The 72,089-nt window shown below is 45.9% G+C and overlaps 1 non-coding gene across 1 annotated transcript; it reads right to left on the bottom strand.

Moving 5' to 3' along the window:
• Nucleotides 1-4,035: 4,035 nt before the first annotated feature.
• Nucleotides 4,036-4,160, bottom strand: LOC146808847 (U6atac minor spliceosomal RNA). Its single transcript, XR_014967117.1, has one exon. It is a non-coding gene; the product is annotated as a U6atac minor spliceosomal RNA (small nuclear RNA).
• Nucleotides 4,161-72,089: the final 67,929 nt, after the last annotated feature.

The raw sequence follows: 72,089 nt of genomic DNA on the forward strand, positions 1-72,089 counted from the left end.
GACACTCTTCAACGTATAGATTTTTGTACAGCAAAAAGTCACATTTTGGTGATGGGGAATTGATAAGGTGAAAAGTCTTCTTTTTTAGCTCACAACTAGAAGATGTCTAACAAGATGTTATAGACCAGTGATTTTAATTGTTCAGCCATAGAACTTGCTACAATAGAAGACCCATTATGGTCTCTGAATTGTTTTTTAACATTATTACACAGCACACTCTTGATGATTGTTCATGTTCTCACCTAGGTATCGGTGACAAATTCTGTATGGCCCCCTGACGAAGGCACATGCCGAAACGCGCGTAGGATTGTGGAAACATCCTAAGGCCATATCAACGCTTAATCCTTTGTTTAATAATCTTTAAATATTTGTTTATTACGTTTGTAATTTTTGTACTTTATTTCACATTGAGGATAATTTCCCTGCCAACTGTGTCAAATAATTTTACACATGTTTAACCATCTGGAATAGTGTGATTTATTTACAGATGAATAGCAGATTCAAAATATGTAATTGTAAATATGGATATATATATATTTTTTCTACAAAACTATAAAAAAATAAAATGATGTATAAAAAGCACTTTAGTTTTACTTATCTTTGAATTCAAGAGTTACGCTGTCTTTCATCATTTAACCTACATTCCTAAATCTATGTTTCTTCCCACTCAGTTTTGTCTTACCCTGATTTAGGAATAATAATTAGGGGTAACCCTCTGTTCTTTACACATATATCCGCCTTATAGGAAGCCTGCAATTACATGATGAATAGTTATATCGCGCGAACTTGACCGGAAGGCATTGGAGCACTTCAACATGAGCACCGTATTTATATTACCTCTTCAGGCAGGGGGTGTTTACGACATTCGTACCATATTACCCGCTCCCCGACCGAACCGCGCGAGTACCGCACCAGATTCTCCATTGAGGTGCGGGGGGGTTTATTAATGCCCGTAATCGCGTATGTGAAAATTGCATGCACTTGTATCATTTATCTGCCTTATAGGAAGCCAGCAATACATGTTGCATAATTATATAGCGCAAGCTGAAGGTGTTGGAGCGCCTTACCTGAGCACCTTATTTACATTACACATTCAAGCACGGGGAGCTTACAAGATTCGTATCATACTAAACGATCCCCGTGCCAGGTCCATCGCGCCTGCCGCACGCAGCCCACTGCATGCCCCCCCACCCTCAACGGCAGCGTAGCCGACGGGAGGGGGGGAGATAACCTTAACCAGGGAGCGCCACATGTGTTGCACCTCCCGCGATCAGCGGGGACCCAGGCAGCTCCCAGCCATGCAGTGCTGGTGTTTTGGGGCCGTGAACCCACGCTAGTCTCCTACCGGCTCCCACGGCACAGGGTATGCGGCTTCTTAGCCGGCCGCACCCCCCTTAATATACTTTGCTCGCGAGGCCGACCGCCATTACGAAGTATGCCCCACGGACGAAAGGCCGACGGACACGTGATCACTAAAATGTGTGCTCTGCCGGACGGTAATTGATCTTTACACCGCACTATAGCTCCCGCGTGCGACGCGTGAGCAGGGGGTGACTTAAACCGAGCCCATGAGACCCCCAAAACCTAAGATGCGCGGGGGGTGAGGGGTACGCCACGAAAGGTACGCCAACGGAAACAGAATCAATGTAACTTGAACCTGCGACCTTGCGAGCAAGCGTCCCAGGGCCCAGGACCCACGCACGCTCATGCCCGCTCCCACCGTGCGCCGGGTACGTGGCTTAATGGCCAGCCGCTCCCATATCAACTAACGTGAGCGAGGTCCACCGCCATCATGAGCACCGTAATTACATTACACCTTCAAGCAGGGGGTGCTTAAGAGAATCGTACCAAATTACACGCTTCCCGTACCGCATCACGCGAGCACCGCACCAGATTATCCATGGAGGTGCGGGGGGTTTAGTAATGGCCGTAATCGCGTAATGTGAGCAATGCATGAACTTTGCTCGAACTCAAACTGCGGCGCTGTGATATGAACTAGAGCCTGCCATCTGCCAAGTGATTAGCCCAAGATCACAGGAGGTGGGCACATCCTCGTCGCGGCGATTACGTGATTTGATCACGGAATACACAACTAAACCAGGCTATCTTTTATAGCCACAACTTTGTGTACCTGTCCCACTCGCTTGAGTCAACCATGCTAACCACACTCCCAAGCCAGTGAACTTTCCCTTGGACGAGAACTGCACCTCTTTGAAAGGTTGTGAAAATTGTTGCCTATTTATATAGCGCGAACTCGACCCGAAGGTATTGGAGCGCTTTAGTGGGGCGCTTCCCCCAGCACAGCGTATGGAGCTGAAAGGCCACCACGTCAAACCTGCCGGCCCCAAAAGTCGCGCGGCCAAACAAACATGGAAGCGCGAATGCCTGCATCCGGGTATGTATATGTTTTGCCCCTTGAATGGTAGGCCAGCTAGAGGTGCAGGGGGGTGTCGTAATGTCCAGAATCGTCTGATGCGCGCGAATCTGGGCACGTGCAAAAGGCACTGTCGCGCAGCGCACGAGCACCGTATCCCCGAGACGCCGCACGAACCCCCGAAGGCACCGGAGCGCCGCGGGAGAGCATCGCAACCACATACATGGCCGGGCCCAGGGAGACTAGGCGAATCGTCCGGGGCCACCGCGCAGACTCGAGACCCAGCGCCCCGCCTCGCGCCACGGACTTACTCCGGCCTGTTTTGCGTAGTCATCAACCCATATAAGAATTTTACCCATTTATTCTGAGGAGATTGTGGACATGTGCAAGGGCAAAAGCGCCACGAGATGGCGCTGCACATCTCCGCCATCGCGGACACTGTCTGCAGAAGCATGATGCAAGGTGAGCGCCCGCCCCGTCCCTTGTGATACCGTTAGCGATTATTTGTAAATCCGATGCCTCATAGATGCGGTTGCACTGAGCCAGTTTGAAAATCATGATTTCACTATTCAGTGCGTCCACCAGCCCAGCCTAGCCTTCATTTCTGATGCGCAACACGCGCGGAGAATGATGAAACGAGCACCAACGAGATGCGAAACAGTTAGAACTCGTGAGCCGTGGTGTAAACTACTATGTTTATCATTGTAAAATAATGTCGGCAGGGGGGAGATCAAGCGTTTTGTTCAGAATCACAGTCAACCACCCGAGAATAATTGACATACAGCGAGGCCTCGTAATTGCCGAGGGAACAAAATAAAATGTAGAGGCAATACTAAATATAAATCGTTTCACTGGAAATCCAGTTAGAGGCCATCTCTTCAAAGTGCACTTCAGCTCGAAGAGTTGTTAGCATGCCTCTGCCGAAGGAGTTACTGTAAACAAAATAGAGGTTTCTCACTTAGAGCACCTTTTCTATGTTAATTTGCACAGTGGGATTCTTGGTAATTATTTTCTTTCCCGGTCGCGTGCCCTCGTTCTCTCTCACACATTCCTGTTTGTCAAGCTCCTCGCCGTGCTCGGTGTGCTTGACGAAGACTCCGGAGGCCGCGTGACGCATGGCCCCCATGGCACGTCTTCCCCGCAGCTGCAGAATGGCGCAGGCTTCCAGGCCAAAATTATATCTTTATCGAACGCATTCCAGAGATAGAGGCAGCAAGTGCAGAGAGAGTGTGCGCTTGGTAGGGCAGCCCAGCGACTGTCACCGGGCCTTGCATAACCCCTCACAGAGGGAGGGAGGTGGTGTGGAACGTCAGGCTGTGTGCCCTCCACTCACCAGAGAACCCGGTTACTTAAGCCTTTGGTTTAAACCTACATCGCGCAGGCATGCCGGGGCGACCACGAGGGTGGCACGCCCGAGACGGCCGCGCTCGCGGAGCAGCATCCCCCGCCCTCAGCCAGCCTGAGGGGCCCCCCCCCCTTACTCACCGCTCATAGGGACCTTCCCCCAGATCTACCCGCACCCCGGCAATGGGAATTGACACCTCTACTTGTGCGGGGGGGAGTTAATGAACAGAGACTCGATACACTGGGCTGCTGGGTGTACTCATTAACCGGGATCGCCAGCGAGAGAAAGATAAGCGCGACCCCCAAAGCATGGACGCCAAAAGCGGGGGGGGGAGCGAAGTCAGTGGCAGAGCCTAACCGTATATGCGTATAGTCAAGGCCACTGGGACCTCTTCCATCCTTGTCAAGGGGAGTGCTAACCTCCTCTCCTTTAGTACAACACAATAGGCCCAAGACTTAACCATAACCACCGTAACGCTCGGCACCAAACGTGCCCTACACGCAGAAACTTCCGACGGCGCACCCGACAATAATGCTCTCACTCCCCCACGGGCGCCCGCAGGCGCTTAAACATACTGCTCATCGCCGCACAAATCCACGCCGCACTACATACAAATTCGGCTCCCGCTTTGATCTTGTGCCCCCTCCGCCCGTGGTCATCCAAGCCACAGGGCCCCGTCGACCTGGTACTGCCCAGGGACGGGGCCGGGGCGGAGCGGAAGCAACAAGACTCACCGGTAAAGGGGGGCAGCGACGATGACCGATGCGGCGTGGAACCCGGGAATCAGCGACGAGCAGCCAGGGACCGTCCGAAAGGCGAGGTGGGCGACAAAAGAGGTCGCCAGTGAGGGTGGGGGAAGGCTAAATAGCCTCCCCCTCACACCTGGGCCCGGAAGTGACACGCATTGCGCGTCACTTCCGGCCCTGACACGGAGGGGGGCACCAGTCTGTGTCCCTGCCCCCCCCCGAAGGAGGGAGTGGGGAGGGGTGACCGGGGCCCCGGGGCCACTAAGGCGCCGACCGCCGAGTGGCCCCCTGCGGGGGCCGCGGTCAGCGGCAATTCTGTCACATGTTCCTTGGACATCCTCTCACACGAGGTCTGTAGAATCCTTACAAAAATGAGAAGCTGGCTGGCCTTCAAGGAAATCAGGCGTGCTCCCCCCTCCCCCCCCCCCCCCCCCACCCGTCTCCCCACCCCCACCCCCACCCCACCACCAGGCGGTGACTCTAGGCCCGCAGCCTCTGGGCTAAAGCTTGAGTAGAGCCAAGGTATAGTCATTCTAGGCACTGGCTCTGCACGTAGATCTACTTCCGGTTTAGAGGTCAGGCCTGACACTTACGGGTCACTGCGTCATCGCAGCGGTACTTTCTGAACGGGACTTGTGGCCGCCTCTGCCCAGCCTCATCTCTTTCTCAGAGGCACTGAAACACCTGCTTTAAAATGGGGTAGCAACAGAAAACACCTTGCGCTTTGTGAAGGAAGGGACTTCATTTATTGCTATTTATTTCATTAGGCATATGGCGTTCAAGGTTATCAGAATGCTCCACGTGTACGAACAACATATATGTAAAGAAACAAAAGCAGAACCTCGGCGATGCAGGTAGTTATCAGGGTGAAGCTTGATGGAGCGTAATTTTCTCAGTATGATTTGTCTCTGTCAATTCCTGCTCATTGGATAATTAATGTGATACTAATATATACTTAAAAAGACGGCGTGATTCGTAAAACACATGAGAGCTCAAATCTGCATCGTAAAAACATGCATTGTGAATGAGAGAGAGAAAAAGACATAATATTAATGAATTCACAATACTTATGTGCTATGAAACCTGTACTAAAATGTGTGACCTCATAATGGAAGTTTTAACTAAGTAATATAAAAAGTTAGAGAAAAAGTACTAATTTAGTAGCAAAAGTGGATTAACAGTAATTGTTGAAAATGAAAACGAGAAATTACTTTTGTTCACCTAGCAGTTCTATCATGGAAACCTGCAATTTCAAAATGTCAAGGGGAAATGAGTTTGCCTTATAAATGATTTTGTAAATGAGTAAATGTTTTAGAGAATACAAAATGGTGTTTGATTATACATTTTATAAAGAAATATTAATCACAAATGAAACTGCTTCATCTATATTCAAGTGAATGTCTGAAAGATTAATATTTTTTAGTAAATAATGTTTTAGTAGGGTTTCCGTAGGCCTTAACAAGCATTTTCATTTTTTCCTTCAAAAAAGACTATAATGAGCTGAAATGACTTCACTAACAGTTGTGGGAATTTTTGGTAAAGTTTCTTTCTCTAGGTTTGAATAAAGGACACTCCCTCTACTAGTACTAAACTGTGTTGTCTTTGTTGCAAGCTCAGAAGAGAGTGCTTGGGAACAGACATGATAAGTTACAAAGAAAATCCTAGTTCCAAGGAGGAGTGACATGTAACTTTTTATAAAAGGATGAACATCGGACAATGGTATTACGTATCATTTCCGAATCAAATTGGTAATGTAATGATCACCCCATGAACAGACCATAGACTTTAACCAATGGACATCGTACAAAACTGCGTAAAGGATACTTTTGTGGGAAGGAACTATGCATAACCAGGCGTATAACTGCCCTGTGGGAAAAGAACAGTGGTCTGGCTATTCTTTGATATTTCCTATATGCCTGGCATGCTGATGAACTGAACTTTGATTTTCTCTGAACTGAATTTTCCTCATTTCCTGCACTTTGCCAGCTGGTGAAGTTGTGCCGGCAAACCTTTCGGCTTTAGGGTTAAATGACTCGAGCTATTGCACGCTGTGCTCTAGTGTCTTTTTGGGTTCACCTCGAGTTTCTGTATTTCATGAGCGGGAAAAAACCCTTTGTTCACGCTGCATCAAGCTGGTAAGGGCAGTCTTACAGGTAGCATCTAAACAGAAGGAGACCAACAGGGCTTAAGTCTGAGATCTTCAGACCAGGGTTGGATTTGAATGAAAAAGAGCCCTGGGCACACTAAAAAAAGTGGCCCACTTTTGTGCATTGTGGATTGTGCTTTGTCGCAAAACACTGCTTTCATGTTTAAGTCGTATGAAAGGGTGAGTTCTCTAAAAAGGCATGTTTTCTTAACTTAGCTGAGAAAAAAAATACAAATGTTGCACAGACTCTTTATCCACGGATTAGTTCACAGTTGTGAACCACACTTCAATATAGGTGGGGACTCTTTGGCTCAGGTACCCTGACCCTGTTCAATCTGCATACATTAATGGACTGGCCCAGCCAGAGACTGTGAATGTCACTTCCGACCCATTGGTAAAAAAAGCAGGTAATCGATACTCATTTGCCTAGAAAAGGCTGCTCAGGCCCCCACTCGCGACATATGAACAGCACAGATACAGGCCAAATCGACATCCACGCTAGCCAAAAAAGCCCACAACTCCAACATCGGTACCAGCCCATTATATGAGTGCCCGCCTTACCAATCTGACCCTGCTTCAGACAGACGAATACTGAGTTTGCACATTTTTACTTTCTGAATTTGGAAGAACAATGTAGATTTGCTTTGAGTACTTTGTTTTCATCCTGTGATGAAAATTTAGTTTTTAGGTCTCGCCTAGGTAGCACTTGCGCTGTCTCTTCGAGACATGCTGTATTCAGGAATGGACTTTTAGTTCAGCCCATTTTCCACCATCTTTTCAATTAGCTCCTGTTACTGTCCTTTGTAAATGGTGATTTTTGGTTTATAAATAGGCTTTGTAGCCCCTCCTTAGTACCTCCCTTTCTCCCATAAAAACTACCCCTTTTACATGTGTTGTTATCGGTATGCTTTATTTAAGGTATGTGAGCACTATTTTCTTAAAGGACTTTCTCCTACCGGCAGTTGCAGGCAGGACACGCCCGCTTGTTTTGTAGTTGTAACACAAACCAGATTGGAAGATATTGGAGTGCTTTACGTGAGCACCAGTTCTCCAGTTCCACAGTAGCAGCTCGCTATAATAACATTTTCCAGCGAGGACATCGGATGGCATTAGGTTTGCTCCTCGGCTCACTTGCTAAAAACCAAGACTTCAACAAACAGCTCTTTCCCTCTCGTTCCTTGATTGTTCCACTGTGAAATGGATCAAAAAGGAAAGAAGCACTTTGGCTGCAAATTTCATCTGACATTTTTCTATTCCAAAGTGCAGTCTCGAAACGGAGATAAAAAAAAGGTTTCAAAACAAAAAAAAGTGGCCAGATTGGCTTTATTCACAACCCAACACATTTTTAGCGTCACTTTACCACGTTTTCCAGTCAAGCGCTAATTTCGTTTTGTCACCTTTCTTCAAACAACAGAGTTTACTTCTCTCGCTCTGTTGCTGCCCCTCCTCCCTCTCTCTTATTCCCTCTTTGTCTCTGTCTCATTCCTCCTCACTTGCTAAAAACCATTACTTCAACCAACAACTCTAACCCCTCTTTCCTCACAATTATTTGTTCCCCTGTGAAATGGATCCAAAAAACAACACTTTGGTCTCGTCTGCTGCTCCATGTGTCGGGCAGATGCATTTATTTATTAAAACAGTTTTATGTAGCGCTGGCTAGACCCAAAGGTATCAGAGCGCTTTACAAGGGTTGAGGGAGAAACAAATTGCAGTATAACATTATTACAAGGAGGCAATATGCAAGACAATGATAATAATAACAATATGTCAAGAACCATAATTACATGAACACGAAAATAAGGAATACATTTTGGCAATAGCTGATCTTGAGTAATTAAGCTCGATTGGGTGAATCAGGTCTGAGGTGGGGAAAGTGTGGGGATATGGAGGAAGTGAGGCGGGTGATGGGAGAGGTGAAAGCATGAATGCGTAGGCAGTGATTATAAGAGAACTAGTAGGGGGAGGGTGGGAGTATAAGACAGGAACAGAAGAGCGGGGGGGGTAGTAAGTCAGGTTTAAAGTGGCGGGAACATAGAACCTTCATGAGCGGGTTGTGAAACCCAGATTGGTGGCAGGATTAAGGCCCCCAGAATTTGTTTAAAAGGTGCCGCTTGAGATCTTTTTTGAAGCTAAGGTAGGAGGGGTTGCAACGTAGTTCTTTGGGGAGTGAGTTCCAGATAGTGGGAGCATTTCCGGAGAAAGAGCGTAACTGGGTGGATTTCTTGTTTACCAAGGGCGGTACTAGCACGAGAGTATTTGTGCTCCTCATTTCTCTAGCACAACCCGCTTTGTGGAGTTTGTCTTGGAGATACAATGGGGTGTGCTGGTGCAAGGCTTTGTGCGTAATGCAAGCATTCTTGGAGGTGGATCTGCCTTCGAGGGGAAGCCATTTGAGTTCTTTGAGGATGGGTGAGATGTGGTCGAACCGCTTACAGTCAGAAATAAGTTTTGCCGCGAGGTTAAGGGCAGTTTTGATTGGGGCTAAGTGGGCTTTCGGTGTTCCAGAGAGGATGGCATTACCGTAATCCAATCTAGAAAGTACTAGTGATTGAACAACTAATTTAAAGTCATCAGCAGGAATGAAGGGTTTGATTTTCTTGAGGTGGAGAAGGGTGAAGAGAGAGCCTTTGGCCGTATTTTTTATGTGGGGAGAAAGGCTGAGGTTGTGGTCAATGCTTATTCCAAGGGATTAAACTGAGTTAGAAGTGGACAAAGAGTAGATGAGAGCTTTAAGGTCAGAGATCCAGAGTTGGAACGGGAGCTGGTTGTTTTTAGGAGCGAAGAGAATGACTTCCGTTTTTTTAGGGTTGAGTTTAAGGTGGTTGTGCTGGAACCAGTGTTGAATCTTAGTCAGGCCATCATTGAGGTGCAGAATGTCAGCTTGGGAATCGATCTTGTAGTAAAGCTGGGTGTCGCCAGCATAGAGGTGGTAGTTGATACCTGCTTGCTTGAGAATGAGGGTGAGGGGTTCCATGAAGAGGTTAAATAGAGAGGGAGTGAGAATAGAACCCTGGGCAACACCCAGGGGGACATGAATAGGTTTAGAGAGACAACTGCTGATTTTAATTTGTTGAATTCTGTGCTGAAAGAAGGAGGTGAACCATTTTAGGACTAGACCATTGAAGCCGAAACGATCTTTGAGGGTGTTGAGTAAGGCGGAGTGGTTAACAGTATCGAAAGCCGCAGAGAGGTCAAGAAGAATGAGAATGGAGGCCTCTCCCTTGTCGAGGGAGTGATGGATGTCATCAACAATGTTGAGCATAGCAGTTTCAGTACTGCAGCCCTTTCTAAAGCCTGACTGTAATGTGTCCAAAAGGCAGAAAGAGTCAATGTGCTTGTCCAGTTGGAGCAAGGCACATTTTTCGAGAGCCTTTGATAGAAAGAGGAAGATTAGAGATGGGACGCAGATTGTTAAGGTCGGTGGGGTTGGTAGTAACATTTTTGAGGATAGCAGTGATTTGGCCATGTTGGAGGGAAACAGGGACACACCCAGTGGCCAAGGAGGAGTTGATGATGGTGGTCCAATAAGGTGCAATGATATGCTTTAAATCTTGAACAAGGTTAGCAGGTGTAGTGAAGATCGTTATCTACATATGTACAATGCTAAGTTAGCACAACCGCGTTAGATGTTAGTAAGCCATCTTGCCTCTTTTTGCTGCTTTTGCACATGACACTGTAGTCACATGTTATTAAATTGAGAAATGCTTACTCGACTTTGCTTCACATGAGAACTGTCTGTTGTTAACATCCCAAACAGTGAGCAGCGACCTTGGTCTGTACACAGTGTAAAAGAACCAGTCTGGGTTGCTAGACGGTGCATGTTGTTGAGTTCAGGTTGATCGGCCCACTAGTTTAGCCATAACACGCACGCAGCTGCAAATACCTGAAAGTCGGGTGCTTTTAATATTGCAGTGGTACATGTTTTCATTACATCTGGAAGAAGAGCGTTCCTAGGAGCAGAGCATAGCTGATCCTGTGATGTGAACTCACTGAGCTGATCTTTACGGTATGGGGTTCCCCATTCAAGCCTAGAGACCTTCTACTAGTCTAATAATAATACTATTAGTGTGCTAGAGAAAGGAAGGTGGCTTAGATCCACTGTCATTTTAGTATGATTACTCCTTTCATTTTCTATGGTACTGTAACTATGCTGATGGTTTTGATTTTAATCGTTTGTCTGCTTATGTTAGCCAAACTGCTTCATCTTAGGACACGAGGTTTATAAAATGACCTCTTTAAACTTTTACCGTGAATCTGTTTATTCTGTTGTGGACTGGTACGAGAATAATTACGAAAAGGTATTTCTGATTCCCACCATTCCTGAGAAATATACTAAGTCGCTTGTTCTGAGTTGTCTATACATTGGGACCGCCGAGCTAAACCTCGGATAACGAATGGGACACTGATGCTGGCCGGATAAGGGGTTCTGGGTTCTGAGGTGAGTTTTTGGTACACCACAATTCACTGAGGGCCTGGGTTCCTGCGCTTAGTTCTGCGCATAAGCAGAATCCCTACAACATGGCGCACCTAACGTTTGGTCTATTGATTTGAGACGCCTTAGTAGTGCTTATATTAGTCCACAACACCCTCACTCTGGTTTGCGGATAACGGGAGTGACGGTTTAACCTACCTGTGTTTCGACTAAATAGGTTCCTTCAAGCTTGATCATTAAAAAAGTTATTTAATCTTAACCCTTCTGCTACTAATAGACTGTAGATTTACTGTTTATGTCCTAATGGCGGTCGATATTCCGGCTCATAGCCGAGCACCCCTGAAACGTCATTTGGCACAGTAGGGGGTTCTGGACGATGGTATGGCTGTGATTTTTGTGCCGATGCGTTGTTTCCGTTTGAGTTGTTCTACTCTTGGGTTACTTTGCCGGCGGTGAGTGAAGACGATGATACTTTCCACTCCTATACTGCCACGCAGCTACCAGCCAACTATACGCCATATAGGACTCAGGAAATTCCTATTTCTGCCTGGCAGCATAGCATTTGGTTTAATGGCGCCCTTCCCCATGCGGTTATACCAGCGAGAATGGGCCCTTTGTCGATTGCAGGGGCCACATGGCCGGTACTAGCCGGATATACGCATCATCCCCGCTATCTACAGGTTACGGTGGCTGAGTTGCGTGTACTTCACACAGCCCTTATTACAGTACATAGGGCTTTAGTGCAGTCCGTGTCCCGCAACGTGCAGGTGGGGGCACCTGCTGTTGCGGGACAACCGACGGACCACCACGCGGTGGTTATTAGTCCTGTTATGGTTAATTCGGTTGTGGGCAAGCGCCCCCAGAATAGGAATGATTTCCCTTATTGGCTTGCTGAGAAATGTGACCACTTTTTCGCTATAAAAGACCTGTATAGTTTAGAGCCCGTTTTAGATGATGTTGGCCCCCCATTAACAAGGAAACTATACATGCAGTGGCGTTATGGTACCCTTCCTCTGAGGGCACATACTGAACACTGGGCTAAAACTCACACCACGGCTCACTGCCCAGCATGTGCAAATTCGCGGGAGAGTGACCTGCACATTATATTCTTCTGCCCAGCATATAACAGATCTCGGAAGTACTGGCTCATCCCACTCCTGAGAAAATCTAGGTATCAGGAGTTATCTTCCTGCATACAGAATTTTAAAGACAGACCTATCGGCTCCCACCGTATTTGCAGTTGCCAAATTTCTAACTGCAATGTGGTTTGTCAGAAATCGTTATATCAAGTCCAACATGAGCACGTGATCAACTGAATGATTTTTAATCCATGATCGCTTTTATGTATTTTATCCCTTCCAAACGTTCTTAATGTGTAAAAATGTTTTTATGCAACTTTATTGTATTATTTTATGGTCCATTGTGATCGAAATAAAGATTATGATGATGATGATGAATTTGACCAATTGGAAGCGGTTTATCCACATACGACTTCTGTGGAAAAACACAGGATCCTTACCATTACTTTGCCGAAAGACTTAGTCCCAGATATAGCCGATTGTGAGAAATGGGGTAAGGTCTTTGCTGCGACATACTCAAAGTGCTTTGGCACTCCGTCTCTGTCAGTACTGCCCTCCGTTATTAAACGTGTTCAGGAGAATCACGGAGCGGAGGCTACCGTAGAATTGGGAATGCGGCTTGTCGGAGTGTTCGATGTGGTTGCTACCATTATACTGGGCAACCTCAAAGGAGATGCTATGCAATTCCAAGTGCTTAATAAATTAGACGCAGTGAACGAAGACGACAAGCCGAGGGAATTCACGAAAATTATCGCGAATGCCTATAAACAAGTTGTTCGTAGCGCTTTAGGTGTTAAACCAACTGTGAAGAATCCTGATTCAATACAGCAAACAAAGGCAAACTCGTCTGGTAAGGATGAACGCACTAATTTTCCAAAACAAAGTTGGCGGGCGAAAAAACAGGAGAAGCAGCAACAGAAACAGGGGTCTCGTCCTGCCTCTCCAGTACAGTCAGGTAGTGAACGCACGTATGATCTGCGCGATCGTGCTACTATTAAGTCACCTGATCGATTTCAGGTTTCTGAACAAACGTTCTCCTTGTTCTTCACAGGAAACATCGGCTTCACAGTCCGGTGGCGGAGGCGGTGGCAAAAGTCGGGGTGCCCCACAAGCATGTGAGCAATCCCGACAGACTGACGGTAAAGGCAAGCAGGAGGAATCTGCAAGTCAAAGACCCCCGTTTCAGAAGAAGAAAGTTGCTGCACTGACAGCGAGGTATGCCTCAGATGGTACGGACGCAGCTTCAGAACCTGACATGGGCGCTAACGCTGCTAGACAGCGCGGCGGAAGTTACAGTAGTGCGACAAGCACTGCGTCCATATCTGGTGGCGACAGCAACTGATATATTTGTGAATATTGAAACTGCTGACACTCGGGTGTCTCCCCCTGATAGACTGTATAATATAGTTATTCAAATTGAAGGTGACATACAACGTACAATTCAAGGGGCTTTTTGGGATAATCTGACCACTACCTATGATATTCTGTTGGCGGAGGCAGATTGGCCCCCGGCTTTCGTTTTAGATGCTCCTAGAGGGGAGGAGGTGATCCTCCCCTCCTTTGCGCACACGGTGCCTAAGGTCCTAGCTAAAAAGTATGGGATAAAATGTCTCCCGTAGTGCAATGTAACAAGGGTACCCCTAATGTAGTTTCCTATAGCAGGGTTTAAATCAATTATTAGCACAATATATAGGAAATTTGTTCAGACAAAATAGACTAATGTACAAAAGAATAACGAAAAATATATATATAAAAAAGTGTGCACTATATTGTCATAGCGACCAAATATGACCCCAACAACAGCTCTATTTTTTTCTTTCTATGTTTTTATTTGTTGTGTATCAATCTATACATTTCTTTGTATACATACGCTTAATGTCTCAATTCAACTTTCCCAAAGCTCATATACATCATGGCTCTATTCAATCACACTCTGTGTGATTGAATAGAGCCATGCACAAAGATTTTTTGACATTAATTGGAAAGTAATTGATGTGACTGAATAGAGCCTTGTTTAAATTTTGATATTAATTGTAAAGTAATTTGTCGACCTATATGTAATGAGATATTATCCTTAACACATGTTCACTTTAAAAAAGTTTTCTTTTGTTATACACGTTTTGTCTTTCTCTCCTATGCGAGCTATAAATATACCTGTACTTGATATGGGTATAATTATTAATGTGTAAATCAATGCACAAATTGAATGAACGATTTATAGAACAATTGTACATATAACTTAAAAAATCATTGATCACAAAATTTGATTTGATTTGATTGTATCTAGAGCTTTGGGAAAGTTGAATTGAGACATTAAGCGTATGTATACAAAGAAATGTATAGATTGATACACAACAAATAAAAACATAGAAAGAAAAAAATAGAGCTGTTGTTGGGGTCATATTCGGTCGCTATGACAATATAGTGCACACTTTTTTATATATATATTTTTCGTTATTCTTTTGTACATTAGTCTATTTTGTCTGAACAAGTTTCCTATATATTGTGCTAATAAAATGTCTCCCGGCCATGAGATTCCGTTGCGGACTACGCCCCAACCTCAACCCCAATACCCCATGCGTCGCGAAGCTAGACCTCACGTCGCGCCGATCCTTGAACAATTGGAATATCAAGGAGTAATCGAAACATGTGTGTCACCTATGAATAATCTCTTGTTCACTGTGACGAAGCCTGACGGGTCGTACCGCCTAGTTTTGGATTACCGGCATCTAAACTCTCATTGCCGGACCTGTGCAGTACAGAACACCCACAGTTTGGCTCTCGTCGATAGTCTCGTGAGGAAAAGGTTTAAAACCACACTTGACATTTCCAATGGCTTTTACAGCCATAACCTGTCCTCTCTTAGTAGTGAGTGGACGGCGTTCACCTCGGGTGGCAAACAAAAACAATTCAAAAGATTACCAATGGGTTATAAGAATAGCCCGGGAGTCTTTGCCGCTCGCGTGGTCTCCCTCTTGGAGGGTGTAGACCCGGATGCGTACTCGTATGTGGATGACATTTATCTCACAGATGACGAGTTGGACCCGCATCTCGGTCTCCTTGATCGCATTATTGTTTTGTTTGCAGACTTCGGTTACAAATTCAACTTTGCGAAGTCGCACATTGCAGAATATACAGTGTTGTTCTTGGGGTACGAACTCAACAATGAAGGTCAAGGATTGGCTCCGCACTTTCTAGAGAAGTGCGCATGCCTCCGTGCTCCTACTTCACTGAAGAAATTACAATCCCTGCTGGGTTTTTTTAATTTCGGTCGCACTTACATCCCGGATTATGCCCAGCGTATCAAGCCGCTTTATGCCTTGGTACAACTTACTTTTCCCAAATCTTGTTGGCTGCCAGAGCATTCAGCTATATTGCAGTTGTTGCAAGCTGATCTTCTTGCTTCTAAATACTTACTGACGCGTGATAACCACACTAACCTGGTCATAAGAATAGTGCCCGGCGCAGTTGGTTTCACATACTTAACGTTCAATGAGGGCGACATCGTCCCCATTGCTTACAAATCTCACTTGTACACTTCGGCTGAACTGCGTTTTTCCGCTGTCGAGAAAGTTCTGACGGCAGTACAGATGGCGATTCTGAAAGAACGAGCTCTGTCGCAAGGTAAATGCATGTTGGTGGTAACACCCTATCCTGCCCTTTAGGCGGTGACAAAAGCAAGTGTACCGAATTCTAAAGCTTTGCTTCCAAGGTGGATATAATGGGCCACTTCCTTGACCTCGCCGGACGTCACTTTTATCTTTGACGCGGCACTTCAGACTCAGGAGTTTTTGCAGTATGAATTCGTTCATACGGCTCCTCTGTCCTGAGGATTACCATTGTGTCATATACACTGACGGTTCTGCGCAACCCGCAACTGGATCAAAGCACGCCTATTCAGCGGCTTGCGCAATTGTAGTCGGTACTTTCGTAAATGGTGACTTCCAGTCCGATGTCATGCATACGCAGTCATTGGGTGATTGTACCGCACAGTTGGCGGAGCTTCATGCTCTGGTGCTTGCACTGGAGTTTGCTGATCCACGAGTCACTACCCTTATAGTGAGTGACTCCTTTTATTGTGTTCAATCTTACAACGACAATCTACATTTTTGGTCTCAGAATGACTACCATGATTCCAAAGGTAGCACGATTAAGCATAAACTGCTTTGGGTTCGAGTGGCAGATCTTAAAGAATGTCTGCCTCTCGTGAATGTAATTCACACTCTTGGTCACCAACGAGTTGGTGTCCATGCTGTCGGCAACAGCCTACCTGACGAGGCAGCAAAAACAGCAGTGGTGACATATTTAGTAGCAGCAGTTACAAGATCCAAAAGTAAGATCGATGATGACATCTTGGCAGCTATTGCTGCTACAGAGCAGAGAACGAAGCCACCGAGAGGTTTCCCTGCTCGTTACCATTATCGCTTAAGTCCTGATAAAGTCCCATTAGTGAGGATTAATGACGTTGGTGACAGATTGATTCCCAACGCGGACTGCAGACCATCTTTGATATTAGCAGCTCACGAGGGCATGGCGTCCGCGCATGCCGGTGTTGCAGCTACTGTATCTCTGTTACAACAACGTTACTGGTGGTGCGGTTTGTATAAACAAGCCAGAGCTTATGTTCTTAATTGTGACATTTGCCAGCAGATTAAACCTTCAACTGCGGCGCGCCCACCACAAACTCAGTTGTACATTTCTAATAAACCAATGAGTTGTGTTTATTTAGATCATTGCGGTCCTTTTACCTCTGATACTGCGTACAAATACATCTTGGTTGCAGTTGATTCGTGCACACGTTTTCTGTGGGTGTGGCCACAAAGGAGTGCTGATTCTCGCACTGTCATAAAAGATTTGCGTGTATTTGTTGGGAGTTTTGCATGTGGTACCTTTCATTCTGATCAGGGCCCGGCGTTCGCTTCTAAGGCGTACAAAGAGGCCATGAGAAATTTGTGGGTCCAAGTCAAATTTTCGTCTCCATACCGGCCTGAGGGTAATAGTGTAGTGGAGCGAATGAACCGTGACTTAAAGCAATCTTTGACAACCAGAATTTTGGGTACTGGCCGGAACTGGCTAGCCCACTTGTATGACGTGCAACGTGCACTTAATAATCTCCCTAGAAGGTCTCTGGGTGAGCGGACCCCATACATGATGCTCTTTGGTGTACGAATGTTTGTTCCAGACCATGATGGTCTAGACATGGCGGCATCAGCCGCACCCTTTGACGTAGATGAACACTGTGCTGTATTGCAGAATCTTCAAGAAGCCAGAAACAGTCTAGCGAAGGAGCACGTACCCTCCTCATCTGATGCTGAACTTCAGATTCCGGTAGTCGGCTGGCTACCTCGAGTTGGTGATCTGGTCCGTGAGAAGATGGAGAACAAGAAGGAGTTCGACCCCTCTTATCGTGCACCGGTTCCAGTGCTTGGAGTACAGGGTACTAGAACAGTCATTTTACCTCCACTTCCTGGTCGAAAGGATAACAGGTACATATCGATTGACAATGTCAAACTACAGCGAGTGGCCGATTCTTCTTAGTATGACTCCGGCGGTTTCCTGTCCTTCGATGCTGAGAAATTCTGTTGTGGACCGAGCTTCTAACACAGTGCCTGATGTTGCCATCGAGATGCATGCCGTTACTGGTCCCTTGTTGCCACAAACACCTAGTGGTGTGCTTGAAGAAGTTGAGTATGCTTATCCTGCGGATGTTACCTTGCCTGTTTTACAATCCACCACAGTTGCCCTCTCACAAGACTCTTTTGATTCTCGTTCAATGACTTCCATTGCCCCGTCCAAAGTTTCAATTTTTGTGGCTTGGTTCAAAAGACATTTTTTAATACCCCCTTGGACTTACATTTGGCTGGTGCTCATATGTGTTTTTTTGTTTATGTCCATTGGCTTTGTGGCAGTGTTTTTTTGACTTATCAATGGACACTACCTGAATGAAAGGTCTACGATTCGACTAATTAATGGAACTTTGGCCCCCCACTCCTCATCGCACATTATGAAGAGGGACCAGACTTTTGTGAACATTACTGCCTGGCCTGTACGTGATGGGATCGCTTGGGATGCCGTAAAATTTCAAATTCATGGCCCCACTGAAGTAATTAATGTGCCAAATGTATTTCGTGTTTCTATGGGTGATGTGGTTAAACAGAACATTCACTCAGATGATTGGGATGTTCAGGCCATAGAAGCACTGTTTTCTGATTTGAAATATTATGCTGCATTTGATGCTGAGGATTTGTATTTAGATACTGCTAATTATGATGAGCAATTTTGTTATCAACATTATGGCACACATTTCCTACACAAGGCAAATACGTTTAGAAATTTTGTAAATTATACACAATGGGAACACTGCCCCGCCCCTAAGTTGGGCAGCTCTGCCACGTTAGTGGAAAAGTTCACCTATTTTTCTGATTTTAGTGTGTCAAATCCGGCCTCTTTTTATTTTAAAGTTGCGCCTGAGTCTGCTTCTAAGGTTAGACTGACACACACCAATTGTTGTATTCCAAGTCCTTTATGGACGAGTTGGCAATTGGCGGGTATGATCTGTGGAAGGCTACAGTCCATCTTAAATCGGTTTGGGGCTCCAAACGATGGCAAGTACAGGGAACAGAAGCTTTGCATCGTGCCTGTCTGATCCTGAATCACATATTGTTTTTAAATTCGTCCATTTTTCAGACAACCTGTTTTGGATTGGCTACTTCTAAAAGATTAAATTGTCCCTCCGTTCCGGGTCTGGGTGCTTACCCCAATTGGGGTAATCATACATATCTATCCCTTGCTATGTTGCAGACACAGGTTTCCAACACGTCCTTCAATATTTCTGAATTGAATCCGGAAGGGTGGTTGTGTGGCAAACGAGTTCAGACTCCTATCAACATCGGTTTCTGGATTTAAAGCAGGGGTATACACAAGTTCGTGTGGACCCTCGTTTTGAATCTTCTCACACTGTAACTACCTACTCAGTAGGGAAGTTATGCCAGTCTTGGCTGCAACATTCCACTTTAGCGTCTGTTAAACTTCATTTAGCACGTTTAAATGACAAAATAGATTTGAATGATTTTGTTAAGGGTCCTGCTGTTGGCAGGCCTAAAAGATGGGTGTCTGCTGTTTATAACGAAGTTTGGAAGTTATCACAAATTGAGGCTGCATCCAGATTACATGCTATTGATCAGGCCAATATGGAAAAAGTGTTGGCTGTAATAGATAATAGTATTAACACCCTCTCTTGTAGAATTTATACATTAGATAATATTGTATCGTCTGTGGTAGACATTGTACAGGATGATTTGTCTGTATTGTATCATGGTCAAAATCAGTTGCGCTCGATTATGCAGTTTGCTTGGACGTTGCAAACTTTAAAGGCAGGGAAGGTCCCTTGGGATTACATGAATACTTCATCTTTGTTCCTTCCTTTTAATTTAACTGCAAAACAGCAATTCATGTCCATGAAAGATGCTACATATTCATTACTGCACATTGAAAAGTTAGAACCTTTGCCTTTCTCTCTTGCTGAATTGAATTCTGCTGTGTGGCTTGTACATGGGTTGATCACGTTACCGTTCCCCCTGTTTAAGTTTAGTTCGTGCATGAAACATTATGCCTTGGGCAGGTACGAACAGTTGGGTACTGCCTTCTTACATGAAGTCTGTTCGCTCCCTTTCACATACAGATGTGTGAGAGACGGCAAGGAGGTCTCCGCACCGGATCACTCTGTTGTGTGTAGACACATTCAATTGCATGGTGCATGTAATGTGCACGCCCCTAATTTAGCGTCCTGAAAGGGATCCCTGTCCCGGTTATAACCCCGTCTTTTACGCTGCTTGCTAACGGTAGTTATTTGCTGTTAAATAATGAAGCTTGCTGTGGGTTGTTAGTGGGAATTCCCTACATAGTGACTGTATCACAGAGAGTAGTTTGCTGTAATAACGTCCTGTTCCCACCCCCGCATGGCCGGCTCGATGTATCCATCTGGCCGTCAATTCCAACCTTGAAAGCAGAGTTCAACAAGATGAGCAGAATAAGGGCTCTATTGTCTATAAAAAAAGTCGCGTTGACTTCATCCCGGGAAACATTTGTCCTTCACGTAGCAAACACCCGCACTGAGGTGCAAGCGCTTTTGAATACTGATCTCCCACTTCATTTTGGGACCCTGATACAGACTATCTTTAATGCCTCGTCAACAAGTGGCATAGCTCATTTTTTTAAAATTGTGGGCTCCGGCCTCGTGACCTCTTTTCAAACTATTTTTGGTGTGATCCCGTCCTTTTTTCATTCTATTTTTTGCAGTGTCTTCGGAGGTCTCCCTTTACTTCTTGCCCTCATAGCTAAATACTGTTGTTGATCTGCGCCCTGCACTATGGATGCACAACTTGCGTCACACGACAACATGTCCCGGCTGCTCCATCTTCGTAACCGGATGCTTGAATACTATGGCACTTTACCACTGGCAACTCTAAGCATAGCCTATGGATTGTCCTTCCGGTTTCCCTATTTTACTTGTGTGCAGCCCGTCTTTCATTGCCTAGATTGTCCGTTCCAATGGGCTCTGGATTTGTGTCTGTCGAACTCGGTGTCTCCTGTCCCGGATTATGATCGGCTAATGAGCCCCTTAGTGGCTCATGAGTTGGACTGTTCTGGTGTCGGGATTATGGCCTGTGGAGCAGCACATGGACTCCTTGGGAATTGGGACATCGGAACGGCTGCGTTTGACTTCTTAGCAAGAAGTTATCTTGAAGAACACGCCAGTTGTCCTCGTCTGGTGCTGGAGGCTCCGGTGGTAGAGGAGCATGTATGTTCCTTCCCCGTCCTGAACTGGATGGCAGATAATTTGGCGGAACGTTCCAATGATTTCCTCTTGGAAGCTGTTGCAACTCATTGTGCTTATACATTGATGGATTGACTTTTGCACTTTCAGTTTGTCCTAAGAACTTCAATGATTTTTTTATTCTTTAATGGTTTTTTCAATCCTTTTTTATATATTTTTCTTTATTTTTTTATCTTCGAACTTTTTCACTTACCTTATATGGACTTACAATTCATGCCCTTGGTTCCGTTCTGTCAAACTTGAACTCTGCGTTCTTGCAAGTGCGCTCCTACTGGTTAGTGGTCCAATCAAGGGGGGGTGTAGTGAAGATCGTTATCTACATATGTACAATGCTAAGTTAGCACAACCGCGTTAGTTGTTAGAAAGCCATCTTGCCGCTTTTTGCTGCTTTTGCACACAACACTGTAGTCACATGTTATTAAATTGAGAAATGCTTACTCGACTTTGCTTCACATGAGGACTGTCTGTTGTTAACATCCCAAACAGTGAGCAGCAACCTTGGTCTGTACACAGTGTAAAAGAAACAGTCTGGGTCGCTAGACGGTGTATGTTGTTGAGTTCAGGTTGATCGGCCCACTAGTTTAGCCATAACACGCACGCAGCTGCAAATACCTGAAAGTCGGGTGCTTTTAATATTGCAGTGGTACATGTTTTCATTACATTCGGAAGAAGAGCGTTCTGAGGAGCAGAGCATAGCTGATCCTGTGATGTGAACTCACTGAGCTGATCTTTACGGTATGGGGTTCCCCATTCAAGCCTAGAGACCTTTTACTAGTCTAATAATAATACTATTAGTGTGCTAGAGAAAGGAAGGTGGCTTAGATCCACTGTCATTTTAGTATGATTACACCTTTCATTTTCTATGGTATTGTAACTATGCTGATGGTTTTGATTTTAATCGTTTGTCTGCTAATGTTAGCCAAACTGCTGCATCTTAGGACACGAGGTTTATAAAATAAACTCTTTAAACTTTTACCGTGTCTCTGTTTATTCTGTTGTGGACTGGTACGAGAATAATTACGAAAAGGTATTTTTGATTCCCACCATTCCTGAGAAATATACTAAGTCGCTTGTTCTGGGTTGTCTATACATTGGGACCGCCGAGCTAAACCTCGGATAACGAATGGGACACTGATGCTGGCCGGATAAGGGGTTCTGGGTTCTGAGGTGAGTTTTTGGTACACCACAATTCACTGAGGGCCTGGGTTCCTGCGCATAGTTCTGAGCATAAGCAGAATCCCTGCAACACAGGGAGAGGGTCAAAGGTATCAGAGGAGGGTTTCAGCTTGGTGATGATGTTGAGGACTTCACACTCTGTAACAGGGGTAAAGCTAAGCCAAGATGCATTATTTTTTAGCTGTGGGCTGGTGAGGAAATGTTCAGGAGGACGTCTCCGGGTGGGAGAAGAACAGAGTCAGGCAGGGGTATAGGTGTAAAAGGAGACTTGGAAGGGAGGTCAAAGAAGGATGATGAGCAGTGTGGAGGAAGGGATAAGGCAAAGGATTGATCAATCTTGGTGATTTTATAGTAACAAAAAGTTAGCAATTTCATCAAATCTTTCGATAGAAGCCAACAGTTTGAGGGGGGCAGAAGCAGTTTGATTTTTGATAATGCTGAAAAGTTCCCTGGGTCGATTTTTGGTCCGGTCAAGTTGAGAGCGGAAGAAGGCGGCCTTTTCATTGAGGATGTGCTTCTTGTAGTTAGCCCTTGCGGTTCTGAGGAGAGCTAGATTCGGGGGTGAGGGAGGGGTGTTGTCTCCACGTGCGTTTGATCAGCCTAAAAGAGCGTCTCTCATTGTTGAGATCAGCATTAAACCAGGTTTTGGCGGGGTTATTTTTATGTAGTTTTAATTTGGCTGGGGCAATATTGTCTAGGACCTCGATGATGGATTTGTTGTAGTGTTCGGTAAGGTCTTTGGCATTTTGTGAGGGAGGTATAAGTTGAAGTTTTGCTTTAATCTTGGTCTCCAGATCCCCAGGAGGAATAAGGTGAAGATTTCTGGTTAATTTCCTATGTTTGTTGTTCTTAGGGGACGGGGGTACGGCGCAGTTAATCGTGAAGAGGATAAGGTGATGGTCCGACCAGTCGATGGGGAGAATGCAGGAAAGTGAAGCCAGATCTTTGCTAGTGATGATAGCATCAAGAGTAGCCCCTTTGGAATGTGTTGGTGAATGGCAGATTTGATTCAAGTCAGTAATGTCAAGTAAGTCATTGAGGATGTTAACCGAGGGGTCATCCTTATTGTTCCAGTGAATATTAAAGTCACCGAGGAAGAGGTTTTTGGAGTTGGAAATCGAGGCTCGGTAGAGCATGGCAGATAATTCCTCCACAAAGGGCAAGGGGTCCCCAGAGGGATGGTAGATATTATGAAGTCTAATAGTAGGGGAGCCCTGAACTTTAAGATCGGCTCCGATGTATTCGAAGGTGGCTCGATCCAAATTCGGAACAAGGGAGAGTTGGAGTTCATCTTTAAAGATTATGGCTAGGCCCCCACCAGTTTTGTCAAGCCTATCTTTTCTGAGGCTGGAGTAACCCGGGGGAGAGAGTAGGTCAAGAATAGATGAAGAGTGAGCCTTGAGCCAGGTTTCCGTGAGAAAAGCGATGTCAATGGCTTCACTAAGGATGGTTTCCGAGATTTCTGTTGCATGTCATGAGGCCGAACGACAGTTGACCAGCATGCAGTTGAGGGGTTGAGGGCAAATTTTAGGGGGGCTGCAGGAGTAGATTATGGTGAGTTGCGGCGGGGGTCTGGGCGAGTCAGGGGAGGAAGGGATATGGCTTGTTCCCAGGATCACCGGAATAGTGGAGTGACGTGTAGGCAGGTCAGTAGTCATGGAGAGTTGCAGGGGAGGTTTGGGTGAGTCAGGAGAAGTGAGGGAACGGCTTCTCCTCAAGGTAGTGGAGTGCAGAGTGGAAGGATCAGTAGTCCTGGATATAGGGGGTAGGGGATATTTAAGTCCCTGGGATCTGGGGAGGAGAGATGGCTCAGGGGTTGGGATGGTATAAGAGTACTGTTACCGGGAGGTCGACCGGCTGGACTACCGAGAGGTGTAGTATTCCCTTGTTGAGGGGATGCTGAGTTCGTTTGTACGGAGCCTCTGGAAAAGGAATGGTTGGCAAGATTAGTTTTCCAGAGGGCAAAAAATATTTCCTGAGGGATGAAAGTTCCAACGTCAGGATAGAGAGGTGGAGTTCAATGTTAAGGAGTGATTGAGTTAAGAGTGTGGAAGGAAAAGAGGCAAGGAGGTCAGAAGAAGAAGAAGACGTGGAGGGAACCCCGGTGGCGGGCAGTGAGGGTTGTTCAGGATGTTAGACTGAAGATGACTTGTGGAGTGAGAGCCAGGGGCCTGGTAGGTGCTATGAGAGGAGGGGGTATAGGGCGAGTGTGGAGGGGGGTCATCTTGTTGATGGAGGTCAATTAGGTTGAGAGAGTTTGATGTCCTGAGTGGAGCAGTGAGGGGGTCAGCGTGAGGGAGTGCAGAGTGAATGGGGGTCAGATTGGGGGGATCAGGCGGAGGGGACTGGCAGGAAAGAGAGGTAAGAGGAAGGTGATTGGGATTGAGTGGGAGAGAGTCAAGCGTGGGCGAGAGGGTTTGGGAGGACGAGTGTGCCGGAAAATCAGGAGAAGGTGGAGAGGCAGCTGAGGCAAGGAGAGAGAGAGTTTGAGTGGATAGGGATGATGTGGGAGTGTCAGGCGCAGGGGAGGATGTTAGGGAGGCGGTGGGATCAAAGGTCAGGAATTGTGAGAGTTCAAAGGTAGTTGCAGAATCATGGAGCAGCGGGGGTGGTGTCAAAAGAGGCGAAGCCTGAGGGACTTCCTGTGATTGAGAGGCAGCAGAGATGTGGGAGGGAGAAGATAGTAGATCGGATAGGGAGCTAAAGTGGTGCTCAAAGATGGTGAGGTGGTTCTCAGAGGCTTGAATGAGGACATTCATGCTTGGGTGGAAGGGGGTTTCAGCACTCTTATACTGGTATTTATTTACATATTGTTAGACCTGGCGCCGTTGGCTTGGGCCTCCGTTCTATTTTTTGCTGTTGCCTCCTCTATTTTTGCTATGTGTGTTGATGGTCTAGATGCTTTGGGCACTTTGCCACTGCTGTTCAGTGCCAAAGTGCAAGTAAGTGCTCTCTATTGTAAATTGTTGTAATGGATTAGTGACTCCATGATTGGCTTTTTGATGTACTTGTCAGAACCTAGTACAGTGCACCATGTGTGCCCAGGGCCTGTAAATCAAATGCTGCTGGTGGGCTTGCAGCACTGGTTGTGCCATCGACAGAAGCAGCTTGTAAAATGTGGCTCAGGCCTACCATTGCAGAGCATGTGTGCAGCCTGGGGCTGCCATGTCAACTTGCCAAGTGCATCCACTTGCCAGTCCCTAAACCTTCCCGTTTATACATATTAGTCACCCCTAAGGTAGGCCCAAGGGGAGGGTGCATTGTATGTAAAAGGTAGGACATGCCCTGATGTGTGTGGCATGTCCTGATAGTGAATTACAGCCAATTTCGTTTTTCACTATTGCAAGGCTACCTGTTCCCGTAGGCCGGAATGGGCACTTTCATTATAGCATTTTATAATCCTAACTGACTCAGGGAACTAGGTAGAAATTCGAGTTTAGTATGCCTGAACTCAGAATGTTAAAATACATCTTTTAGTGAAGGTGGATTTTACATTCCTTGTTTGAAAATACCACTTTTAGAAAGTAGGTATTTTCGTGCCTAACCATCCAGCATGCCTCTACTAGGTTTGTGTATTCCATGTCTAGTTTGTGAGTGACAGGGGACAGGCCTTTGGCTCCAGCAGTCTGGTGGGTCAGGGCTGGGCTGAATAGGACCTGCATTGAATAGAGAGTGGGGGCGGAAATTTCCTTTCAGCTACCTGGGCCAGGTCTGCTTTCAACAATGCTGTCTCCACCTCCTGCCAGGAAGCTGCGCAGAACTGGTTTTGGCTGGTCACAGGCACCCTCTGCCTTCAGAGGACAAAGGATTTTCTCTTATAAATATTGGGGCCCAGACCCCAGAACTTTAGATCACTTCTGGGAATCAAGACGAACCTTTACCAAGGAGTAGAACTAAGGAAGCTGGAGGAGGAGACTGCCCCTGTGCTGTTTTGCTATTTCTCGGGTTCGCCTGCAGTGGTTACTTCATTGCCAAGGAAAGGAGAAAAATAACTTTGTGTGTACTTTTACTATCTTGAGCAAGATCTCCAAGGGCTTGAAGCTGAGCTTGCCTCCTGTTCTGAAGTCTCAGGGACACAAAGACTTCACCATCAGCTCCCCCTGAATTCCCTTGCTGGGAATTCTACCTGTATAGAGGTGCCTACTGTTGTTTGGGCCCTCTGAGAAGACTGCGTGTCGCTGGGAGCTGGAAGCGCGACGCTATGAGGAGAAGTGTGTCACCGCCGCAGCAGTTGCCGTTGCATCGCCGTAGAAGCATGCCGCCGCAGCTGTCTGCTGTCGCATCACCGATGAAGCGTGTCTCATCACCGGAGAAGCGTGTCTCCACCGCATCACCGGAGAAGCGTGTCGCAGGGCCTGTCGCGGCTCAGATGTTACCGAGTTTGCCGTACGCATCGATTCAAGCACGCCATTTTGTCGCATCCCACTGGATCGTTGCATCGCAACGAGGCGCCATCTTGTCTCATCGTCACCGGGCCGCAGTAAGAAACGACGCATCAACTCCCCACACAATAAGGAAGCGAGCCTCAACTACCCTGCGCAGCAGTAAGGAACCGATGCATCCACTCCCCCGAGTGTAAGGAACAGCGCATCAACTTCCCTGCGGCCCTTTTGCTTGTTTTGCGTGACGCATCTAAGGTACTTTGAGAGTAAAGTTTAGCATTTACCATTTTAAAGTCTATTTTTGATTAACAGTATTGTGGATTTTTGTTGTTTGGTCTTGTGTTAAGTCTAGTAAAGATTACTTATTTTTCTAATCTTCCGTGGAGTCCATTTGTAGTGTTTTCACTGTATTACTTTATGTGTTCACAAATGCTTTACACACTGCGTCTGAGATAAGCTTGTCTGCACATGCCAAGCTACCAAGGGGGTGAGCAGGGGTTATTTTAGGAGTGTATCCCCTTACCCTGACTAGAAGCAAGGTTCCCTATTTGGTCAAAGGTACTTACCTCTGCCAACTAGAGACCCCTTTTTCTAACACATATTCAGTAGCCAGTTAGGTAGAATCAGACGCTAATCTCTCAAGAGTCCCGATTATTGTGAACGTAATTTGTGCAACACCAGAAGCCTTGGGGAATAAACAAGCAGTAGGCTCGGTAAATGCATATTTGTTTAAACTACGCTGACCAAGTGCACAACAGAGCTTCAGTGAGTGCACAGGCCTAGAAGGCGACAGAGTCCCTGGTTTGTCACCACTTGTGTGACTGCTGTTTCCCATTTATTCTGTTATGTGGCATCTATTTGCCCCCTCAGACACATCTGCTCAAGGGCATGTGTGGCACTGATATCTCGCAGACCCCATTTTTTAAACAAGTAGTAAGCATAAAACCAGGTTCCACCCGGTACCACCGCATGTGTACACATGTTCCAAATAACCAATAATATTGGGCCACATTTATTTTCACTAACATTGCCGAAACCTACTCAGTGTAGATACATACGGCCACGAAATGCAGGGTACAATAGATATCTTTGAAGATATCTCTTCAATCCTGCAAAGTGTATGCTGTTTTTAATATACTGAATTTAGGATGCAACAAATGTACTGCTATAAGCTTGAAAGCAGACATAATGGTATTATAGCAGGTTTGCTTTTATTGCCTTGCCTATTTGAGCACGGTGGAGAATATTGGCATGCCTGTATATTTTATAGGAGTAAGCAAGAGATTTATCAGTGATTTTATTTTATTCTATAAAATAAGGATGTGTTCTTTTTAAACCAGACTGCTTAAGTTTTGTAAGGTTATAAGCAATGGACATTTAAACAGGTCCGTTCCAGCCCTATAGTCATATTGTTAACTTTTCAGGCAAAAATACAAATGATTTAATAATAAGTGATAAAGTATTCAGGTAACTATGCTGTTCTGCTTACATTTCACATGCTTTACTTAATCTTCCATTCCCTATGAGTGTTTGCTATTTCCAGGATGCTGATACTTTTTTTTCCAGCCAGCATATTACTCTTGTCTCCCTTCCCACATAACCTATTTTCCATTTTGTGGTTCTCCAGTGCCGCAAGGTCATTTAAATAGCAATAGCGCTATGCAAATATCATCACCCCACTGCATATTAAAAAACAAAAGTAAAAAACATTGTCATTTTCAACACCAAAAGCTCTAGCTTTCACAAATGCGAGACCTATTGCATTGCAAATGCTTGTTTAAACAGCTGGTATGCATTTGTTGGTGATCTGGCATTGAAAGGGAGCCAGTAGAATACTTTATTAATATTGGTAACATAATCTGATTTCTTAAACCCTGGCTTTGGCACATTCGCTGACAGTCAGTATGATGGCGGAAGTTGTGCTCTACATCTTTACCAGTCCTGAAGACCTTTTAGAAGTAAGCCTAACAGGCGAGTGGTTTTGGCCAATCTCCAGAAGGCGTTTAATGCACCCCCGGCCTTCTGGGAAATGTACAAATTGCCCTGTATGCCAGTGCATCTCTTCCTGCCCTGCCTCTCTGTTAAGAGCGCCATCCTTGTACGCAAGTGGTCTCTACTTTTCCCAGATGAGTGACCCTGGTTTAGTGTCTTGTGAGTTAGCAATGACGGAACCCTAGTGGCTCCTGATAGATTACATAGAACTGTGATGTAAGCGTTAGTGCAAAGCAAAGTGCATGCAGGTTTAGAATGTTGAGTTTGCAGTTACACACAGAAGAATAAAGACGTGTTATACTAAAGTCCATTTGTGGCATAGTCATTGGCAAGTACCCCGGCTGGGGAGGACGCTACAACTGGCAATGAGATAGGGGATAAGTAACCTAACGATCAACAGTGCTCTACCAGAGAGTTTGCTGTGGTCCAGCAAACTGCTTGTGTATGCCACGTGTGCCTCCATCGAAGTGCAAAATCGATGTTTTCCGTCGGTGGAGTCAAAGCGCAACTACAGTCTATCTGAAGCATTTGAAGATACTGAAAGCTTCATGGCAAAGTCTAGACATCGTTGGCCGAGAACATTGTGGTAAGGCTGCAAAGAGAGGTTTTGTGCTACTACGCACCCTAAAGTCATAAATCACATGAAATGTTAATGCTACAGGCAGATGCAGCCAGGTTTTCAAAGCACAAGATACCGCTGCAAATGTAAGCACTGCAAGGCAGAGGTCGACCTGGTCTCAGACAGTGCTCAGAGATGCCTAAAAGAAAAGAGATCCAGATACAAGAAATGATCATCTGCTTACCAGAACTGATTAATGAGATTGTTCATACCACTGCGCTGGGTGAAAAAGTGCCTGGGTGTTGTTGACAAAGCCATCCATACCTCAAGCGGCACGCCACCAAAGCTGCCGGGTGGTGGCTCAGAACAACTCCAAGGGTCTCCGGAAAAGTAGAGGGCACATATGGAGAACAAGAGGGAGGTCAATGTTTGATAGACTGTCCAAGATGACCCAGAGGCCAGTGCAGCGCAAGCCTTGGCGATGGTCTGGACGAAGCAGGTCCTAGTGGACAGCAGAAAGTGTTGAAAATAACTCCACCGTCAGTGTCAGCCAATCTCATAAATGGTTACAATGCCACTGCCTTCAATGTTGCAATAGAACAAGTAGAAACCATGGTTGCGGGTTCACATCTGTGCATTCCTCAGCTACTGCCATAAGCCATAGGCATACCACAAGGACAACAAGATCTCTGCCATTTGAAGGCCAGATTGGACAGATTGGAGAGAGAGGTAGCGTCTGTGGGTCAGATTATGGCCCATCTAAAGATTAAGATCTGCATTCCATGGCCCCATGGCAGACAGGCCTACAATTTAGGGGAGACATCTGAGGTTCAAACCCACCCCTAATTTCAAAGACACACGACAGTATAACTACTGTTGCCATCATTCAGCAAAGGGTGAGTTAGGCTTATTGGGATGCGGGACCGGAGAACTTGGACTGCCTGGTTCACATTGCCAGAGGACTCCTTTATGCACATGGAGCATTACTGCCTGTGAAGGGGACAGCATGCTTTTGCTGAATAGTGGCTGGCCTGAGCTGGAGACCTGCTGAAGTGTGGTGCCCTGAAGTGTGCTCTCCAAGGGCCCGTCGGCGGGCCTCCCGTTCTCCTGGAGATCTCAGGGACATCAAAGATCTCCCGTGAGGGACCTACACTATCTACCTGTGACATCTGGAGAGTGGCGCCCTCTCGAGTGCCCATATGGGCTACGGAATCCCATTGGGTAGCGCAGTGTGAGTGTGAAATTAAGGCATGTGTCTGGAGACCAGATGGTCTAGTGCAGAGCTATAGAACTTTTGCCCACATCTTAGGCATGTGGTGCCTGTACCACAGAGACCCTGACACTCATAAGCATCTAGTTGCTGGTGAGCGGATTCACCGGTTGCAAGAACCTGTGTGGCCCTTTTTGTCGATTGTGCTGCATCTCTATCGTGCGACACGCTGACTGCATGCTCATTGCGTGCAGTGTCCGATTCACAGGGTGTGACCCTCAGAGGGGGGGGGGGGGGTTGTACCCATAGGAGTGCCTCATTATATCTCATGTGGATCTGCTGAACTTGCACCTGTGTATGTGACCGGACTGGTCTGGTGCTACCTGTATCATTGTGCACAGGACGTTGTGCCTCAATTCCAGGAAGGTACAGAATTTCCAACTCTTCATTGTGTGTGTCTGGGATCGCCTGGTGCAACCCATCTCAATGTGGACTGGTCACTGTGCCTTCTTTCCAGGGAGGTACAGAATTTGCAACTCTTCATTGTGTGTGACCGAAATTGATTGGTGCAACCCATCTCAACATGCACTGGTCATTGTGCTTCATTTCCAGGGGGTATGGAAATTTCAACCCTTCGTGTTGGAGACACGATGTGTCTGGTGAGACCCATACCAACACACAACAGAAGCTGTGCCCAGGTTGCCTGGCATGACCCTGATCATTGTGTGCCACTTGGGGTGCCTACTCCTACAGAGAAAGCTCCACTGTGTTAGTCCCCATTCATTGTTTGTCCCCTTTTGACCCTCATCACAGCGGCCCAACTTCCCTCTCCACACCTGGCCCCACCCAAAGACATTGTGGTTCCAGGTAGAAGCAAGAGAGATTGACTAAATTGAAGGAATACTTAAGAGACAGTTCGGAACAAGGTCAAAAGACTGCGTGACTCATTCTGTTTTGAGACCTGTGAGTGAACTTCCCAAGGGGCTGCTAAATTCCCCTTGTTTACGTCTACCTCCTAATTAAAACTTGCTACATATCCCCACCTGCTTTCTGAAGACCCAGAATAAGTATGACACATCCAGGAGGCAGGGCTGGTTATCTTCCATCCGGGTGTGAAGAACAATCTGGGTAAACCAGAGGGTGGAGGAAGGCTGGGACCACGCAGTCTGCAGGGTGTTATCCATTGACCTGCTGGGTACCAGTAGCACCGCATTAGGGTGAGGAGTGCTTATATGTGTGAAAGCATTCTGTATGGACTGGACTGATACCCGTTGCACCGTGCAGTAGTGCAGAGTGAGTGTGTGTGTGAGTGATAGTCTGTGGACAACCTGGCAAGAGGTGCTGCTTTATACATTGATTTCATGTAAAAAGCACAATAGATTGGACTTTGGTTTTACCCGCGTGGCTTCGGCCCGCGGTGTTGCCAAAATGTGTTCTTATTTATTGTATGTACATATCTCTGATATTGTTGTGACCCGGGGTGCATCCGATAACTGCGTGAGATTGTACTATCAGGATTGCTAGGGTGGGCCTGGGACGGACAGCTTCTAGCATTGCATAAGGGTGCTCTCTCACTGTAGAAAGAGTTGGACGAGGAATTGTCCACTGTGTGCATACTATTCATAGCATAACAATACGAGTGGGCATAGTACTGCTGGCAATATTTTCAAATGCGTTCCAGCCCGAAAGTACATGATGTCCATGTTATAATGTTTGAATATGTGCGCTGAATATAAATGTTATTTACATACATTCTGTGCGAAGATTCTGTTGTGATACTCAGTGTACTTATCAAGAGGAACTGCTGTGCCTTAGCTTTACACATTGCCTCTGAGCTGGCGGCTGAGTGCCAAGCTACCCAAGGGTGAGCACAGGTTATAAAGTGAGTGTAATCACCCGCCCATGACGGAGCAGCAGGTTCTGCCTGGCTGGGGGCAACCCTTTAGCCAACCAGAAAGTGCCAGTTACAACATGACCCATGAAAGACATTGTGGATTCGTGGCCACAAAAACAGCTCTCTGGGACCAAGTCAGGTTTCCACATCTCGACGAGAGAGTTCAAAGAATATTGAAGGCCTGTCATGTATGCAACTGCCTGTCATCGAAAACCACTCAACACTCCTTAAACATTTCAGAGTTGCCAAAGCATGTATGGGAACAAATTGGTGTTGACTTCTTAAGGTCCTCTTTACAACGGACATCATCTGATGGTGACCGTTGATGAATACTCATGTTTTTGATTGATAGAAGATCTCTCATCTATCATTCAAGAACGAGTTATTAAGAGATTAGACAGCGTCTTCATGACATGGGGTGTTCCTTCGATCTTAAAATCTGACAATGGCTCACCTTTCAACAGTCAGAGACTTTCTCACTCATCTCAATGTGAAGCAATAGACGAGCTCACCTCCTTGGCCAAAGGCAAACAGCCTTGCTGAACATTTTATGATTACTCTTTGGAAAGCTGTTCAGGGTGCTATACTAGAAAAGCTTAACTTTAAGACTGTCATGAATTCTACTCTGCGAGCTCACTGTTGGACCCCTCACTCGACCACAGGGGAAGGGTTAGACCAGTCGACCTTGAAGCTGCGTAACTGGGTTCGAGTCTCGGCAAGGGCGCTCATCATCCTGTGATTTTGGGCAAATCAATTAATCTCCCTGTGTCTGACAAAAAAATAATAATAATCAATGTGTTCATCTGTAACACAACTGGTGCTCATGTAAATCGCTCTGATACGTTCGGGTCAAGGTTGCGCTATATATAGGTCCGGGAAAAAAATAAGCACTGCAACCTTCATGAAGGAGAGAGCCATGACGACCAAGTTGCCTCAATGGACCACCAGAAGATCAAGTACTGAGGAAGAAATCTGTATAAACAGCCTGGATAATAAAAGGAAAATTAAGGCCTATGCAGACAAGCACCCTCATGCAAAAGACATTATTTTCACTAGAGGAGATTCAGTGCTTGTCCATCAATCTAGAAAATGAAAAATCTGACACTCCCTTCGATGCTGGGCCCTTTCAAGTTCTGACTAGCAAAGGACACATGTTGACCGCCCAACATCCTGGGAAGTCCATTGCATGAGATAGCTCGCATTTCCGACGTGGCTCATCCCTTGTAACGCACTAATGTCAGTGTAGAGACTGGGTCTGAAGGGACAAGGGAAATCAGCACCAATGCAGGTAATGGACACTTCTACTGCCTAGCCCCGGTTTCCAAAGACACAGTTGGGATGTGTGATCAAAGCGCAACGAAGATTCACTGAAGAGTTCTGATTAAGTATATATTTGTAAAAAATACATTTTTATTTAACAGAGGGGGAGATGTAGTGTTGTGTGAGTTAGCAATGGTGGAACTCTTGTGGCTCCTGACGGACTGCGTAGAACTGTGACGGAAGCGTTTTGAGCGTAGCAAACTGAATGCAGGTTTAGAATGTTCAGTTTGCGGTTACACACCCAAGATTAAACACGCGTTATACTAAACTCCATGTGTAGTGTAGTCATTGGCGAGTACCCTGGCTGGGGCCAACGCTACACCATGTACTCGGCTTAAGCAAGATGTGAAGCTCAGTCCAGCGGTCTTGTGTCTTTAAAGTGTCTACCGCCACAGAAGCAGATGGGTGCCCTCGGGAGAAAGCTAAAATGTGCACCCCTCTTCACATATCAGTAATCCAAGAGACCTCAGTCAGACAGGGAAGCAAGAGTGCTAAATTCACAGACCCGTGGGGACTCCATGCTGGTTTTTCGATCGGCGTGCAAGGCAGCTGGATTCACATGAGGGTCCCACATCTCCTTCTCACTGTACTGCTACTGCCTGAAGCACATTCACAAAATCATTGTACATAGCTTATTATCAGATAATCTAAGATCAAATCGTAAGAGGAGATGTGCCCCTACAGATAATAGATTAACAACAAATGAATCAACATAATCAATTAAATAAATCTGGAAACAAGAAGAGGATTGAACCTTCTTCAATTTCAAAACCATGTAGGTTTATTAAATAATTAAAGTGCAATACAGAAAGCAAAACTAATAGTCAAAATGCATGGTGGAATGAGTATAAGGCTCAATCAAGTGCAGCAAAGAGAAATGACAGGAAGTCAAGCCTCACATTTGAATACCTTCAAGCCCTAAGCAAGAGACAGACTGATGCAGTTCCTTTCTTTAAAGTCAGGAAAACCATACTTTGGCTCACCTCCAGAAATGACCCCCACACACAGCAAAATCACATTGTCGGCATAAGGTGATCCTGCGTCATTTGAGAAATTGGCAAATCAGAATACAAAATGTAATACAGCATCACTCCACACTGTCACGTCAACATCCCCTAAATGACTATTAAAAACAATGCTTTTCACCTAACAGCATTGGATGTGTCAGTAAAAATCCAGTTATACTTAAAACAATGACAGTCTCATCTTATGAATAGGCCTACAGTGCCACAAACAGGGAAAGCCATGTAGGCAGCAAAAGGCGTGCTCCAGAGTTCTTCGAGAACAGCATGTCAACACAGAGCATTGCAACAGAGGACGCTCTGCGACGTGTGATGGGAGGAGAAATAAATGCACGCATCATAGCTGCGTTAGAATTCAAGGTGGAGTTTAGGCCTAGTTTAGTTGAGTGCAGGAAAATATGGGTTTGCAACTAGCGGCATTTTCATTTTAGCTCACAAATTTCATAACGATGGTCCCACAATTTTAATAAATCAGAATCCTCTTTTTCACTATCATGTTTTCTGCAAGCATGTAGGTGACATTTTTGTTTGCAATGTACCTATGTTTGACAAATGCGTCATGACACTTTATCATAAGCAAAGAGATAGTGCAGTGCTGAGATGGCCAGTCCTATTTAGGTCTGGTTTGACAGCACAACTGTTGCCAGACCTTCTGTGATCAACCTAAAAAAAGGGCTTTCAGGAGTACTAGAGTGGCTTTTGGTGCCACCCACATTTTGGGGGACAGAAGAATATGTTTTGATTGGACAGAAGTTGTGTGCTTATACTGAAAAAGTGCTTACCCTCCAAGCCCTGAATCCTAAAAACCCATAACACCACTTACAGCTACCCATTTTGGAACCCTAAAAACCCATCACTACCCCTTATCACTACCCTTCTCTGAACCCTAAAACCCTTATTTCCCATAATGCTACCCATCCCTGAACCTCAAAAAATCAATTGATGCACCTTAGCGCTAAACCTTCCACGAACCCATAAAAACCCCTTGCTTCCCCTTAATGCTACACTTCTCTGCACCCTAAGAATCCCTTATTACCCCTTAATGCTACTGTGGAGCAGATTACTTAATAACCTGCTGGTGCAGGGATCACCAGTTCGCCACGGGTTCTTATCAAGTAAGGAGGAATCGACAGGAGAACAAAGTCAAACCATGGATAGTTTATTCAATCATTCATGAATGGGTCTCCATCCGACAAGTACCATCAAGATACCCAAGGATAGAACACGCTTGAACAAAGGCTACATAGGTTTTCATAGGGAAGATCACAAACAAGGAACGCCCAGAGGTAAATAGAACTTTGGAAAGAACACACAAATGAGCTAAGGCAAGAATCTGACAGCCTCGGTGTCTGGTGCAATTTCTACGTTTCAAGGCTGAACAACAAAATGTGCTATTCTGAGTAGACTTTACTTAAGGATTAACTATTGGCTGAAAACCTTCATGCAAGCTGACCCTGTATGTATACGCAGCCTACATTGCCTCAATTTGGATTTGTTACCTAATGTTTATGCAGTTGTGATGACAAGGATAGAGCCAGGCTGAAAAACAGGTCAAAGGTGAGCATGGATAAAGCACAGCTTAATCCAAAAACAAGAGATTCAGATTCTAAAACAAGAGCTTCAGATTTTAGGATTTCACACTACCTTTGATAAACCCTAAAAAATCCTTGCTACCCCTTAACACTAACCTTCCCTGAACCGGGAAAACCTCTCACTACCTTATATGTCAATTCCCTGAATCTTAAACTTAAGAGTACTTTTCCTTGAATCCTTAAGCTCCCTCACTTCCCCCAACGCTACCCTCCCCTGAAGCCTAAAAACATACCTTAATTTCTCCTTTATGCTACCCATCCTTAAACTCTAAAAATCCTCAACTACCTCTTAAGGCACCCATTCCATGAATCATTAAAACCCATTGAGCCTCTTAACGGTGCCATTCACCAAACCAAAAAACCCTTACTACCACATAACGCTCCCATTACTTGAACCCTCAAAACTCTTGCCACCCATTCATACTATCCTCCACATAATCCTAAAAACTGCTAAGTACCCCATAAACTGCCCTTCCCTAAATCCTAAAAAAGCCTTATTACAAGTAATGCTACCCTTGCCTAGGCACTACACTTTACTCATTCCCTGGACCCTAAATACCACCTACCACCACTTCGAGCTACCTTTTTCTAAACCCTATGAACTCCGTACTACCCATTAACCCTACCCTTCACTGAATCAAAAAAATATATTACCGCTTAATGCTACCGATCCCTAAGCCTTAAAACCCCCTTACTACCCCTTAATCTTAGCCATCCCTGAACCCTACAACCTCATATTACTGACTACCTCTACACACTTTCCTTCCCTGAACCCTAAAAACACATTATTACCCCTTCACTGTACCATCCCCTGAACCCTAAAAAACATTATTCTCTCTTAATGCTAACGTAGTCAGGTTCTTCGGGGTTTGTGAGGTTGCTGGCCATGGTAGATGCCGGGGTTTAGCAGGAGCAGGTTCGAGGGTCGACAGGCCGGTAGTGCTGGGGCCAAAGCAGTTGTTGTCTTCCTCTTGTTAGCAGCTGCACGGCAGGTCTTCTTTCTTCTTGATCTTCTTTTCTGTTTTGGAATCTGGATCTAAGGAAGGAAGGTTCAGGGTGCCCCTCAATACTAAATTTAGGGGTGTTGCAGGTAGGAAAAGGGCAGGGACCACTCGGTCCCTGCCCTAGGGTGGGTACACCCCCTATCCTGCTACTCTCCTGGGGGAGGGGTGCAGTGGCCTAGTCCCGATTGGGCAGGGCTCCCCATCTTCATGATGGCGAGAGCCCGGAGATGTGTTGCACCTCACCTTCCCCACCTGAGGGGTGGGGTTGGCCGAGGCTGGCACACCCCTGTCCTTCCTTGGGGTTTCCGGCCAGTATTCCCGCCAGAGTGGGGGTTTAGAACCGGTAGGGGCCAGTTGCTGAATACAGCAAGTGGCCTGGAGAAGCTCACAAAGGCAGCATGCCTTTGAAGCTTCCCCTGCCCATCCTGGGGGAGGAGACCTAGCACCTCGCCCAGGATGTGCATTGTTGCAGGCCCAGGAGAGCGGATGGCTCTCTACCCAGGGGTCCGGCAACATGTCTGCTGTGTGGCAGCCTAGGCAGCCCCTCAGACCAGACGTGGACTGTAGGTTAGGTTCAGGGGGCATCTCTAAGATGCCCTCTGTCGTGCATTGTACATTAAATCCTGCACTGGCATCAGTGCTGGTTTAATGTGCTGAGAAGTTTGATACCAAACTTCTCAGTCTTCAGTGGAGCCATCATGGTGCTGTGGAGTTCATGTTGACGATCTCCCAGCACCATATACTCTTAAATGGCAGCACTGCACTTACAGTGCCCAGGAATGGACCTGGGTACCGTAGGGGCACAGTGCTCATGCTCTTGTACCCACACCACTGGCATAGCGCACCCAGCTAGATGGGTGGCTGATGTATGCCAGGGCAGCGTATTGTTGTGGGCATGGCACACAGGGATGTGTGCCATGTCGACTCTCTGTTTTTTTCTATACCCAGACACTCAGCCTGCAAGGGCAGTGTGATTGTGTCAGGGTGGCACAATAAGTGCTGCAGCCCTTAGTGGCTTTCCCTGGTCACAAGGCCCTGGGTACCTAGTGTACCATTTACCAGGGGCTGACATGTGGCCAGGGTTTGCCAATTTGGGTTTTAGGTTTCAGCACAGTTTTTAGGGAAGGAACATAGGACCTGGGCACCTGATTGGCAGGAGCCCAGGGCACACTCAGTCAAAGTACATTCAGCAATTCAGCAGAAGGTGGGGGCATACCATTCAAAAAAGATGGCACTTTCTCACACCAAGTCAAGACGAATATCAAGTCAAGCAAATACCAAACAAATCCTAACCAAATGAACAAATGAACCAGTTCAATACAGATTTACTTCATGCGTAGTCTTCGCCTCCCACCTGTCGATCCTCCCTGATCCAAAAATGACCGTCCGAAGGTCCCAGTCAAGGCCAGCAGCCACCAGGAAGATCAGAGTCGGAGAGCTGAAAAATCACCTTGGCCCACGAGCAACACTAATCTCATCAGGTGGTGCACTCCTCAGCGAAGTTCGTCTTACCGACCTGATCACCTACCCCAGTCCAACTGCAGGCCTTTGATGGGGCCCCGCGTTCGGGCGCCAATTTGTGGAGCAGATTAGTTAATAACTTGCTGGTGCAGGGATCACCACTTCGCCACGGGTTCTTATCAAGTAAGGAGGAATCGACAGGAGAACAAAGTCAAACCATGGATAGTTTATTCAATCATTCATGAATGGGTCTCCATCCGACAAGTACCATCAAGATACCCAAGGATAGAACACGCTTGAACAAAGGCTACATGGGTTTTCATAGGGAAGATCACAAACAAGGAAAGCCCAGAGGTAAATAGAACTTTGGAAAGAACACACAAATGAGCTAAGGCAAGAATCTGACAGCCTCGGTGTCTGGTGCAATTTCTACGTTTTAAGGCTGAACAACAAAATGTGCTATGCTGAGTAGACTTTACTTAAGGATTAACTATTGGCTGAAAACCTTCGAGCAAGCTGACTCTGCATGTTTACACAGCCTACAATGCCTCATTTTGGATTAGTTACCTAATGTTTATGCAGTTGTGATGACAAGGATAGAGCCAGGCTGAAAAACAGGTCAAAGGTGAGCATGGATAAAGCACAGCTTAATCCAAAAACGAGAGATTCAGATTTCTCTACTTAATTCATGAACATTAATTGGGGAAGGCTTGATGCTGTTACAGGTAGCTATATAAGCTGTACATATCACAGGGAGACGCTGAATGCAGCAACAGCAAGTGAGAAAGATGGCTCCTATAATCACTATTCCCATTAATAATTTCCAGCCCCAAGCAGAAACAATACCTCAAAACCATTCTGACCACATCCATGTTCCTTTTTCCTGGTGTATTTCTGCAGTTCTTTTGGTGAAGCTTTTGTGTGGCTCAATTAACATTAAGGGCGTTTAATGTATTTCACAGTGTGAATCCTTAAGAGAGGACAAGGTGAAGTGATAATGTTCAGGTGCGGTAGAAGTAGGGGGCACTAGGCTATGGACAGGGTAATATGTTTCAAGTCTGCAAAATAGACCCAAAATCCCAATGCTAACAATAGAAAACATACAAATATCCCTATTTTTCTCTTTCTAATCCCAATTGGTCAGCTTTTAGTGGGGGCATTCGGGGCAAGTACTTCTATTCCTTCTAATAGGTCAAAAACACCTTCTCAAAGGGCCTTAATGACAGATCGACAACTCTGCCCATTTCAACCTAATCTATATCCAAATACCTATTTCAGAAGAACACCTAACACTATTCCCTATACTGATCTTTTATATCGAGCCTGTATGTTTCTTAACCTTCCTTCCTCTTGCTGCAGTATTTGTTTGATTGCCAAGGTAACAAAGAGTAGCGTAACGATCAGCCAGAAACAGAGCAATGTAATCTCAATTCTCCCAAAATTCCCCCACTACACTATCAAAGAGCATTAAGTCCCAAGTGTCCTTTGCTTCAAAGCCTCACTTGCAAGCTTATGTACTGGTCCGGACGTTCGCGGTCTTGACCACCGGCATGGGTTGCCACCTCTCCAGAGATAGTTTCTTCAATCAAAGTCCATAGTTCTTTTGGCCCTTGGCCACACTTAGTATCAAGGCTGAACAATGTCAGGATGCTCACACAGAATCTGTTCATCTTGGTCAGGCATGATAAATCAGGTATTCCTCTTGATATCCACTGATCATATGGCAAAGGGAGTGGCGCTTGCTTTCTTCACATCACTGGCATGGATTTGGTGTCTGTGCCCTGTGCACTTAACAGCAGTCTGGGTGGCGAAGAAAACATGCACTGGCCTCTGAGACTGTTGGGTAAAGACACCATCTCTAGGCCTCAGCTTGTGACCTGGACCTTTAAGACTGGGAGAGAGACTGGCCTTCACCTGTGAATGGATCAAATGCAAATCTCAAGAATGGTAAATTCAATGTCAGATTGTCCTTGTTCTTGGTACACCCTATACATCTGCTGGCCTCCCCATACCATCTCATATGGTTGCAAGACCTTCAAAGGGCAGGCCAGGGGGTGCAAAATATCCTGTTGAAACGGGGTACCTTTTCCTGTGCTATAAGTATGGCACATCATGCACCTCTTGACATAGAACTCTGCCACCCTGGGAATCAGATTATTGAACCATACATGATCTGACGTGGCCACTATTCCTTTAGCACTGACATGGGCTGAACTGTGGGCCACGGTAACAATAACATTCACATAACAATTTGGAAGCATTCATCTCTGCTTTCCTGACAGATCCATCCAACATCCTGTCGCATTCTGACACCCATATCTTTTACACTGTTCCTTCTCTTCCTCCGTATCTTCTTCCTGTACTTCCCTAATGAAATCTAGAGTCTGATTAAACATAGTTACTTCTGGTGTCCATCTAACTGTCCCTACAATATACATTAAACTATACTCTAAATAGGCTGTTTGTTTAACTGGTTCATTGGCAAAAGTATTTCCCTGTTTTACCTCATCTCATTTTCTTGTGGACAAAATATTTAACAATAGCAACTTTTTTGTTAACATCAAGGTATCCGGAATATTTACTATTCATTCCCCATACTGTATCTTATCACCATGCAAAATAAAATAAAAAGATTTCAAGGGAGTAACTATATAGACCGCTGTACTAGAGCCATCAGGTAGTTTGTAACATGCACCATCCATGGACAGTTCCCCTAGTGGGTCAGATATAGAGGTATCTGTCAGGGTTACCCGTCCCTTAGTCTCCTTCTCAGTAATAAATATGCAATCATGCGTCTCATCTTGTTGGGACTCAGAAAGGGGTAGTACCGTGGCTGGATTCAAAATGTTACAGCATGTCAGAGTGATGTTTTGGAGCACAAATTGTCAACTCATGCCCTGTTAATATCGCACTGGTCAGGTGCTGGGTCTGAATTATTTTTTTTAGACATCCACTAAATGTGGTACCATAACTGTCAAATTGTGACCTTAAATATACATTTCAGATTGCTTTATCGCAGTGGGGTCCAATGTGGAGGAGAAATATGCACATGACCTATTCCTTCCTACATGGGACCGTGCCAAGCTGCAACCATATTTTACACGCAAAACTTTATAATAATCAGGTTTTACCTGAAGCAGGAGCATTACATAAAGCATTTTTTTCAATTACAAAAATACAGCTCCACACTGATTAGTCCAAGGAAGCAGCAGGCATAAGTGCTTTAATGTTAAAGCAAGCAGGGGTTTTGTAATTAGTGAAAAATTTGGTAATAAAAGCACAGATATTAGATTGAGTCAGTGGTTTCTGCAAATTCTGCACCAATTATATCCTATGTTGTTGTAGCGTCTTACCCCCTTCAACAGGAGGAGACCTAAATAGGTAACCTTCTGTTGACAATACTGTAATTGGAAAAGAGATACTTTATGTCCCAAAGATACTAAGTGATGCAATAATTTCACTGTAGCTTATTTCAAACCTTCTGCTGTATTGCTTTGTCTCCAATGAGTAGCATATAAACTCCCAGCAGCTCACCAGTGTACGGTCCAACCTGTATTTTAAAAAATAAAACTCAGGCATTCAAGACAACATTTCTTTTGTATTTTCACAACTCATAAGCTGATGCCTACAGAGAAAATGGGTGACATTTTGAAAATGTGTTTAAAACTATTATTTCAGTTGGAGATATTTATTAATCATTTGTATACCTTGGTGCACGGGGTATTGTAGCTATGGTTTGCATGTACTACACATGTGGTTCTTCAGTTTAAATTGTCAAAGCCTTGCTTTTTTTCCCATTAATGCTGAAAACCCTTCCTAATGCACCAATGTGATCACTGTTGGTACTCTTGGATGGGGTGCTCATTTTATATTACTAGTAACTTTTGTTACAGAAAATGTTGGAGACCCTTGTACTAACATTCAGTTGTTGTGAAATAGGGCTTTGAACGGGGATGCCAGAAAATCCCACAGGTGCATTAACTTTACCTGAGAAACAACAAGATATTGAGGGACTACTATCTTGTTACTTTTCTCTCAAATCAATCACAAATTGATAAACTTTTATCCTGTATTCCATCCCCCCTTTTAAGGACAGGCAGAATAGGGCTATTACATACATTAGAGGAAACTTCCTCAAAGCGAGTAAAGAAATCAGGGACGGCCTCTCCCTGTTTTTGCTTACAAGAAGTAAAAAGTGCCCAATCTATTTTCCTAGCTGGAACCATCGTTTTTATATACGTGAGTATGTTACCAGGCAGATCCAGAATGAGCTGTCTAGGTTTCTGACCAGGGGGCATATGTATGAAACCAAATTTTAGTCGCAAACGCTGCGAATCGCAAAAAACAGCGTTTGCGACTAAATATTCGCGATTTCATATGTATGACACACATTCCTAGTGCAAATTAAGAAATCACTAAATTAGCGATTTCTTAGGCTGCGAAACTCCAAAATTGCGATGATGCTTGCGATTTCTTAAATTGCGATATTCTTAATTTGCGAAATTCGCAAAAAGGATATCGCAAATTAAGAAATCGCAAGCAAATGTATGAAAAACTCGCTAATTGCGAAATAACGAAATTCTCAAAATAAGAAATCGCAATTAACACCAAGTGCATGCAGGTGGTAAACAGGTGCAAGGTACTTAAACCACCCCACAATGCAACAGAACCAACCACAATGGCAGCACTGTTTGTGATAGCCAGGAGGCTGCGTATTCGGGCTCTTGCACAGAGGAGAATGAGACAGGAACGTATATTCAGGCTGCGCATCACTCTGTTCCAGCACACTGAAGAGGACATCCATGACAAGTACAGGCTGCACCCACAGACCATAGTGGACCTGATTGAGGAGCTGAAACCCCACTTGGAACACCCTACACGCAGGACACAAACAATTCCCACACATGTGCAGGTCCTGTGCTCCCTGCACCTCCTGGCGTCAGGGAGTTTTCAAGGGGTCATAGCGGAGGTTGGTGGGGTGTCACAGAGTGCACTTTCGCGCTTCTTTCATGCCTTTCTAGATGCAATGCTACTGAGGCTCTCACATCACATATACTTCCCCAGCACCCAACAGGCATTACAGCAAACAAAACTGGACTTCTACCAGATTGCATGTTTCCCCCACGTCATTGGCTGCATCAATGGGACCCATGTGGCCATCACACCCCCCTCAGCAACTGAATATGTCTACAGAAACCGTAAATGCTACCATTCCCTCAATATACAGATTGTGTGCAACGCAAAGTATATCATCAATGACATCGTACCCAAATACCCTGGCAGTGCACATGACTCTTTCATCTTTAGACACAGTGGAATACACAGACGTCTAAGTGCTGGAGAGTTTGGGGAGGGATACCTGCTAGGTAAATACATGGCACACATCCATACATCCACTACATCACTGGAGGGTGGGGACATTGACTTACCTATTGTGTCTATCCCTGCAGGTGACAGTGCCTATGCAGTGCGGGACTTCATCCTGACCCCGTATCTGGATCCAGCCAATGCAAGTGAGAGGAGATACAACAGGGCACACAGATCTACACGCTGCGTCATTGAGCGTACGTTTGGAATCCTTAAGAGCCGGTTACGGTGCCTGCATAAAAGGGGAGGCACACTGCAATACAGCCCTGAGACCTGCTGTAAAATCGTGGCAAGCTGTGCAATGCTCCATAACATGGCTATGAGGAAAGGCACCACAATTGATGTGACCGATACAGACACATCGGATGACGATTGCCCTGCTCCCCCTGGCAGACCAGCGTCAGGAGTAGGGGCAGCTGCTGGACGCCAGAGACGGACTGAGATCACACAAAACTACTTCTAGGTGAGCAATGATGACATGAGACAAAAAATCTTTCTAATGTGTGCTGTGTTTATTCACACTTCACAATCATTAAAAGTGTCGCTGTACCCAGCACATGTTATGCACACAGTGCAGGTACGGCACAAGTAACTGTGCAATCTGCATAGTTGGGTTACTTTACCCTTTTTTGATTCATTGTCACTGGACAGTTCACCTCCTTCGGTGACGCATTGGTGGTGTTTGGCGTCCAGGCTGAGTGCCCTCCATGGTGTTCCTGGGTCTTGCACCCTGTCTCGAACTGCGCCGTCTTTCTCCAGGCAATGTAGGAGTAATGCTGCTCCTACTTGAGGTTTTTTTCACTCTCGCCAGAGGCCATGCGAGCGCTGCCACCTGAGTTGGCCGTCTGCAGCTGCTCCACTGCACTGGTGACCTGTGCTAGCCCTCTGGCTATGTCCTGACAGCAGTGCGCCATTTCCACCTGCATTGTGACGCTTCTGCGTGTCAGAGTGCTGGTGGTGGTGCAGAGGCGGTTCACGGCCTTGGTATATGTGTGCAGGCATGCATTGGCACGTCGGGCAGCCCTCTCACTGGCGGCTTGGTTGTGCCTCAGAGTGTCACACAGGTCACGGATGGCACCTGCCATGGCCATGATACCCTCCCCCATGTTTTGCTGATCTTTGTGAATACGGCATAGCTGCCTATTTATTGACCTCAAAGATTTACTTTGCAGGCGCTGTACCTGCAGCATGCTGTGTTCCAGCCTAGAAAATACGGTGTCCTCCGCTTCAGTGGCAGTGCTGCTCCTGGGCCTTGACCTGCGTCTATCCTGTGGTGGAATGCTTGGCCTTGGTGTGTCCTGACTGGGCATGTGTGACACACCCTGACTCCCCTCTCTTCTGTCACTGTCCTCCCCTGTGGCCTGTATGTCATCCTCAATTGGAGGCAGTGGGGGCACATGTGTGTGCTTCCTGCGCAGGATAGGTGTGTGCTCCGTATCATCACTGGAGTCCTCAGGATGTGCAGGCTCCTCTCCCTCTGCACTGTCATCACGTGCCCTGGATTGTGCTGTGGATGTAAAGGGGACTACATGAGTTTGTGTCTTTGTCTGCAATTTGCACTCAATAAAGTTTCTACAGTTTGTATCGGCTAACTTCTGACACTGTATCATTCACCTGTCCCCAACCCACATGTTGCATTAGATTTCCTATGTTTCATGGACACATTGTCAGACATATTACTACAAGTTCCATGATGCATTGCTGGGTGTGCTGTAAGACTTGGACTGGAATGACATTTTGTGAGAATATTTAGCGCATTTGGGGAAGTGTGCATGGGATGGGGATCAGTGCAGATTGATTTTGCATGCATCTTACCTTGGCTGCTGGATGCAGGGTCGGAGCTGTCTATGTCAGCCACACCACCGACGCTCTCAGGCAGGAGAGTGGACTCCACAAGCTCCTCGTGGGGTGTTGGCTGTGCTGCTGTGGATGGTCCTCCCCCGGTCTGGTTTGCATCCTTTAGTCTGGCTGCCACCCTCTCCTTCGACCTCTGCCGCATATCATACCATTGCTTGCGCAATTCCTCGATGGTGCGATTGGTCACACCCACAGCATTCACCTTCTGTTGAATGTCCAGCCAGATTTTGCGTTTCCTTGCTTCTGGGACTCGCAGTGCCTTTTTCCCAAAAAGGAGCTCATGGCTGCATACCATCTCCTCTATGAGGACCTCCTGCTCCTTGTCAGAAAACTTGTGTTTTCTCTTCCTCTTCTCTGCATCCTTGCCCTCATGTTGCTTGTTGGACTCCATTGGTGGTTGTTCTCTCCTGGGATGCCTCCTCACACTCTCCAAACAGCCTCTGGGTGTGGCTCAGGTAAGCAGGTGCAGGAAATCACTCCCACTTCCTGTTTGTGATGTCATCAGGCTGCACCTGTATTGCAGATTCCCGTTTTTGCGATTTCTTAATTTGCGAATTTCGCAATTAAGGAATCGCAAATGATGTTTCTGAGACTTTTTTGCGATTATTAAGAAATCGCTAAACATTTGCGATTTTTTTTTACATACCGATTTGCGAATCTCAAACTGCAAATCGCAAAATATCGTAATTTGAGATTCGCAAAACGGGAGTTTCATACATATGCCCCCAGGTTTCCTATCCCTATCAGCTGTTATTATGGCAGCCCAATCTCCTCCCAAATCGACAGCATGATCCAGTTTCCGGGTAAGTCGCCACATATCTGGCGGCAGGATCATACCAAAAAAAACATATCAATTATCTGCTAAGGTCATGATACAAGAACCAATGGCTGCCTGTACATCATCATAAAATCCCCTAGGATGTTTCCTTATGTCTGGTAAGGAGGCTTTTAAAGTAAGTACGTCCATCCTTTTCCAGGGCGTATATATCCAATTGTATAAAAAATGGGCTCTAGCATTGGGACCATTAGGGTCATCATTATCTGCATTTTTATCAGGAATGAACTGTGGCGCAGCTTCCCTCATAGATCTTATTCGGGGAGAGGAAGAGAGTTCATTCCGGAATCCAATTATTGTTGCTTTGGCAACATTAACTCTACTTACGGAGAAGGCCCCTATCTGACATTGTCTATTAATAGCTCTAACATGATCTGGGCCATTCTGTCCTGTAATCATCTCCCATTGAACCATAAGTTGATGAGAAAGCTCATTTATAAGACAAAGAGGCTCACCCCCAGAGAAATCCTGAATCTGATCTATCATTTCTTCTACTTCTTTTTCTAGATCACTTAACCAATTTAATACCATCAACCTTATCGCATCCAGACGAAACTGAGGTACAGTACAGGGAAGAACTCGAGGGGTCTGGACAGATGCAGGAAGCACAGAATCATTAGTCATTTCAAATGCAGTGGCCTGAGGTGGAGGTGCAGAGGCTTGGGGTGGGGGTGCAGTAGCCTGGGTTGGAGGGGGTAAGGAATGTACCGGTACTGGTTCGAAAATAGGGAGCTTGACAACCGCGGGCAAAGGAGGGGGAGCCAGGGGTACAAGGGGGGCGATATTTAGGGGTCCAGGGGGAAGAGTGTTAAAGGTACATATGGGGTCGTTCTATCAACAACACATCAATATCTGAATCCACATCTTCTTGGTGGCCCTGAACTGCTACAGTTGGTCTAACCATATATTCCTTAGATATTAATAAACAATGCTCTCTATCTAAACATTCCTTTTTCTCCTGAACTTCCTTATCCTTCAATTCCTTAAACTTCTGATACTCTGTTTTCCTTTCCTGTTTCTTTTGTACCTTCTCTGCCTTGAGCTGCCCCTCCTTCACTTCTTTCCTCCACATACACAAACTGTCAAACATAGCTGGCCTAACTTTCTTTAAAAACAACTGTTTCTCTAAATACTCGAGTTTGTGAGGGTCCATGGTTCCCTCTAATGGCCATTCTAACTGGGGATCCCCTTTTGTATATTTGTTCCACAATGCATTATACATGATGGGACAAATACCATATTTGATGTACATCTCAATATTCGGCATACCTTCTGGTGGCGCGGGCTAACTTGCTTCCAAAATGCTCTGCTTATCGCAGTAGCAACAATAAAACTTCCAAAGAGTGCAAATCACAGGCATGTTACATAAGATTAAAAAAACTTATAAACAGAGAGAAATAAAAAATATTCTCACATTACCTGTAGGAAAAAATGTTAGCAAAAACAAATAGCAAGTTCCAAAACAGACTCTAAGTTTCAAAATACCAAACAGATCCTAGGTTTCAAAATTCCAAGCAGATTCCGAACGGAGTACCAATTCCGAACGGATTACCAAACAAGTACCAAGTGTAGGAAAGTGGCTCTGTATATACTGTTCCCAAATAGGTACAGTGTGTACAGAGTCCACAGTCCCCAGAGGTTTGGCAGAGGCTAAAGTTAGATATAACCTTACTCTCTAAAGTGGTAGCTTGGTCAAACAGTAAGGCAGTATCAGAGGACAGTGTAAAGTATTTGTTGTACACACTCAGTCAGCAAATGGTCTCACACACTCAAGAAGTGAACTCCAGGCCAATGGTTTGTATATAAAAATATATGGTTGTTTTATTATAGAACCAACAATAGGTATCAAAATATACTTTCTCAAAATGAGATGCTTTAGTTAAATACTTTGCAATAGGCAACTACCTTTGAGTGCAATAGTTACAGTTTGTTGCAATAGGCAACACAATTTCAAACACAATAATACATTGAGCTCAATGGGAATTTCAAGTTAAATGCAATTGATTACTTTTAGGATTACTTTTCTAACTCCAGGACTGGATCCTAGATTCAGTCCTGGGACAGTTCCTCGAAACAGGTAAGTTAATACACTTTAGTTACTGTTGTGATTTTTAAGCAATATTTTGGTATTTTAAAAGTTGACAGAAACCTTTTCTAATCAAATCACCAATGTTATCCTATGGAATGAAATTCACTTAGCAGGTAAGTGGGGTTATTGTTACTTTTTCTAGCTCAGTGTTGGATCCTGATCCAGCACTAGTGTACCACCTGTAAGCAGTTGAGAGAATGCGTTAAGGTTATATAGGAGATTTTTAACGAATATTTGTAAGTTTACAAAATCGACACCAAAACTTTTTCAGCAAAAACCAGGCAATGTTATCCAATGGAAGGAAATACAAGTTGCAGGTAAAGTATGTTCTCATTATTTTTGTAATCCAGTGCTGGGCTCCTAGGCGCAGTACTGGGACATCTATCTAAAACAGGTAAGTAATTACGATTTCACAGGTGGTACGATTTTTAAAGAATATTTGTAGTTTGCAAAAATCGACAGAAGAAGAAGGGGCATATTATCAAGAAACTGCCCTTGAGAATTCCCATAGAAGCCCATGTTCTGGTGTCAACATGGGCTTCTATTAGAATTCTCTGCGGCATATTATCAAGCCCATTATCGCCGCTTTAGCAGCAATTTCCTGCCGCTAAAGCGGTGATAATTTTAACGCTGAACTTGATAATATGGCCCGAAATTTCACAGAAAAACAGTCAATGGTTTCCTATTGGAGAACATTGAGTTAGCGGTAAGTATGGTTGTAATTACTTTTTAGGGTCAGTGCTGGGCACCAAGATCCAGCACTGGGATCTCTCCTAATAGCTGGTGAGTATTTTCGATTTCGTTACTCGGTTGATTTAAGGAGAATATTTTAAAGTTTAGAAACTCCACACTTAGAAGAATTTTCAAGTGAAACCAGCCAATGTTACCCTATGGAAGAAAAGTGAGTTATCTGCTTTTGGGTAAGTACTCGACTGGCAGAGTTAAGGTGCTGGGCATAGACTCAGGGGTCTCCCAGGGTCAGGTAAGTACAGCTGTTAAACCCTCAGCGGCACAGGTGCAGCCGGGTGCAGAGTGAGGTAGGCCCAATGTTATCCTATGGGAGGCAGGGGGCCCGTGGTTGGTGGCTGCTGGCTAGCAGGCCACGCGGCTGTGGGAGCTGGGCTCCTGGTCACTTGCTCAAGGCAAATGGTGAAGTAGGTTAGAGTAGAAGTTGCACTGTCAGGGCCACTTGGGCGGCTGGGTGCAGGGTGCTTTTGAGCCGTCAGGCGCTCAATGGATTGCAATGGAGAAGCTCAAGAACGAACAAAGGCTGCAAGCTCGGGGACTTTGAGGGGTAAGTTGGGTAGTTGTAGGATAGGTAGGTACCCAGGAGTTGGGCACAGGGAGCCGCAGGGCGCCGGGTGCAGGGGTGCCTTTTGGTGTCGGGAAATCTTACCCTCTGTTGATCGCGGTTGGGGGGCTCCCTGTTTCTGAGGCTGCAGGCGTCGTCAGGAGCATCGAGGTGGGTCCTTGGGTGCCGGATTCGGGGTCACAGTCGCCCGGGGGATGTCATCATGGTCTTTGTCCACTCCAGCACAGGCCAGGCTTGGCGAGTGCAGAGTGTGCAGGGTTCGCGATTCCTGGCTGATGCCAGGGGTCAGTTACTTGCATTGAGCAGTGCCACTGCTCGTGGGAGTCCCAGATGCTCAGAGTCACAACGTAGTCAGGTTCTTCGGGGTTTGTGAGTTTGCTGGCCATGGTAGATGCCGGGGTTTAGCAGGAGCAGGTTCGAGGGTCGACAGGCCGGTAGTGCTGGGGCCAAAGCAGTTGTTGTCTTCCTCTTGTTAGCAGCTGCACGGCAGGTCTTCTTTCTTCTTGATCTTCTTTTCTGTTTTGGAATCTGGATCTAAGGAAGGAAGGTTCAGGGTGCCCCTCAATACTAAATTTAGGGGTGTTGCAGGTAGGAAAAGGGCAGGGACCACTCGGTCCCTGCCCTAGGGTGGGTACACCCCCTATCCTGCTACTCTCCTGGGGAAGGGGTGCAGTGGCCTAGTCCCGATTGGGCAGGGCTCCCCATCTTCATGATGGCGAGAGCCCGGAGATGTGTTGCACCTCACCTTCCCCACCTGAGGGGTGGGGTTGGCCGAGGCTGGCACACCCCTGTCCTTCCTTGGGGTTTCCGGCCAGTATTCCCGCCAGAGTGGGGGTTTAGAACCGGTAGGGGCCAGTTGCTGAATACAGCAAGTGGCCTGGAGAAGCTCACAAAGGCAGCATGCCTTTGAAGCTTCCCCTGCCCATCCTGGGGGAGGAGACCTAGCACCTCGCCCAGGATGTGCATTGTTGCAGGCCCAGGAGAGCGGATGGCTCTCTACCCAGGGGTCCGGCAACATGTCTGCTGTGTGGCAGCCTAGGCAGCCCCTCAGACCAGACGTGGACTGTAGGTTAGGTTCAGGGGGCATCTCTAAGATGCCCTCTGTCGTGCATTGTACATTAAATCCTGCACTGGCATCAGTGCTGGTTTAATATGCTGAGAAGTTTGATACCAAACTTCTCAGTCTTCAGTGGAGCCATCATGGTGCTGTGGAGTTCATGTTGACGATCTCCCAGCACCATATACTCTTAAATGGCAGCACTGCACTTACAGTGCCCAGGAATGGACCTGGGTACCGTAGGGGCACAGTGCTCATGCTCTTGTACCCACACCACTGGCATAGCGCACCCAGCTAGATGGGTGGCTGATGTATGCCAGGGCAGCGTATTGTTGTGGGCATGGCACACAGGGATGTGTGCCATGTCGACTCTCTGTTTTTTTCTATACCCAGACACTCAGCCTGCAAGGGCAGTGTGATTGTGTCAGGGTGGCACAATAAGTGCTGCAGCCCTTAGTGGCTTTCCCTGGTCACAAGGCCCTGGGTACCTAGTGTACCATTTACCAGGGGCTGACATGTGGCCAGGGTTTGCCAATTTGGGTTTTAGGTTTCAGCACAGTTTTTAGGGAAGGAACATAGGACCTGGGCACCTGATTGGCAGGAGCCCAGGGCACACTCAGTCAAAGTACATTCAGCAATTCAGCAGAAGGTGGGGGCATACCATTCAAAAAAGATGGCACTTTCTCACACCAAGTCAAGACGAATATCAAGTCAAGCAAATACCAAACAAATCCTAACCAAATGAACAAATGAACCAGTTCAATACAGATTTACTTCATGCGTAGTCTTCGCCTCCCACCTGTCGATCCTCCCTGATCCAAAAATGACCGTCCGAAGGTCCCAGTCAAGGCCAGCAGCCACCAGGAAGATCAGAGTCGGAGAGCTGAAAAATCACTAATCTCATCAGGTGGTGCACTCCTCAGCGAAGTTCGTCTTACCGACCTGATCACCTACCCCAGTCCAACTGCAGGCCTTTGATGGGGCCCCGCGTTCGGGCGCCAATTTGTGGAGCAGATTAGTTAATAACTTGCTGGTGCAGGGATCACCACTTCGCCACGGGTTCTTATCAAGTAAGGAGGAATCGACAGGAGAACAAAGTCAAACCATGGATAGTTTATTCAATCATTCATGAATGGGTCTCCATCCGACAAGTACCATCAAGATACCCAAGGATAGAACACGCTTGAACAAAGGCTACATGGGTTTTCATAGGGAAGATCACAAACAAGGAAAGCCCAGAGGTAAATAGAACTTTGGAAAGAACACACAAATGAGCTAAGGCAAGAATCTGACAGCCTCGGTGTCTGGTGCAATTTCTACCTTTTAAGGCTGAACAACAAAATGTGCTATGCTGAGTAGACTTTACTTAAGGATTAACTATTGGCTGAAAACCTTCGAGCAAGCTGACTCTGCATGTTTACACAGCCTACAATGCCTCAATTTGGATTAGTTACCTAATGTTTATGCAGTTGTGATGACAAGGATAGAGCCAGGCTGAAAAACAGGTCAAAGGTGAGCATGGATAAAGCACAGCTTAATCCAAAAACAAGAGATTCAGATTCTAAAACAAGAGCTTCAGATTTTAGGATTTCACACTACCTTTGATAAACCCTAAAAAATCCTTGCTACCCCTTAACACTAACCTTCCCTGAACCGGGAAAACCTCTCACTACCTTATATGTCAATTCCCTGAATCTTAAACTTAAGAGTACTTTTCCTTGAATCCTTAAGCTCCCTCACTTCCCCCAACGCTACCCTCCCCTGAAGCCTAAAAACATACCTTAATTTCTCCTTTATGCTACCCATCCTTAAACTCTAAAAATCCTCAACTACCTCTTAAGGCACCCATTCCATGAATCATTAAAACCCATTGAGCCTCTTAACGGTGCCATTCACCAAACCAAAAAACCCTTACTACCACATAACGCTCCCATTACTTGAACCCTCAAAACTCTTGCCACCCATTCATACTATCCTCCACATAATCCTAAAAACTGCTAAGTACCCCATAAACTGCCCTTCCCTAAATCCTAAAAAAGCCTTATTACAAGTAATGCTACCCTTGCCTAGGCACTACACTTTACTCATTCCCTGGACCCTAAATACCACCTACCACCACTTCGAGCTACCTTTTTCTAAACCCTATGAACTCCGTACTACCCATTAACCCTACCCTTCACTGAATCAAAAAAATATATTACCGCTTAATGCTACCGATCCCTAAGCCTTAAAACCCCCTTACTACCCCTTAATCTTAGCCATCCCTGAACCCTACAACCTCATATTACTGACTACCTCTACACACTTTCCTTCCCTGAACCCTAAAAACACATTATTACCCCTTCACTGTACCATCCCCTGAACCCTAAAAAACATTATTCTCTCTTAATGCTACCCTTCCATGAACCCTGAAAGCTTCTCACTACCCCTTAATGCTATGTTACCCTATCCTGAACTGTAAAAGCCCCTTACTACCCCTTAATACTACCCTTGCCTGAACCCAACAGACTTCTTACTACCCTTTAACGCTCAGTCAGGGACTGTGCCTTCCACAGATTCCGAGTCCCTCTGTAATTCCTAATTTTTAAGGAAACCCTCAGGGCCCTACTTGTGATTTCTGTTATTTCTAGTGCCACTTCCCCCCCCCACAGTAATCAATGCCCCTGGAATTTGGAACTCTGGGGGGAGTTACCGGGTGATAGAAATGTCATTATTAGGCACTTTGTGCTGTCGAACAGCATGGAAAGCGTGTCTCTTTAAAGAGTCAATAGAACATTTGTATGGCATCAGTGGGAGCACTTTCAGCACTACGTTCTGCTGCTTATGTGCAGTGGAGCTGAGCCACTGGGGAGTAAAGAGCACTTTAAAGAATGTTGGATGTTTGGCTTTAATACCACGATTGGGTAATACCATTTATCCCAACCGGATATCATGACATTACAACAAATTTAGAGCTTAATATGTAAGCATAGTTTCTGTCTCTTTTTCCACAGTTATTGGTGCCAAATTAACAAAGGCACAGACAGGCACATGCATCAAGCAAAATACCGGTCGCAAACGGGCAGATTCTCAGAATCTGACCCTTTGCTCCCGGTATTTTTGCATTTGGGATGCATCATCCCAAATGCAAAAATCGCTATTTAAGGAATCTCAAAATTTGGATTCCTTAAATAGCGATTGCATTTAAGGAATCCCTAATTGAGATTCCTTAAATGCAATGCATTACAGTTTAAAAAATAGCGATTTCGCTATTAGCGTGAGCAAATTACCATGAGGCTGGACCTCATGGTAATTTGCGAAAACTTAGAAAAATGCACTTATTTGCATTTTTCTAAGTTTCATGTTGCCCACACACATGCCCTTAGAGCATGTGTGTATGCAACATTTGTGCAGAGTGAACATACATGGGTGCAATAGGGTGTCATTTTGACACCCTTGCACCATCGAAATTGCGGGAGCAATTTGCGAGTACCTACTGGTACTCGCAAATTGCTCCCGCAATCTCTAATTCATTCCTATGGGCCTGGAGGCCCATAGGAATGAATGGGAAGACATTCCTTAATTGCGACTCGCAATTTGCTAGTCGCAATTAAGGAATTTGTGGGAATCGCTATTTCTTTAGCGATTCCTACATGCATAGGGTTTTGCTATTCCTTAATTGCGATTCCTTAATAATCGCTATTAAGGAATCGCAAAACCCTATGATGATGCATGTGCCTGAGAATGCAGTATTTTTCTCTATTTGCAAAAATAGTTGTAAATGCACTAAATACCACCTTCTACATATTTCATTGGATTTATTTATAGCTTCCCACATTAATTTATTTGTTCATGGATATAGTATTTATATAGGTCAAACATAGTCAAAAGGCAGTGGAGTGCTGTACATGGCCAAAGACAAGCTTATAATCGTCGAGTAACAGGAAAGGAAGCTAAGCTGTGGATGGTTAATGCATTGTGATGTCGTGTCTTTAAAGACGGCGTCTTCAACTCTTTCCTAAACTGGAGCACTTTTGGGGCAGTCCTGGTGGATATGGGGATGTTGTTCCAGATCCTGGGTGTACAGATGGAAAAGGCCTGTTGTCTTGATTTTTCTTTCCTAACACTTCTTAATCTGCAGTTTCATGGTGCCCTGGCTATGGAGTTGTCCAGTAGCACCAGAGTTAATGATTTTGCAAGATAAGCCGGGGTGATGGTTGTGATGACTTTGTGAATGATGCAGCTAGTTTTGAATCTGGTGCGGGCTGACACGGGAAGCCCATTGAATTCTATCAGGGTGTGGATGATGTGTTCATGTTTCTTCAGGCCCTGGATGGGATGTGCTACGGCGTGTAGGATGCCCTCAAAGGGTGTCAGTGTAGAGTCTGTGAGGCCATAAAGTAGGGCATTACCACCAATCCGGTGTGACGGTACGAGGGCTTGATCAGCAGTCCTGAAGTTGCTTTCCAGAAGAAGCAATCTGACAGTCTTCAGAAAAGAGATTGCAATGTGGTCCTTGAGGGAGCGATTTGTATCTTGGGTGAATCCAAGTGATTTGGTATTCAGTGAGACTTGGGGTTCGAAACAATCAAGGTTCATGCCATAGAGCCAGTTTTCTACTGTATCTTCTTGTTCTGGGCAAACAACATTGTGTCTTGGTTGAGTGGAGCTTCAGGTGGGCACTGCACATCCAGGCCGGAATTTTGCACTCAAAGTGTTTGAGGCACTGGATGTCTGAAGAAGAGAAGACTTTCAAGCAGAGTTGTTTAACAGCGTCATGTTGGTGATGAATCTTGATGCTGTTACCTGTGAGTAGAGCTCGAAGCGGCTCTGTGTAAAGGTTGAAGATGACAGGAGACAGTATGGAACCCAGGGGGACTCCACATGTTATAGGGATCTTCTGTGACCCGGAAGTGCCCGTGTCAACCAACTGATATTGATTTGAAAAGTAGTGCAGACGGCAATCCTCCTGCACTTTGAAGGGGGATTAGAGATCCCTGTGCAGGCGGGTGCTGATGGGTAGCAGGTGAGTGATAGGCTGGTTGTCGTTGAGGTCTACAGGGTCTAGTGTAGGTTTCTTTAGGAGTGGGAGGACCTGGCCTATATTGTGATCCTCTGGTATGAAGCCTTGAGTGAGGGAGCCATTGACAATGGAGAGTAGGGTGAGAGAGCATCCCTAGAGCTAGCTTTGATGAAGGACGCTGATAAGACATGGCTTTGAGGGACTTGTCACTCACATCTGCGAGGGACAGGACTTTGAAGGATGACCATTGTGGGATTCTACGGGGAGAGGTGGGTTTGAGAGGTGAAACTGGCTTAGCATCATCGATGACCTGTTGGATCTTCTGTATTTTTTCATTAGGGAAGAGGTTGATGGTGTTGGACTTTGCCAGTGCTTGGTTTTATTTGCGTTGATTAACATGTCGCTTTATGCCTATAATGAAAATATCAGACCTGCAAGTAACAAAATGCAATGGAGAAAGACATGGCTGAAAGACTCATGTGTGATATGGAACATATGGAGGAGGTGGGCTGAGATAAGTGAGGCTGGGATCTCTGAAGTTGTACATGTCACTTCCAGGCCTACTGCCTCTGGACATCTGAAACAGGAGCTGTGCCCAACAACAGGACACCCTGGTATTTTCATAACATGGGGATGTTTCTATAAAATGGAGATCTCAACTTGTTCATAGCAGGGTGACTGCTCATCCTTTCCTGTTCTTTCCTTGCGCATTGGTCTTTTCCTCGCCTTTGGAATGAGTAATGCAGACTCATCAGAACACAAAGTAATAATACACATGTGGTGACCTGCAGGCACGTGAGTGGTCTATTTATACCTGATCCAGGGCCCCTTCTGTGTGTATGCCTTGTGCTGCTAGACACCTGTTGACAACCACTGTGCAGCTGATTGTGTTATTGCTGTGCTACCAGCCCTCATCTGTCGGAGCCATTTATCCTTCATTGACCCAGCAATATTCATCAAATCCTTCATCCCTTGAAAGTGCCGCTCTTATTTTTCTAGCGGAAGCGTCTTGTGGAAAGGAATGAATATTTTAATGAACAAATAACTGATGCAATTCATGTGAACAGCTTCATTGGTACTCTCACTTTGAAAGTAACATTTCTAACATCCTCTTGTGAAGCTATTGGAACATTAAGAAATGTTTTTAAGCAATGCTTTTTTTAATTATGTTTTATTTTTTTGAGTTTTATAAAGCGCAAACTAGACCCGAAGGTATCAGAGTGCTTTACAAGAGCACCAGTTGCCTTACACAAGGACACATTCATTTTTAGGGCTCGTGCCCTGCGTTGCAGGGCGCAGCTCAGCTCGCGCAGGCGAGAGTCCTTTTGTAGGGGGTTTAGAAACGGAGCCTGGAATCGCACACGCTCGTGCGTGTGCATTTCCTTTTGGCATCCGTGATTGGCCTTTGAGTGCGTGTTTTTCCCCAGGGCGGCACGCAATAGGCCAAAGGCGGACGCATTGCTCCGCCCATGGCCTATTGGTGTCTATTACGCGCACCAAAGACCATGTGGTTTCAATTATCGTGCCCAGACACGGGCGCGATAATTGAAAACACATGTTCGCTGTGGTGCGCACGCACGCGCACCACTCGTGGGCTTGTGTTTTTTTACAATAGAGAATGGCTTTCGCGATCGCTTTCAGTACCGCTTGTTTTGTTTGCACTCGTTCATGTAACCACTGCATGCACTGCTTTGCTTACAAATGAGTATTTGATATGCAGGTTTATGTTCCAAACTGCCTAGCTTTACCCCTTTCCCCCTCCATCCACTATTTATCTACTGTGCACTACCGTTCTGACCCTTATTTCATCCAGAAGCAATTTTACCCTAACACCTGACATAAGTTTGCTCACCAAATCTAACAATGGCAGCAGTGTTAAGTCCAAAATCCATGCGCTGGCCGCAGCCCGCCTAAGCCTTCAGCACCTTAATAAGCAGTGCTTCATTTCTGCGTTTTCAGCTGACAGACTGTGCATACATCCTCGAGGGTCCTCATGTTACCTCTCCTGTTGGGTCATCACCTTGCCTCCCCTGTTGATTGCACATCACCTGCTGTCTCTTCCTCTAAACCCTTCAATTATTTGACGGCAAACAATTTGCGATGAGCTTAAGGTTTTTGTAAGAGCAGTCTTGTGAGCATATCAGACTCGAGGGCAGTAGGACAATTCATGTGACAAGTGCTGCCTGGTTCCCTGGAGTCACGGAAACCAGTTACTCCTGTAGGCTCACTCCAGTGCGATGGGCCTCTTTTAGGAACTTTTGACTTTCTGAGTGTAGCATAGTTGAATAGTTGAGCTTACTCTTGAAGGATGGTGTAAAATAGAAAGTCAACTATGGGGGCCACAAGTAATTCTCACTAAATGGATTGTGCACTGAGTTCCACTACTTCATTAACAGAAAAAGGTATGGAACTTTTTTTTTCTATTATTCTAAATAGTGGTGCAAAAGCAATATGGATACAGTTGAGCAAAACATACTCCTCGTCCCAGAGGTACTTACTTCTATTGGAAGTGGTTTCCGGAAGCTGAAGGTTCACTGCAAAGGTCCTATGGGTGCAGCTTAAGTGTTGTGTGTGGTTCACAGAAAGTGAACGGGTCTGCAATGTTGGTAATTTGTTGTTAAATTGTGTTGGGCAAGAAACCACCAGTCCGCTTGTGACCACGCGGGTATGAAGGAGTTATGTCAAGAATGCGGTCAAACACTGGCCATGGTATGTTGTGTGTGACAGAAGCAAGCCGCTTGGGAAGGATGATGAGATCATTATGATGGCACAAGTGAGCATGGGTTCCCAAATCTGGTGCATGATTGGAGCAGAACTGCACACTAAGTGTTTTTACCAGACTGCTAAGTGGGAGACCAGCACTTTGAGTCCATGATCTCACATTTTGCTTTGCCCCAGTGATGCCGGTAGTCTGGAATATGGGAAAGAGAGCTCTTTTAGTAGGCCTGGCACAAAGTAACAGTTGATAATCGTTGGTTTGCCAAGCTCTTCTCCCTTCTGTGCACCCTGACATCAGGCATCAGTGGGTCTTTTTTGCTCATGCTTGGAATGTTTGGATGTGTCGGGAATCATTGCAGTAATTGGTGGTGCTTTGCTTTTGTTGTTGTTGCCAGGCTGGACAGTGATGGCTGGTCATTCTTTCCTAATATATGTTGGGCACAGGAGCCCAAAAAATCAAGTTCACCTTATACCTTCAAGGACTTGCTTGCACCAGCACAGCTGAAAGAATGAAATCTGAGGCAGGAAGTTTGACTGCCTCGTCTGAAAGAGAAGGGGCCAAGCTCCTGGAGGAACAGGTGGAAGACTCCAGTACATGGAAAACCTGCCATTCATCAGTGGCAGACCTACATGCCCAGCTGCTGTGATTGCGGCCATGAGGTTCCACTGCCTAATGCCAAGCAGTTGCCTGATCAAAACAAGAACCTGTTCCTCCAGGAGCTTGGCCCCTTCTCTTTCAGACGAGGCAGTCAAACTTCCTGCCTCGGATTTAATTCTTTCAGCTATGCTGGTGCAAGCAAGTCCTTGAAGGTATAAGGTGAACTTGATTTTTTGGGCTCCCATGCCCAACATATATTAGGAAAGAATGACCATTGTAGACAAACTATCTGGCCATTCGGAGTCAAAGAGGCACGTCCAGTTTCAGGCACCCAGTTGCTTTCAAGGGATCTTACTGTTGGTGTTTTTCAGCTAGACTGACCCTAGCACCCCAAAATGGGTAGTCCATCTGGTTGTCGTGGTCATCCAGAAATGTCCATTGTATATCGATCTTACCCATAGAATCCTTCAGCCAATTAGTGGCTCTCCTTCCCAGTGCTAGACAGTGGATGGTGATTGACAAGCAGACAATCTGTTTTTTTTTTTTTTTTTTTGGTAGATGGAGTCTACCAGACAGCATGGCTATCTGGTTAAAAAATACAGATTGTCAGCTTACCAAGAGCTTACAGTGGGTTTAACACCCACCATTTACTTACCATTGGTTGGCTGTATTGGCACTCATTTACTTGTTTATTACTCGATGGCCTGCCATGTCCATCTTGTATTTGTCTCCCTCCACCCTACCCAGAGAATATCCTCTTTACTTGTGTCCTTCTATTGCTGCTTTGCAGGGAACTACTTTTTGCTTAAGAACTCTAGGACAGTGCATGTGTTTTCCAGCTGTCTCCCTTGTGTGGTTCTCTATTCCTCCACCTGAGTTCTGTGTTGCTTTCTTGCATTTGTGCTTCCGTGGTGTTTTCTCCCTCTTGTCCTTCACCCTCTCACCTGACCTGTGCTGCTTTTCCCTTTCTTCACCACTCCTCCTCCTCTGTTACTCTCTCAACACCCGTAAGTCTTTTACCTTCTTTGGTATTTAGGTCGAGCCTAGAGTCAGCACGCAAGCGCAGCTCTAGGCAAGATCTGGGTTAGTTCAGTACGTAAGGGAAGCCCTGCCCATTTTTTGATTGGCTTGTGTCTTTGTCCTTCGTAAATGCTGCCTTCTGAGTGATTATGAGGCTTGTTAGTCCCTCCTTATTATGACCATGTCGTCATTTGTACCCTCCCATGGCTACTGGCCCCTTTACTTCGAGTGTTACACAGTAACTAGACTATGAGCACTACTTTGTCGCCCCCTTCTCCCCCCTCCCCTTGCCGCACTCCCGTTGTCCATGCTTCCCTCCCTCCCCGCCTCCATCCCGTTGTCTGTGCTTAAGTTGTCCGTGATGCAATGCAATTGGTCTTGCGTAAATACGAGTCCTATTGCATTACAAATGCTTGTTTTTGTTAGGCACGGGGAGATTAGGTGATTTGCCCAGAATCACAGGATGTTGAGCATCCCTGCCGGGACTCCAACCCGGTTCCCCAGCTTCGAGGTCAACCGCCAGTAAACAGCAAGTGGTGCGATGACTGAAGCTGGATCTCCGCGGTGCTGCCTTCAGCTCGCAGCTGGCTCGACAGGCACTGACGCTACAAATCTACACAACAACGACGACGAGAGCAGCGCCAGGAAGGGCAGTTTGGGAACACCTCTCAGCTGCGGGGGTGTAATCTGCATATTATTGCTTCAATCAGCACCTTACAAAGTTACTCAAGTCCCACCAAGGCAGAGTCGGCTGTAAATGTACAAGTCTTTAGGGCTAAACGGAAACCCTACTGTGCAGGGTTAGATTCATGTGAGGAGTTACATCTGCAGGGCTGAATATTAATACAGTGACTTGGACCCCCCTCAGTACTGCTAGGATTACAACGTCAACACTAACATGAATGCAGTGGTGTCGGAGTACCTTGAAGTTCAGAGTGTCACACACCTCCCTCAGTCTCTTCACACTTCAGTGGAGCTCAGTATCCCGTAGCAGAAACTGACAGCACAGAGGGCTCTCCAAGGTCAATCTGCGACAAATAAGTGATTCAATGATTGCTTGGAGGACTCCTGTACCTTATGAATGAATATCCATCAGAATGCCAGGGGCAGGGGAAGTGACATCATATGCTCCTCTCCGTCTGATGATATCAAAGGAAGTGATGTCACGTGACCTTTGACTGGCCTTAGCTGCATCAGAGAATAAAATAAAACGTGACATTTGCCACCGATGACGTCATAAGAAGTTAAGACATATTTAATAAGAGAACATGCACTGCAGAGTACTAAAGAGGAGCAAACATTGGCTGGATTTGTGTAGACACTGTAGACCAAGCTTCTCTAATGAGTATCCCGTGAGGCACTAGTGGCTCTCCAGCCGCCTGTGAGTATTGTAAGTATCCTGTGTATCGTGAGTATCCTGTGAGGCACTGGTGGCTCTCCAGCCATCTGTGAGTATTGTAAGTATCCCGTGTGTCGTGAGTATCCTGTGAGGCCCTAGTGGCTCTCCAGCCACCTGTATGTATCCCGTGAGGCACTGGTGGCTTTCCAGCCACCTGCGAGTATCATGAGTATCCCGTGAGGCACTTGTAGCTCTCCAGCCACCTGTGAGTATCCAGGGAGGCCCTGGTGGCTCTCCAGCCACCTGTGAGTATCGTGAGTATCCCGTGAGGCACTGGTGGATCTCCAGCCACCTCTGAAAATCCAGTGAGGCACTGGTGACTCTCCAGCCACATGTGAGTATTGTGAGTATCCCGTGAGGTACTGGTGGCTCTCCAGCCACCTGTGAGTATCGTGAGTATCCCATGAGGCACTGGTGGCTCTCCAGCCACCTGTGAGTATCATGAGTATCCTGTGAGGCACTGGTGGCTTCCAGCCACCTGTGAGTATCATGAGTATCCCATGTATGGTGAGTATCCCGTGAGGCATCGGTGGCTCTCCAGCCACCTGTGAGTATTCTGTGATGCACTGGTAGCTCTGCAGCCACCTGTGAGTATTGTGAGTAGCCCGTGAGGCACTGGTGGCTCTCCAGCCACCTGTGAGTATCCCGTGATGGTGTGAGTAGCCTGTGAGGCACTGGTGGCTCTACAGCCACCTGTGAGTATCGTGAGTATCCAGTGAGGCACTGGTGCCTCTCCAGCCACCTGTGAGAATTGTGAGTATCCCGTGAGGCACTGGTGACTCTCCATCCACCTGTGAGTATCCAGTGAGGCACTGGTGGCTCTCCAGCCAACTGTGAGTATCGTGAGTATCCTGTGAGGCACTGGTGGCTCTCCATCCACCTGTGAGTATCGTGAGTATCCTGTGAGGCACTGGTGGCTCTCCAGCCACCTGAGAGTATCCTGTGAGGCACTGGTGGCTCTCCAGCCACCTGTGAGTATCCTGTGATGCACTGGTAGCTCTGCAGCCACCTATGAGTATTGTGAGTAGCCCGTGAGGCACTGGTGGCTCTCCAGCCACCTGTGAGTATCTTGTGATGGGGTGAGTAGCCTGTGAGGCACTGGTGGCTCTCCAGCCACCTGTGAGTATCCCGTGATGGCACTGGTGGCTCTCCAGCTACCTGTGAGTATCATGAGTATCCCATGAGGCACTGGTGGCTCTCCAGCCACCTGTGCATATCGTGAGTATCCTGTGATGCACTGGTGGCTCTCCAGCCACCTGTGTGTACCCCATGAGGCACTGGTGGCTCTCCAGCCACCTGTGAGTGTCCCGTGAAGCACTGGTGGTTCTCCAACCACCTGTGAGTATCGGAAGTATCCCAGGAGGCACTGGTGGCTCTCCAGCCACCTGTGCATATCGTGAGTATCCTGTGATGCACTGGTGGCTCTCCAGCCACCTGTGTGTACCCCATGAGGCACTGGTGGCTCTCCAGCCACCTGTGAGTGTCCCGTGAAGCACTGGTGGTTCTCCAACCACCTGTGAGTATCGGAAGTATCCCAGGAGGCACTGGTGGCTCTCCAGCCACCTGTGAGTATCGTCAGTATCCCGTGAGGCACTGGTGGCTCTCCAACCACCTGTGAATATCGTGAGTATCCTGTGAGGCACTGGTGGATCTCCAGCCACCTGTGAGTATCCTGTGAGGCACTGGTGGATCTCCAGCCACCTGTGAGTATGGTGAGTATCCCTTGATGCACTGGTGGCTCTCCAGCCACCTGTGAGTATCCCGTGAGGCACTGGTGGCTCTCAAACCACCTGTGAGTATCGTGAGTATCCTGTGAGGCACTGGTGGCTCTCTAGCCACCTGTGAGTAGCTCTCCTGTATGCAACCAGCCTACTAAATCAGAGGTCTTTGCTTGAATTAAACCCTGTATTCCAAAATTGAACACTGTGTACTTGAGATGAAAATGTGCCTATTATCAGAACTCGTAAGCTGATGTTTTGAGAAAAAAGTTACATTTCCAAAGTATACTTAATGCTAATATGTGAGTGATATAAATCATGCAGTGTAGGGGAGACATATTACTGATAGGATTACCTTCATTTCAGGGGCGTTGCAGCTATGGCTGGTATGCATTACCAATGTAGAAGCATTCCCGATTGGCCGTGCGTGTCTTAAATTCCCGCTGGCGACCCTGCCTGATGTAAGGAGGTCATACTACTGGTAATCCTGCAGATGGTGGTCTGATGTGGTCACTATTACTACACTAGTCATTTTAGTAGCTCGGGATGATTTTCATTGAATTTAACTAGCTCTTATCACAGAAAAGGTTGGAGACCCCTGCTGTAGAGATTTCTGATTGTTAGAGTTATGATTATTCACTTCCACAGAATGTGACTTGTCAGTACAGCTTCTACCTTTGGTAAATTAGGGTGTAAGAATGGATTTTCACTGTAAAGATACACCTATATTGAGAATGTATCTATGACTTAGTAGGTGGTAGGGTGACACTGCTTAGGAAACAGTCAGGCCTATAAATGTAGGATTGCTGAAAAAATGTAGAGCTTGCTGGTTAAAAATAAAATAATATTGATGTGTGATACGTTAAATGCAAGCTAAATATCAGTGTCTGTATTTCTCACAAGGGCGCACCTTTCAAAAGGTGCGCCGAGCGCAAACAGGGAAAGTGCACCCTATTATGCTGAAGGCGCTGCACTCAGGGCAGCCACAAACTCATGCTGCCCTGAGAGCAGCGCATTCAAGTGAAATACAGGGTGGATGCTTCAAAGTTGCTCCGTGTTTCACTGTGCAAGCAACAACCCACCCTCACGAGTTCTATGGGACCCACTTTATACTCTCTGGGCCCGATTCACAGAACTAACTTAAGACAAAATCCTAAACTTACTACTTTTGGTATTCACAGAAGGCATTTAGTAGTAGTAAAGTTAGGATTTTGTCTTAAGACAAACTTAAGACAAACTTAAGACAGACTTAAGACAAACTTAAGACAGACTTAAGACAAACTTAAGACAGACTTAAGACAGACTTAAGTTAGGATTTTGTCTTAAGTCTGCTCTAAGTCTGTCTTAAGTCTGTCTTAAATTTGTCTTAAGTATGTCTTAAGTTTGTCTTAAGTCTGTCTTAAGTCTGTCTTAAGTTTGTCTTAAGTCAAACTTAAGACAAAATCCGAACTTTACTACTACTAAATGCCTTCTGTGAATACCAAAAGTAGTAAGTTTAGGATTTTGTCTTAAGTTAGTTCTGTGAATCGGCCCCCTTGAGAGGGCTGCCCTCAGGGGGCAATGACAGTCCACCACCTTTTTCAGTGCGCCTCCAAAGGGCATGTTTGCCTCTGTACCTACGTCGGTAATACAGCGCGGATAAAGAAGCAAAGTTATTCCCTCATTTGCATAGGGCCACCCCCCATGCAAATGCGGGAACACCCTCTCACATTAGCACTGGGGCAAAATGTGCGCCAGGTCTATCAGTATTACAGAAGGGGCAACAGTTTCTGCTGCCCCTTCTGCCATACAAACCTGCCCCGGGCGCAGACAGAATGGACACACACACCTGTTGCTCCCCCAGGGCACTTTCTGTATTTTGGCCCCTGGGTGGTGCTGCGAAACTGCAATAGCAAGGTGGCAGTTTACACACAAGATGTGCTACCCTCTGTGTTTAAACAGAAGCATCTGTTTCTACAGTCACTCGGGCACAGTGAGCTAGAGGTCAGTTCTGCACCAGGTAGTGAGCAGTATCTGATGTTTTCATTGAGTGTGCAGGATTCTTTAAAGCTGTTTGACCTGCTTAATTTGTTTTTCTCACAGCTTGCAGTCTTGTTTAGAATTCATTTGTGATGCATCGACTCCTGCTTGCCAGGGGTGGCAAGAATAGTACCAAGGGTGCCAAAAGCCAAGGCAGGGGTAGCAGCTGCCTACTTATGCGGCCAGAATTGACGTCCATGATCTACACAGATGACATTATTTATCCATATAAATCACTAAGAGGAAAGACAAACAGAGCTGTAATTAGATCAACCCTGCAGAAAAGGGTCATCCTTTGCACTCAGGGGCTTCTGGTGTGTATAAATACAGATGAATTATGATTTAATTTCATTAGGTTTTTGGCTCAAGCCTTTCACCAGTGTAAATTGGGAAAAACACATTAATCAGGAGAGAAACAGAAATCAGAAAAGGAATGTGAGAAAGTAAGATGCAGGATAGAGAGAAAGAGACACAGTTCAGTCCAGACTCCAGTCTGGCCCAGTCCTAGCACAAACCATCAGGCAGGACATTTTAATTCGGTATTTTTTTCTTTGGTGATCGAGAGCATAAACACTAGCGGTGTGCAAAATATGTGTAATTTCCTTTTTGAAAATTACAACAAAAAAATAAAATTGATAGGCGAATTGCATCTCCGGCGCCTTGCAGTAAAAAATGACACAAGAGACACATTTTGCGTTCAAGAAATAGCGCGAAATGCCAAGTTGAGTTGTGCGAGCATGCGGCCATTTATTTCAGGGCAGCATCCGGATAGACAGGCTGAATACAGGACTTTAACTAATAACCTTACTCATGACGTCACTCAGGAAGCCGAACCGTTAATTTGCAGCATACCACTACGTAATACGCAGTGACGAAGGGAGCAGAGTGCAGTATTCTTACATGATGTTTTATTCCCTGTGTTTCTCTGCTCTGGCTGCTCAGCCTGTGTGTGGGTCTTCTGTATGGAATGTTGGTGAGTGGACCTGGAGTGGAATGCCTGGGGGACTGGATGAGGAGTGACAGCTGGTGAGAGCGGCTGAGCAGCGAGCAGGCTGCTCCTGGTGGGGCTGTTGATATCAGCTTACAGACTGCCTTACAGGACTTATATACCTGTTAATGATCACCTACCTGTTGTTAAGGACCTACTGATGCTACCTATGAATAAACCTATGTGGATTACAACTTACCAGCATGTCTTCATTACTACACATAGGGCAATTGTTGGAAGAGGCATCAGCAAGATGTGTCAGGGGAGCAGCGCTATACCACGGAGAGGAGCTATTTCTTGATGTCAGTACTGCCTCTTGTCGGGGTCTGAAGCAGGCTCGTAGCTTCGTTATAATTTGGAGTAATCGACCAGTACAGACCCAACCTCCCTCGTCATACTTAATTGTCCTTATTTCTACTGCCCAGGGATCTCTGCGCACCATCACTGAGTACCAGCTGGCACCGCCGGTGGGGCTCCTGAAGAAACCCCTCCAGCAATTAGGAACAACAAGAGAGAGAGGGTAGAGTTACACTCTTATTCCCCCGGGTTAAGTACAAAAAACAACGTAAGAGTGTATATAGAAAGAGGTACAACCAGCTGGTTGGACTCTAAAATAAAGCTCTGAGTGTTAGTGAGACAAAATCAATCTGATATTAAAATAAAACCCTCACTCACCAACATAGTTGGTGACATGCTTCATCATGGGGTTTTGCCAGTGGTGCCTTGTGCGCCTCTGGTGTGCTTCGACGCCTTTAATATAGCGGAGCAGCTGTATTCAGATTAGAAAGTGTAGTGTGTGATAAATCAAGAGTGAGTTAAAAGTCATATGGCGTCAGCCAGAAAACTTTAATGATGGCGTCATATGAACAAATTAAAAAATTAAAAAGGTGGTGGATATCAATTCCTGAACTTTAAATTGGTCAGGTCAATCCTGCTTATGATCAAACCCCTCCAGCATCACATCGGTACAAGACTTGGTGGGCTCTTCAGTCTGTTCTTGGGTGGTGGAAGTTTAGGCCATGCCAACTTACCCGGAGGATGTGTAAAGCCGTCCCTCAGCCAGCTGGAGGATTGGGACCCGTAGCAACCCATGCCCTATGGTCAGGAGTCTCCCATCCACACCACCTCCCTGAGGACCGCTTGGACCACTCTTTGTCACTACCCTGAGAGTCAAGTGCTAAAGGGATGTGCTTGAAGCTTGGACGTGGTTCGAAGTAGGCAAGACCCCAGGACACCAGAAGTAAAAGACTCAAGGGTCACAATTGGAACCCAGTAACCCCTGCTGGCTGGGACCTTAGAACCAGTCCCAACACTTAGCACTGCGACAAAGGTCACATAACAGTGCAGCCTTTGTGTAATGTTTCTGGTTTTATAGAAATATGCTACCAGTTAACCATAAGCACCCTTGCAGAGGCAGAGTGTTAAGTAGTTTTTATTTACTTTGAAATTGTATCCTTTTTATTCACCTATTTTTTTGTATTACTTTCTATTCCTCCTTACAACAGGTGCTTTCCGCTCTAAACTTTGGCACATTTATTGTTTTGAGAACTCCCTGTCACCCCAGTCGCCTCTTCCTCCTTTTTTCACTTCTCCTTTCATTTCCCTGCACTGCTCTTTTTTTGAGGACTGGCGCAGAAAGAGCCTCGGGGCATTTGAGGAGACCATCTGCTGACCACAGCAATAGTACAGAAGCTACTCATGCCTTCCACTCATTTCCGACTATGCTTTACCTCTGTTCTTCAATGGTGGTGGAATGAGAACTGTCTCATCTGAGTACTCGCTGACGTCATCTTCTGTCCTGGTACATTTACCTGAGTCGGCGCTTTATGACAGTGGGACCTTATGTTATATTAATTTAATATAGTGCTTAAACACTGAAACAGTCTCAGGCAAAAAATAGACCTCAATTAAAACAAAAACGTCTTAAGCATTTTTCTAAATGTATTCTAATCTGTACAGAGACGAAGGTGAAAAGGTAAATTATTCCTGTATAAAGGGTGCATGTAGGAAAAAGGCTCTGCCTCCACATCTTGATTGTCGAATACGAGGTACAATTAGGCCTGAAACGGAGAACTCCGCTCCATTCACGGAGTTTGTGGAATTTTCCGCACTCCGCAGGGAACGCGGAGTTCGGAAAATGAAGCACAGTTTTTTATTCGCTTGTGCACGCCAATGTTAAGTTGGCAAGCGCGAGCTGGGAAAATCCAATGCTAGACCACGCCCGCGAGATTTCTCAACGTGGGCGGTCACGGATGGTCGTAACCGCTTGCATTGAGAAACTTTCCATTAGCGTTGAGAAAGCAGCCACTCGAGTAGAATATATACTCAAGCAGCAGAAAGAAGCACCGTCTTGTGCTGCGCATGATCCGTTCGTGATAATTTTCGAGCGCAGGACAAACACCTAGCGCTAAAAATCTGCACTAAAGGCATGACTTAATGCACTGTGCTGCTTCTGGATCTTCGCGTACCACAGCGAAGTTTATTGGTCACTTGTCGAGTTCCACACAGCGAGCTCTGCAAACTCCACCCAGGCCTAGGTACAATCAGTAGAGCTTTGTCCTTAGATCTTAAATTTCTAGCTGGGGAGTAAAGTATGGGCTTCTGCTGCAGGTAACTGGGACCTTTACCCATCTAGGAGATGTATGTCAGGCAGCAAGTTTTGAAGATGCATCGTTGCCTTAATGGCAACCAGTGTAGAGATGTCAGCAGTGATATAGAAGCAGAGCCAGAAGGGAGGTTACAGACCAGTCTAGCTGCCGTGTTTTGTAACACTTGTCATTTGAACATGTGTCTCATTTGCTGAAGCCACTTGCCGTAGTCCAGACTGCTAATCATCAGTACCTGGACTAATGTTTTTCCTGCTTTAATGGGAAGGCTTATCTCAATAGATGCCTTGTATTGAAGCAAGAGCCCGTGGTAGATAGAACTTGTTCTTTCATGGATGGAGCTTGGTCTGTTTTTACTGCAAGATTCTTAACTACCTGGCTGACGGTGGGGACAGCCCCCAATTCTGGCGGCCACCAATCTTCGGACTAGAGTTGTTGGGCCTTACCGAACAGCATGATCTCTGCTTATTCCACGTTCTGCTGTAGGCAATTGGCCGTCATCCATCCCGAGATCGCTATCATTCCTTTGGTAAAGCGGTCTTCAGCTTTGTCCAGATATTTGCCAAAAGAGATGACCAGCTGCGTGTCATCAGCATATGATATTATTTTAAAGCAATATATATGTTCAAAAATGTAGGGCTCAGACAAGAACCCCGCAAAACACCCTTGTCAATCCACATGCTACGGGATTTAGATCAGCCAAGAGAGATAGCTTGAGTTATATCACCCCAAAAAATCTTGGAACCACATACGAGCTGTCCTGTGAATACCTATCTCATGCAGTCTCTGTGGGAGGCTATGGTTGTGTTTAGAATCATGGGCTTTTCTAGATGCATTTTCTGTTAGTCATGGCAATAGTTTGCAAGTCAAAAGAACATTTTGTGAAAAAAATAATCAGAAATATAAAATAAGAAAACAGTGATTAAGCCCTGTGCTATCTGCCATGTTTCTAAAAGCAGACGCCATATAGCATTGCCCCATGAAGGGATCTTTGTTTTCCTAAAAGCTAGTAACAAAAACATGCCTCATAAGTTATCATCTTGGTAAGATCATAAGCTGTTTCTCTTTTCAGTTATGCAATGTTGTTATTTTTTCTCCGAAAACATAACGTACTCCCACAGAAGAGTCCGTTTCCTGAGCTATAAGGAACAACATTTGACCACGACAGCTTGTGTGACACTGCGAAAGCCACTAGATAGGTTTCAGTGTGTGTTATCTGAAGTTTCAGTGAGTGTGATTCTATGGTGAGGTTGAACCCCAAAGGGGATGCTTTTTGACTTTGCAGTTTGATACTGAGCCCTGACCCTTTGGTTAGACGGGCGCCTCTTATTCACATCTCTTATGACTTTGGAGTAGGCCACTCAATGATTGCCTGAGTTCTCTTGTTATCTATTTTCAACCCTATTGTTGAAACCACAGACCCTACAAATTCCACCTGAGTGACATGAAGCTCGTTTGAGCTCATACTGTTTGCAGTGCTTTGCACACATGCTGAACGTGTTCCTCTCTTTCTTTCAAAAATATGAGCAGATCGTCAATATAAACCATGTCAAACATGTCAATCGATTCTCCGAGAATTTCATTATTTAAAAAAAAAACTGAAATGCCGCAGGTGCATTACACAGACCAAAAGGCATAACCTGGTATTGATAAAGCCCAAATGTGGTATGAAAAGCCATCGTCCACTCACCCTCCCTCACAGACCAAATAATGAGCACCTCCTAGACCCCTCTTTGTAAACATTCCAGCAACCCTGATCTGAGCAAACATTACTGGGATCAAAGGAAAGGGGTAACGATTTCTTTTTTTTAAGACACATTTCATTGATATTAACAGGGTTTTTGACAGCAATCTGCATCAACTTTGCATGTGTTTTCTTTTCTTTACATGACAACTGGAACAACCAACATTAGTGAGGCATTGTTTCCCCCTTTTCCCCCATCGGCCTCCTCCCCTTCTCAGGCCATCTCTCCCCATCCAACCGCCTCCTGTTAGGGAGGACCCTCAGAGTGATTTCCGTATTACATATGTTGCTCATACTTTCAAATATTTCCATCTAGTGACTCTATATGTGGCCAGGGTGGCATGTTCTGACTACCGGGGAATATGCTTGGAACCGATATTGGTCAGAACATGCCACCCCTGGCAACATCTACTGGCCTCTCCATCCATACCCATGCAATGCTCCAGGCCCTTTTCCCACTCCACAACCTATGGGAGAGCTGCATCCTTCCAGTGCTGAACTACATCCCGTTTGGCGACTACGAGCCCCAGCTGGAGTAGCGCCAACTTGCATCTGTTGCTGTAGATCCTCGCTTGTGTGAAGCAGAATCAGTTTGGGATCCATTGTGACCTTCGATCCCGGGACGGTGCCGAGCCAAGAGCTAACGCTCTTCCAAAACGGTTTCAGTCTGTCCCAGCTCCAAGCCGTGTGCTGGAAGTCCCCCTAACTGGTGAGACATCGGAAGGACGAGGAAGAGGCCATCACCTCCATCGCCGCAGCCTCCATCGGGTAAGATAAACCTGTGGAGGTATTTTAATTGTATCAGGCGATGTCTTGGTACTATGACCGTGTCCGGGGTGACTCTATGGGCGCCTTCCATTCCTCATCTGGGAATGCTCCCACATCTGCCTCCAAGGCGATGCGTAGAGCACCAGTCGGGTCCGGCTGGTTCAGGATCAGTGAGTGGTGAACCTTTGTTAATTTGTTGTCTTTCTACTCCTACAGCGATACAGGGCGTGATAGAGTGTTGGAGCTGCAGGTATTGATAAAATGGTGTGCGATGTATTGTGTATTCTTTCTCTAGGGCCTGAAATGATACACCGGTATACCCTTCTATTATCTCATCCATTTTGCAATGTCTATGAGGTTCCATTGTCATACGTCCTCCAGGACAACCACCAGTCGCAGCCGAAACAGTCCCCCCGATAGGG

Source organism: Triturus cristatus, chromosome 7 (genome assembly GCF_964204655.1).
Source record: "Triturus cristatus chromosome 7, aTriCri1.1, whole genome shotgun sequence".
NCBI classification, from domain to species: domain Eukaryota; kingdom Metazoa; phylum Chordata; class Amphibia; order Caudata; family Salamandridae; genus Triturus; species Triturus cristatus.